This window comes from Syngnathoides biaculeatus, chromosome 11 (genome assembly GCF_019802595.1).
Source record: "Syngnathoides biaculeatus isolate LvHL_M chromosome 11, ASM1980259v1, whole genome shotgun sequence".
Lineage (NCBI taxonomy): Eukaryota > Metazoa > Chordata > Actinopteri > Syngnathiformes > Syngnathidae > Syngnathoides > Syngnathoides biaculeatus.
Genome location: NC_084650.1, coordinates 203,474 through 264,421, shown reverse-complemented (window position 1 = coordinate 264,421; position 60,948 = coordinate 203,474). Strand labels below are relative to the sequence as shown.

Sequence of the window (60,948 nt, the reverse complement as noted above, 5' to 3'; positions counted from 1 at the left end):
TTGGTCAGGTGCGCCATGCGCGGCAAGCTGGGTGTCCCGACCCACGGCTGGAGTACACATAAAAATTAAGGCCCCAAGGCGTTCCCAGGCCAGCCGAGACATGTAGTCTTTAGAATTTTCTCGAAGCTGTCTTAAAGTCGTTCTCCATGGCCTCACTGAACTCCTTCCATGCTCAGGTTTTGCCTCAGCGACCACCAAAGCTGCATTCCACCTTGCCAGCCAGTACCTATCAGCTACCTCGGGAGTGGCACAGACCAAACAAGGCCCAATAGGACTCCTTCAGCTTGACAGCATCCCTCACTGTTGGTGTCCACCAACGTGTTTGAGGATTGACACCACGACAGGCACCGACCAAGTTACGGCCACAGCTCTGGTCAGCTGCCTTAGCAATGGAAGTGGGGAACATAGTGCACTCCCGGAACATGAAAAAAGGTCTTTCAGAGGTGGGAGTTGAAACTCCTTCTGACAGGGGACTCTGCCAGCCGTTCCCAGCAGACCCTCACAATACGTTTGGGCCTGCCATATTGAACCGGGATCTTCCCCCACCATTGGAGCCAACTCACCACCAGGTGGTGATCAGTTGAAACCTGCGCCACTCTCTTCACCCGAGACATGCAACCAAAAGTCTAATGTTACCACCACAATGTCGATCATCAAAGTGCGACCTAGGATGTCCTGGTGCCAAGGGCGGATATGGACACAATTATGCCTGAACATGGTGTTTGCTCTGGACAACCCGTGATGAGCACAGATGTCCAGTAACTGAACATCGCTTGGGTTCAGATTGCGAGGGTGTTCTTCGCAATCAAGCCCTTCTAGGTCTCACTGTCATTGCCCACATGAGCAGTGAAGTCCCCCAGCATAAAAATGGAGTCCCCTGAGGGAGAGCTTTACGGTATTTATTCTCACTGTGCAGGGACTTTCTTAATACAAATTATGCAGATTTAAGAAAGTCAAAAAGGTACATAGTTCATTTCTGTCTGCAAGCCTATGCAATGACATGCCACATAAACAATGCAAATAAAACGCATGAACTTCTAAAGTCACATTTGTGAAGGTCTTTATGGCGTGCATGAGTTTGAAATAAAGGAACGACAAAACATGACCAGTGCCAACATCAGCAAACTTTTGGGATAACTTGTGATCCGATGTCATTGAACTTAAGATTCAACAGAAAAAAAAATTGCTGAAATAGAAACAAACACAGGATTCTCTTTCTCAATCATAACTTCCTCTTTCATAAAATGTTGTGATGGAAATTCATGACACTAGATTTAAGCGTGTGTGTATGTGTAAATTTTTGTGTGTGTGTTGGATAACTCCTAATACAGCATATGCCAGTTTCCCATTGGAAAAAAATGCATTTTGATGTGATAAGGCATGCTTATGAGACAGAATAGAGTATGAAATATAAATGTATTGTTATTATTATTATTATTAGTGGTAGTAGTATTAGTTGTAGTGGTATTAACATTTTGTTCAATGCAACAATTAGCCAATACCACAAAATCCAGGACTCGCTTTTTGGCAAAGTTAGCTGGGATAGGCTCCAGCACCCTGCGACCCTGACCTATATAAGCAGTGTTGAAAATGGACAGATGGTGTTATTCATCCATCCATCCATCCATCCATCCATCCATCCACTTTCTTAGCTACTTATCCTCACAAGGGTCACAAGGAGGGCTGGAGCCTATCCCAGCTGTCAACGGGCAGGAGGCGGGGACTGGTTGCCAGCCAGTCACAGGGCACATTGGGACAAACAACTGCACTCACAATCACAGTTAGGGGCAATTTAGAGTGTCCAATTAACGTTCCATGTTTTTGGGATGTGGGAGGAAACCCGAATGTCCGAAGAAAACCCATGCAGGCTGGTCTGACAGTTTTATGGCTTTGACTTTTTAAATTTAGGCTTGTTTTGTTTTTGTTTTGTTTTGGGGGCGTGAATCACATGACATCATTATGGCTTGCTCTAGCGGTCATAAATGAACAAAATTGGTACTGTCGTGTTGTAAAGACAATAAAAGTCTCACTTTAAAAGGCAATAAAAACAATAAAACTGCAGTGAGTTGTGGGGCGCGAGCAAGGAACCGGTACCCAGTTCTGATTGGCAATCAATTCGCATTCTGAAGCATTGCAAACTCACCGGGAGGGTTGCTGGAGCGCTCCTTTGGTTCTGTTGTTTGTGGTCATTTAGACCCAGTCATGTTGTACCAGGTTTGTAGGATTTGCTTCGTTTTTTTTCTCTTTTGGTCAATGGGTTTTGACGACCTTCCCTCTTTCCTTTCGAGACATTTCATCCTCAAAAATATATAGATATATATATTTTTTTTAGTCTTGCCTTTTGGTGTGGTGCTTTTGTTTGCTTTTGCCTTGCACCATAGTTATTCAGTCAGCCTGTTCATACGTCTTTGGAAGCACCTTTCACTCCCCACTTTTTGTTCTTTTTGTATTTAAACAGTTTCATTTGCTATTTCAGTTCTTCTTTTATATGAAGCGTGTTGAATCAATTTCAGTCTGTTACTGCTTTGGGGTCCAACTTGTCAAAATTGGCAAAAGAACTTCCATTCCAGGTTTGCAGCACATATTAAATTGTTAACCCTCCCAACCATGCCACCAGCGGCAGTGACAACACGCCGAACACATGTTTTTGTTTACAACGCCATCTTGGACAGCAAGATCGTGTCTACATATCTTGACGGACTTGTCATCGTCGGACCTAAACTCGACAGTTTTATCAGATATTGCACAACAGTTGGACAGTTATCACAAACGACAATATACAGAAAAGATACAAGCAATCGGTGTCGATCCTTATTGCATACCTTTAATTTTACTAGTTTTATTGATCTTGTTCGCAAGCCAAATCTACGTTACATTGATATTTTTAACTACCTGATCAACACCCCATCCAAGTACACAAGAAAGGCTTTCAAAGCTTACAAAAGTTTAGTTGCCGACAGTTTCTTTGCTGCTGGTTGGGTTAGTTTTAAGAGGTCTATGTGTAACAATGTCACTGTTTGTTGTGATATGTAGCCGATGACAAAGGCTTTAGGTACCCCAGAATAATTACCTGTGTGGAAGTTATTGTAATGTGGTGTCAGATCACTTGACTAAAAATCCATCATCCATCCAGCCATCCATCCACTTTCTTCCACCGCCTATCCTCACAAGGGTCGCAGGGAGAGCTGGAGCCTATCCCAAGTGTCAACGAACAGGAGTCGGGGTAGACCCTGAATTGGTTGCCAGCCAATCGCAAAGTACATTGAGACAAACAGACACACTCACAATCACACCTAGGGGCAATTTAGAGTGTCCAATTAATGTTGCATGTTTTTGGAATGTGGGAGGAAACCGGAGTGCCTAGAGGAAACCCATGCTGGCACTGGGAGAACATGCAAACATACACACAGGCAGGTCCGGGATTGAACTTATATATGATATATATATAAAATGGTTACATTTATTTTCCATTAGGTTGCACACAGTCATTGCCCCAAGCTTCTGACCTCCTGGTTCAATGCAGACTTCCTGACTCTGGATTTTGACAGCTTGCTTCAAGAATGCGACCAAATACAGCAGATTATGAAAGCCCGAGTGTCATCCCTATAAACATTCTAAAATAGATATTGTAATGAAAAATATATACAGCATTATTCACTTCAATGTCTATACGAAAAAATAAAATGTGAGAGAGCGCGTCATCCATGCGCAAAGTTGCAAAAGTGTCATTCTACGATATCCAAATGGTCGCCATATTGGCTGCATCCTCCATCCATGACATTCGCCAATGAAAACACGCGGTGCACCCTAACTATGGGAGACAAACGCGACCCTTCTGACATGGACACTCTTTTCGAAAAGGAGAACACCATACAACCAAGTGAAGTTACCAGGGCAATATTACTCTATTGTTTCGAGCCCTCGGGGCAATATTACACTATTGTTTCGAGCCATATTCAGATGATATGCAATCACAGCCAAACCGCATCACCGTCCAATCCACTTCCGCGGCGGAGATGACCCATCGCAGCTCATCGCATTCGGCCGCTGTGGCTTGTGATGGAGCCGAGCCGTGCTGCTTTAGGGGGTTGTTCACAGACGCCGCAGGACGCGATGGGCAACGCCGTTGGGCCGGGGCGCTTTACTGCGCGCAGACGGCTGAGTGAGGAATTCTCAGCTGGATTCTTCAGAGCTGCCCCCATCTGCAAAGCCTGACGCGCAGCCTTTGCAGAACCCGTGACAGCCGAACGCGGCGCCTCAGCTGATGTGGCTGAGTTTCGGCGCCGTGGTAGCATGTAATGGAGCCGAGCCGTGCTCCTTTTAGGGGGATGCTCATAGCCGCCGCAGTACTCGATGAACACCATCGAATCGGGGCGCATTACTGCGCACACGCGACTGATTTAGGTTTTCTTAGCTGTGTTCTTCAGATTTGCTGCAGTCCTTGTAGCAGCCCGACGCCGTCCGACACACATCGACATATTTTGTACGCAGATCTTTTATGTTATGAGAGACCGATTACGTGGTCCGCCCCAAACTATTATTTTTTTTAGTAGCTGTATACACACCCACCTGTCATTTGGAACCCACGAAGCTCTCGTCCTCTGCACCCGTGCAATCCATTTTTCACAACCAGCCGGGTCTCTTTCAAACTTATGAAGGGTAATTCAATTTTCCTGACTGTTCAAGCAATGTCCAGCAATGCAATGAGTCAGCATTTTGGCTAACATGAAGGAACAACAAGCTACCTTCCCGGAGGTAAAACTAATGAAAACAAACGAGTCCACTCGGGGGCGCCACTGTCCTTTACGTCACTTCCTGCTTCTTCTCGAAAACAAATCCCTCGGGAGGATTTTCATGGCGGGAGTTACAAAAAAACTGTATACGTCAAAATCATGTTTTGTGGTGAAAAAACGCATGGGCCCATACTGGCTGATGTTTATTTCATTCATAACATACTAAAAATCATCCATTTTATGTCAGTAGCCCTTTAAAGTCACTCCTGACCAGGTCTGTTTTAACCTGTGTAAAGTCTAGTATTTTGAATTTTTAAAACTCATTTTAAGATGATAATTTAATCTATGATTTATTAAATATAGTATTGTGTTGGTGAGGTGAAACATATTGAGCAGTCCACAAGAGAGCAGAGGAAATCTGCCATGTGGCACCAACAGAGAATGGGTTTAATCACCACCTCGCTGTTCTGGGATGCTTTTCGATCTTTAGTAGATAAACCCTCAAAGAGCCTCAAGATCCAGTAATTAAAAAGAAAGTGCAAAGTTTACCGTTAAACCTTTTGATAAAGGTGATAAATTAACAAAGGTACGTGGAAAAATGAGAGACACTTGGCATAGGAGGACCCACATTTAATGCCAAAGTCAATGTTTTCACCGATAAGAAATTGGACTTTTAATTCGTTTCCCCTTGCCTTGGACAAGTGGATATACACATGGATCTGGTGAGTAAGTAGTCGAGTTTTACACAAAAAAGTTTGTAAGTGGAAAAAAGTCTGGACGCATACAAATACTTCGTTCCTGGATCTGTTCTTAACGGGGAGATGGCTCGTGAATGCGGAAGCATACTCGACTACACGTTAACCTTTGCCGAAATTCAATCTTTTCAGCATTTTTTCAATACAAATACCAATATTTAAATAAATGACCCCTTGTTTGGGACAAACCACATTCATTAACTATGATTGGAAAAAAAAAAAAAAAAGAGGACGGGGAGTCAGCTCCTCCGTACACGGAAGCGTATTGCGGCCACACACCTCTAAACCTCTCTGCAACAGACTTTTTTTTTTCCCCCAAACACACATTGCTCTCAAATTAGCCAACTTGGCATTATAAATACTTCTTGAGAATTTGAGATTGAGAAGAATAATTCCTACCTGAAATGAAGCGATCGCTACACAGTCATGTGTATTTGGTTGGGCACCATCCATCACGTTTTATTGCCAAAATCCATTGATCTTTTCTCGTCTTGTCAGCTTGTATTCTATAGAATGACATCTTTGAATATCTGTCTCGTCTGTTGTGACAACCAACAGCACAACACGTCTCGGGTATTGGAAATATTCTCGTCCGGTTCACTGTCTCCCATAATGTCGAGCAGCTCTGTTTGACCGGCATTATGGTGCCGTGAAAATGGTAACGTCACTTGCACGAGCTCTATAAAACTACAAAACGTCTTTTACCATGATACAAACATGTGTTGTAAACCTTGAAATATTATGCAACCGTCATACCATTATGCATCATTGATGTTCAATCAAAATAGAAAGGTTGCTGTTATTTCAGTTTGTGGTTGTTATGAACATGCCTCTCTGTTGAAGATACTTTTGTCATTGCCTGATTGTGAACTTCAAAGTATTAACATTTACTTTGTTAGGTGGTGATGTGAGCATGAACAAATTGCGCAAAGTGAGTATGAGTGCATTATGACAGGCAAGCACCAGGGTCTCTATGTCAGCGATGCTGGTCTGGTTGTCAGTCAGAGGCACCCATACCTAGGAACGTCAGACGGCTACACATCTTGTAATTGTTGCGGCGTGGGGCTCATCGAGATAAAGTGCACTGCAAGAAAGACCGGACTCTTGAAGAGGCAGCTCATGACGCTCAGTATTGTTCAAGAGAAAGGGAAGCTGCTTTGGCGCTGAAGAAATCACATGGGTATTTTTTACTAAATCCAGGCACAGTTTGGGGTTACCGGTTTAAACTTTTGTAGTTTGGACAAGACTAGGTTTTCATGAACAAAGAATAACATATGATGACACGTTTTTCAGTGAACAGACTTTGAAAGCCGGCAAATAACACAAATATTCTCCCAGAATTAGTGGCAAGTTGGTTTTCAAGAAATCCAGACCAGTGTTTTCAGAGATCTGTGAATCCAGCAGATGTAACCACTAGTGACACAGCAAGTGTAGTATGTTACTGCAGAAAGCCCATTGATGACAAACTGATTGTGAGTTGTTCATCTGGCTTGTGTAAAATTGTAAAGTTTCACATAAATTGCCTCCGACTGAAAAATATTCCAAATAGGAAGTGGTTGTGCCTCGACTGTAGAAAAATTCTTAGAGATTGTCATGGTCCTGCCCTGTCCTGGCCGTACCTGTTCCCGATGCGGCACGGACCTGCCGCAACCAGCGGAGGCACACCTGCGCTTCGTCTCAAGTGATCACGTCCCATTGATATAGAACCACAAGTACGGTTTGGCCTCTGCCAGATCGTTGCCTCATACCTAGTTCCCTCAATTCTGGTAATCCCGTTCCTGATCTCACGTGTACCGATCCCTGCCTGCCCGCTGACCTGCTTCCTAGCATGACGACCTTGTCACTGCTGCTCCCATTGACTGCCTGCCTGATCCCCGACACTGGACTGAATAAAAACACTTCCCAAACAGCTTCTACGTCTCCCAAGTCGTGCATTTGGGTCCAAACCTATGTTCTGGTCGTGAAAGAGATAGGTTAATTTTGCAAACCTAGTGTTCTTTGTGAAGGTTTGGTTGTATTTTTTTTTTTTTTTTTTAATTCCAATAGAATCCAAAAAGTTGTACATTCATTATGTATGCAAATTGCATATTATGTATGTATGGACCAGTGCATGTATGTTTCTAAATGTTAAGTTGTTTGAGATAGTGAAAACACAAGAGCAAGATAATAAATCTAATTTTCAAATGCAAACAATATCTTTAATCATCTTGCTTTTTCTTGTATTAAAAATAGTTAGAATCCACTGGACACAAATTTGAATAAAATTATGTGCACCAATATTCATCACAAGTGTTTGCTCACTAGTAATAAATTAAAATTATACATACATGTACAATCGATTTTGATTTGATGAAATTATTATCCATACAATTACATACATTTAGTAAATTGGTACAACAGACTCGCTGGCATTTATTTGCGCACAACAAACTCAAACACTTTTATCAAGTGGTGTTAAACCAATGGTTACATCTGGCTGGAGCATCTGTATCGGTATTTTCCCATGTTATCGTGTGTATCTGTTGCACACAACACACCCCCACATGTATTCTAACATTGGCAATGACTATTTGTTTCAATGTCTTTAGAGTCCAATTGTTTTTTACCTTTTGTAAATGCAGATATTTGAATGGTTGCATTATAATAAGCAAGAGTCTCTTGAATGTCGAATCCACAATCAGCGAGTATAACATTGCCAGAATTAATCAAGTGTCACGAACCTCTAGTACGAGGGTGGACCCAAATGCAGGACTTCAACGCAGAGGCATAATGTTCAATGTGGTTTATTCCGGAAACTGGGTCATACACGGAGTAGCAGTCCAACAAGGCAGAGGCACAGAAACACTTGGCTCGGCGGGATCCAAAAAACATCCAGCAAGGTCCGATGACTATGGGGCAAACTAACAAATCAACAAGACAAAATCAAACAAAAGGGCACAGAATTGCTGTGAGTAGGGTTACACTAACTTACATGTAGAGTGGACAGTCCCACAGGCAGTGAATGCAACTCACTAACACAAAACAACAAACTGTGAAATTCCAGCGACAAAAACTCCTACTTAAATGCCTGTCTAATTACAGTCCGAATGTGAAACAGCTGTGAGTGAGCAGCTGTGGCACGCCCCTCTTGGCAGTGGCCAAGTCTTGCTGATGACACGAAGAAAACCAGAGTTCTCGGTGATATGTTTATCACTGGTCCGTCCTCCCCATCTTGATGATATAAAGTTCATTGTTCCCTGAGGTGTCACTGAAATCAAATACTTTGCGGTATAATTATCCTTGTATGAAGAATAAGTCTGTGCCCTTGCTCGAAGATCTGATGGCTTTTCAATAAAAAAATTCAAAACAATCTATAATGAATACACACTTTGCAAACTTTGGACGAAAAGATGCAGGAACTATCAATCGTTATTGTTCTCGCTCTGGCCAAAACACCAAGCTTAGAATGGCATTACGTATATTGATCACATTATGAAATGTTCCCATACTGATACGATTGATATATTGACACTAAATCTATATGCAAGATCTTGCAATGTTAAATTTGAGCGGAACCTCTTGAGAGTCATTTTCTCTGGGCACTTGAGTTTCCTTCCACATCCCAAAACATGCAACATTAATTGGACACTCTAAATTTCCCCTAGGTGTGATTGTGAGTGCGCCTGTTGTCCATCTCCATGTGCCCTGCTATTGGCTGGCAACCAGTTAAGGGTGTATCCCGCCTCCTACCCGTTGACAGCTGGGATAGGCTACAGCATTCCCCGCGGCCCTCGTGAGGATAAGCGGCAAAGAAAATGGATGGATGGATAGTAAAATTAACAATTTATCGATAACAGTAATCATCACAGCAACATTGACAATACTGGTACACTTCCAATACCACTGATCTGGCCTTGTCACTATCGATACCAAGCAGACAAATGCAAAAGCTAAGTGACAAACAGTACCACGCAATGGAGATGAGGTGAGAAGGACAGAGGGAAGAAAGTTAGAGTGTTTCGGTGACAATCCTGCACTGTTGAGCAACACCTGGGCCATGAATCCATGTTGTCACAAATCGAGCTCACTGATGACTGATCTAAAAGCCCAGCTCGCCCCCTCTTTGAGGACTATGGGGAGTGAAGATCAATGCACATTCCCACAAGTGGAAGGGAAACTCAGTGCATCAAGCACTCTAGAACTAAATCCTAAGGCTATATTCAAGCCGCAGGTCAATTCTCCCCCCCCCCCACCCCCACAATGTGCCCTAGCATTTTTTTTCATGTCAATGTGAAAAAGAACAATTGTGATTTTTATATATCTAACCCAGGCCTCTTTCGTACATGCATATAAATCCGATATATATCCGATACAAGTGCCTTCTGGATGCACCCCAGGTTGGGCTCATCGTACACATATGTAATTGAAAGGTACCATTATCACAATAGTTGAATTGTATTGTATTGCATCGGACGTTACATTTGTTTTTGCAAGGTGAATGACTACATAAAAAGATTGAATTTACAACAACAACAAAAAAAACAAGAGAATGCAATTGCGTATTATGAGCTGTGCTGTGAAAGTACCCTAAGAGATGAGCCAGGAGATATTTGACTATCTTTTAAATCTGCGCTATAATAGAGAGAGGTTGTCTGTCCTCAGGACTGCATCAGGAAGATGGCTAGGTCAGAGCTATCAAAACAATGGCCTGGGGCCCATTTGCAGCTTGTTGTCCATTGCTTTGTGGCTTGTAGCATGTACTAAAATAACATTGAATATTGCCACGCAACCCTATTTTTGATTCATATATTGCCATGTGCAATTGGTGTAGCTGCAAATGTTCCAGTGTTAAAACCCTGGTCATAGGGCGAGCTCAAGTTATGCCTTAGGAAGTGGGACTGCTGTGCCATCTGCTATGCTGCTCTGAATTGAGCATGTGTGTCTAAAACTTGCTGTTACTTCATAAAGCGTTCAATAAAGTTTCATTCTCGACATCATGGTACTGTGTAGTATGTTCTCAGTCTATTCTCCCAATCAAAGGTGGCGGCAGCATAACAACGAACCTGTCCAGTCGGTTCTATTTAACCCAAGATACTCAATTACAAGAATAGTAAACAAAATCAAAGAAGGTATGTGTCAAATTTTAATTGATAAGCATGAGACCAGGACTATCAGACATATCGTGATATAACTATCATTTTCCTCTGAGGAATATTAAAAAAGTTAGGAATCTTTCAAACCTTCATAACTTTTCTGTCTATCCTATTTTTAAAAGGCTGAGATATTTTGCAAATAAAAAGGAGTCTGATTCTAGGTGTAACAATTCATCTTGGCAACAGTTTGATTTATATGATTTATGGTTGCCAAATGGAGTCAAGGAGAATATTGCTTCATTTAAAACGATACGATGTAAAACATTTCATTGGTTGGAAACCGATTCAGTAACTGGTGACCCAAAAATTCATCCAGTGTTACTGTGAAGTAAATATATGCAGCGGGGGTGAAATTTCTTGGATGCTTGGTATTGTCATGATCCTGCCTCTCCAGCACGAGCTGTGCGGGTGTCCGCGCAGGTGCGCTGATTGGAAGGTGCACACCTGCGCCTCATGCAGCCTTATTATGCTGTGGATTTATATGACCGCGATGACTACTGGCCGGCGCCAGTTCGTATGATCTTCATGTCCCGTTCGTGTGCTCCAGTATCCCTGATTGAACCTGTGTGTACCGACCTTCGCATGTTCTCCGACCAACCTTGTAAGCCTGACTCCTTTGATACTTCTGCCTGCGTTGATTGTTCTCCCGTGTACCGACTCCTGCCTGCCCGCTCACCTGCTCTCTTCGCCCGACGTCCCAACTACCACTGCTGCACCGGACTGCCTGCTCGATCCCCGACCTCGGCATATAATAAACGCGTCTCTTCTTGAACTACCTTGCGTCTTCCGAGTTCCTACATTTGGGTCCTACTCTCGTTCCGATGGGACGTGACAGAACGAACTGGCCATCACAGGACCCAGCAGGTAAGACCCGGCGTCGCCGGGACCGACGCAAAGTAGACCGTCTGCCAGAGGACCAAGCCTGTCCGATCCTGGTAGGCTCCCTGATGTCCTCCGCTTCCGTGTCTTACGCTCCGCCAGCGAGGTATGAATACGTCCCGAACACGACCCGTCCGGCTCCTTATATTCTTCTGGACTCTGACTTTTCGGAATATGAGGAGGACCGTGATTTGTATGACCGGCTGCCTGAGTACGACTCCGATGACTTTGATTTTGAATCTCTTTGCCCGGCTTTTCATCCCAGTCAGTTTGTTTCACCTCCCCGCGTTGCCCTGTAGGTCCAAGTACACCAATCTGTACGAGGGAATCCGCTTGGCCATCTACCCGGGACCTCCGCGTGGCGGCCAGAGGAGACGCCCCGGCCGGGCGCTCCCTGGTGTCTCTCGCTGCGCGGCAACGAAGACACCGTCCTCCCACTCCTCGCCGGCAACGGTGAGACCGGCAGACCCGCAGCTGGTGGCAAAGCTTCCAGCCCAGAGGGAGGAGGAGCCGCCAAATCACGAGGCTTCTGTCGCGAAATGCGGGCGCAGATAGAGCGGCAGAGCGCCGAATTGGCGGCTCTCACGGCCCAGGTCCGGCAAGGATTAGCGAACCAGCCGAGCTACGCTGACGTCGCAACGGCGACGGACTCGCTGCTGAGGCAGGTTCACGTGGCAGTTGGAACTGACCCGCTCCCGAGACACGCCTACGTGTCAGTTTCGAGGGACTCTCCGCCTACTCAGGTTCACGTGGCCGTGGAAACCGACCCGCCCCCTTGCCAAGTGCACGTCGCAGTGGGAACGGACCCGCCACCTCGTCAAGTGCACGTCGCAGTGGGTACGGACTCGCCACCTCGCCAAGCGCACGTAGCTGTGGAAACTGACCCGCCTCCTCGCCATTCCCACGTCAAGGTTTTGGCTGTTCCGAGCAGAGTTCACGCGGCAGTTGGAACTGACCCGCTCCCGAGACACGCCCACGTGTCAATTTCGACTGACTCTCTGCCGACTCTCGTTCACGTTGCCCTGGAAACGGATTCGCCACCGCGCCATGCCCACATTGCTTTTTCAACGAATGCACGGCAAGCTCACGTGACAGTGGGGACCGACCCGATGCCGCCTCACGTTGATGTCCAGGAGGTGGCGACGTCTCCACAGCCGCTTCTCGTCCGTGCCCTGGAGTACCAGTGGCGACCGGTCCGCGGTCGCTCCCCGTTCTTGCTCTGGCGGCGATCGGTCCGCGGTCGTCCCCTGTTCCGACGGCGACGGGCAAGTCCATATGTTCCCGTCCAGGAGGTGGCGAGGGTGCCACCACCTTCTCACGTTCCTGTCCAGGAGGGGGCGATGGCGCCGCCGCCTTCTCACGTTGCTGTCCAGGAGGGGGCGATGGCGTCGCCGCCTTCTCACGTTGCTGTCCAGGAGGGGGCGATGGCGTCGCCGCCTTCTCACGTTGCTGTCCAGGAGGGGTCGATGGCGTCGCCGCCTTCTCACGTTGCTGTCCAGGAGGGGGCGATGGCGTCGCCGCCTTCTCACGTTGCGGTCCAGGAGGGGGCGATGGCGTCGCCGCCTTCTCACGTTGCTGTCCAGGAGGGGGCGATGGCGTCGCCGCCTTCTCACGTTGCTGTCCAGGAGGGGGCGATGGCGTCGTCGCCTTCTCACGTTGCTGTCCAGGAGGGGGCGATGGCGTCGTCGCCTTCTCACGTTGCTGTCCAGGAGGGGGCGATGGGGTCGCCGCCTTCTCACGTTGCTGTCCAGGAGGGGGCGATGGGGTCGCCGCCTTCTCACGTTGCTGTCCAGGAGGGGGCGATGGGGTCGCCGCCTTCTCACGTTGCTGTCCAGGAGGTGGCGATGGCGATGGGGTCGCCGTCTTCTCACGTTGCTGTCCAGGAGGTGGCGATGGCGATGGGGTCGCCGTCTTCTCACGTTGCTGTCCAGGAGGTGGCGCTGGCGATGGGGTCGCCGCCTTCTCTCACGTTGCTGTCCAGGAGGTGGCGCTGGCGATGGGGGGGTCGCCGCCTTCTCACGTTAATGTCCAGGAGGTGGCGCTGGCGATGGGGTCGCCGCCTTCTCACGTTGCTGTCCAGGAGGTGGCGCTGGCGATGGGGTCGCCGCCTTCTCACGTTGCTGTCCAGGAGGTGGCGCTGGCGATGGGGTCGCCGCCTTCTCACGTTGCTGTCCAGGAGGTGGCGATGGCGATGGGGTCGCCGCCTTCTCACGTTGCTGTCCAGGAGGTGGCGATGGCGATGGGGTCGCCGCCTTCTCACGTTGCTGTCCAGGAGGGGGCGATGGGGTCGCCGCCTTCTCACGTTGCTGTCCAGGAGGGGGCGATGGGGTCGCCGCCTTCTCACGTTGCTGTCCAGGAGGGGGCGATGGGGTCGCCGCCTTCTCACGTTGCTGTCCAGGAGGGGGCGATGGGGTCGCCGCCTTCTCACGTTGCTGTCCAGGAGGTGGCGATGGCGATGGGGTCGCCGCCTTCTCACGTTGCTGTCCAGGAGGTGGCGCTGGCGATGGGGTCGCCGCCTTCTCCACGTTGCTGTCCAGGAGGTGGCGCTGGCGATGGGGTCGCCGCCTTCTCATGTTGCTGTCCAGGAGGTGGCGATGGCGATGGGGTCGCCGCCTTCTCACTTTGCTGTCCAGGAGGTGGCGCTGGCGATGGGGTCGCCGCCTTCTCACGTTGCTGTCCAGGAGGTGGCGCTGGCGATGGGGTCGCCGCCTTCTCACGTTGCTGTCCAGGAGGTGGCGCTGGCGATGGGGTCGCCGCCTTCTCCTTTGCTGTCCAGGAGGTGGCGCTGGCGATGGGGTCGCCGCCTTCTCACGTTGCTGTCCAGGAGTGGCGATGGCGATGGGGTCGCCGCCTTCTCACGTTGCTGTCCAGGAGGTGGCGATGGCGATGGGGTCGCCGCCTTCTCACGTTGCTGTCCAGGAGGGGGCGATGGGGTCGCCGCCTTCTCACGTTGCTGTCCTAGGGGCGATGGTCGCCGCCTTCTCACGTTGCTTCCAGGAGGGGGCGATGGGGTCGCCGCCTTCTCACGTTGCTGTCCAGGAGGGGGCGATGGGGTCGCCGCCTTCTCACGTTGCTGTCCAGGAGGTGGCGATGGCGATGGGGTCGCCGCCTTCTCACGTTGCTGTCCAGGAGGTGGCGCTGGCGTGGGGTCGCCGCCTTCTCACGTTGCTGTCCAGGAGGGGCGCTGGCGATGGGGTCGCCGCCTTCTCATGTTGCTGTCCAGGAGTGGCGCTGGCGATGGGGTCGCCGCCTTCTCACGTTGCTGTCCAGGAGGTGGCGCTGGCGATGGGGTCGCCGCCTTCTCACGTTGCTGTCCAGGAGGTGGCGATGGCGATGGGGTCGCCGCCTTCTCACGTTGCTGTCTAGGAGGTGGCGATGGCGATGGGGTCGCCGCCTTCTCACGTTGCCTGTCCAGGAGGGGGCGATGGGGTCGCCGCCTTCTCACGTTGCTGTCCAGGAAGGGGGCGATGGGGTCGCCGCCTTCCTCACGTTGCTGTCCAGGATGTGGCGATGGCGATGGGGTCGTCCGCCTTCTCACGTTGCTGTCCAGGAGGTGGCGATGGCGATGGGGTCGCCGCCTTCTCACGTTGCTGTCCAGGAGGGGGCGATGGCGTCGTCGCCTTCTCACGTTGCTGTCCAGGAGGGGGCGATGGGGTCGCCGCCTTCTCACGTTGCTGTCCAGGAGGGGGCGATGGGGTCGCCGCCTTCTCACGTTGCTGTCCAGGAGGTGGCGATGGCGATGGGGTCGCCGTCTTCTCACGTTGCTGTCCAGGAGGTGGCGCTGGCGATGGGGTCGCCGCCTTCTCACGTTGCTGTCCAGGAGGTGGCGCTGGCGATGGGGTCGCGCCTTCTCACGTTAATGTCCAGGAGGTGGCGCTGGCGATGGGGTCGCCGCCTTCTCACGTTGCTGTCCAGAGGTGGCGCTGGCGATGGGGTCGCCGCCTTCTCACGTTGCGTCCAGGAGGTGGCGCTGGCGATGGGGTCGCCGCCTTCTCACGTTGCTGTCTAGGAGGTGGCGATGGCGATGGGGTCGCGCCTTCTCACGTTGCTGTCCAGGAGGTTGGCGATGGCGATGGGGTCGCCGCCTTCTCACGTTGCTGTCCAGGAGGGGGCGATGGCGTCGTCGCCTTCTCACGTTGCTGTCCAGGAGGGGGCGTTGGGGTCGCCGCCTTCTCACGTTGCTGTCCAGGAGGGGGCGATGGGGTCGCCGCCTTCTCACGTTGCTGTCCAGGAGGTGGCGCTGGCGATGGGGTCCGCCGCCTTCTCACGTTGCGTCCAGGAGGTGGCGATGGCGATGGGGTCGCCGCCTTCTACGTTGCTGTCCAGGAGGGGGCGATGGGGTCGCCGCCTTCTCACGTGCTGTCCAGGAGGTGGCGATGGCGATGGGGTCGCCGCCTTCTCACGTTGCTGTCCAGGGGTGGCGCTGGCGATGGGGTCGCCGCCTTCTCACGTTGCTGTCCAGGAGGTGGCGCTGGCGATGGGGTCGCCGCCTTCTCACGTTGCTGTCAGGAGGTGGCGCTGGCGATGGGGTCGCCGCCTTCTCACGTTGCTGTCCAGGAGGTGGCGATGGCGATGGGGTCGCCGCCTTCTCACGTTGCTGTCTAGGAGGTGGCGATGGCGATGGGGTCGCCGCCTTCTCACGTTGCTGTCCAGGAGGTGGCGATGGCGATGGGGTTGCCGCCTTCTCACGTTGCTGTCCAGGAGGTGGCGATGGCGAGATGGGGTCGCCGCCTTCTCACGTTGCTGTCCAGGAGGTGGCGATGGCGATGGGGTCGCCGCCTTCTCACGTTGCTGTCCAGGAGGTGGCGCTGGCGATGGGGTCGCCGCCTTCTCACGTTGCTGTCCAGGAGGTGGCGCTGGCGATGGGGTCGCCGCCTTCTCACGTTGCTGTCCAGGAGGTGGCGCTGGGATGGGGTCGCCGCCTTCTCACGTTGCTGTCCAGGAGGTGGCGCTGGCGATGGGGTCGCCGCCTTCTCACGTTGCTGTCCAGGAGGTGGCGCTGGCGATGGGGTCGCCGCCTTCTCACGTTGCTGTCCAGGAGGTGGCGCTGGCGATGGGGTCGCCGCCTTCTCACGTTGCTGTCTAGGAGGTGGCGATGGCGATGGGGTCGCCGCCTTCTCACGTTGCTGTCCAGGAGGTGGTCGATGGCGATGGGGTCGCCGCCTTCTCACGTTGCTGTCCAGGAGGGGGCGATGGCGTCGTCGCCTTCTCACGTTGCTGTCCAGGAGGGGGCGTTGGGGTCGCCGCCTTCTCACGTTGCTGTCCAGGAGGGGGCGATGGGGTCGCCGCCTTCTCACGTTGCTGTCCAGGAGGGGGCGATGGGGTCGCCGCCTTCTCACGTTGCTGTCCAGGAGGTGGCGATGGCGATGGGGTCGCCGCCTTCTCACGTTGCTGTCCAGGAGGTGGCGATGGCGATGGGGTCGCCGCCTTCTCACGTTGCTGTCCAGGAGGTGGCGCTGGCGATGGGGTCGCCGCCTTCTCACGTTGCTGTCCAGGAGGTGGCGCTGGCGATGGGGTCGCCGCCTTCTCACGTTGCTGTCCAGGAGGTGGCGATGGCGATGGGGTCGCCGCCGCTTCTCACGTTGCTGTCAGGAGGTGGCGATGGCGATGGGGTCGCCGCCTTCTCACGTTGCTGTCTAGGAGGTGGCGATGGCGATGGGGTCGCCGCCTTCTCACGTTGCTGTCCAGGAGGTGGCGATGGCGATGGGGTCGCCGCCTTCTCACGTTGCTGTCCAGGAGGTGGCGATGGCGATGGGGTTGCCGCCTTCTCACGTTGCTGTCCAGGAGGTGGCGATGGCGATGGGGTCGCCGCCTTCTCACGTTGCTGTCCAGGAGGTGGCGCTGGCGATGGGGTCGCCGCCTTCTCACGTTGCTGTCCAGGAGGTGGCGCTGGCGATGGGGTCGCCGCCTTCTCACGTTGCTGTCCAGGAGGTGGCGCTGGCGATGGGGTCGCCGCCTTCTCACGTTGCTGTCCAGGAGGTGGCGCTGGCGATGGGGTCGCCGCCTTCTCACGTTGCTGTCCAGGAGGTGGCGCTGGCGATGGGGTCGCCGCCTTCTCACGTTGCTGTCCGACAGGAGGTGGCGCTGGCGATGGGGTCGCCGCCTTCTCACGTTGCTGTCCGACAAGAGGTGGCGCTGGCGATGGGGTCGACGCCTTCTCACGTTGCTGTCCGACAAGAGCTGGGGAGTTCTGATGAGCCATTTCGGGATGGTAATGGTGGCGGTCATGCCTCTGGTCCTTCTCTCCATCATCCTATTCGCTCCAGATGGCTCCCAGCCGCTTCATGACTTGGCCTCATTGGTGACCAATCCACGGCTGCCTACTGACCAAGCCTCGGTGGCGACCAATGCCTGGTTGTCTGGCAACTACGGCGTGGGAGGTTCTCATCCGGAGCAGTGGCCTGCCTCCTTCTGGTTCCTGCTTCGCCGTTTGGTTCCTCACGGAGGTCGTCCGCCCGAATCGCCCCGTGGGGACCCTGGTGCTTGGCGTCCGGGTCGTCCTCCTGACCTGTCCACCCGGACGCCTTGTGTTTGGTGGCCTGGATGGCCACCAGACTGGGGTTCGGGGGGGGGGGGGTGCCCTCCTCCGGACACCTCTTCCGCCCACCCCTGCCTGTGTTAATTATTGTCTGTTTTTTCATTTAGGCACGTCTGGGAGCCGTGCCATTGGGGGGGGGGGGGGGTACTGTCATTATCCTGCCGCTCCAGCACGAGCTGTGCGGGTGTCCGCATGTGCGCTGATTGGAAGGTGCACACCTGCGCCTCATGCAGCCTGATTATGCTGTAGATTTATATGACCGCGATGACAACTGGCCGGCGCCAGTTCGTATGATCTTCATGTCTCGTTCGTGTGCTCCGGTATCCCTTTGATACTTCTTCCTGCGTTGATTGTTCTCCCGTGTACCGACTCCTGCTTGCCCGCTCACCTACTCTCTTCGCCCGACGTCCCAACTACCACTGCTGCACCGGACTGCCTGCTCGATCCCCGACCTCAGCATATAATAAACGCGTCTCTTCTTGAACTACCTTGCGTCTTCCGAGTTCCTGCATTTGGGTCCTACTCTCGTTCCGATGGGACGTGACAGGTGTGTTCATGTACGGGAAGCGGGTAAAAACTATAGTCATTACTTACTTTCCTTTTGACGTCAACCCCAAGTGTGAGTGTTTTCGAATCCAAGTTAAAGATTTCTTTCTCATGATATGGAGTGCTTCCACTCTTCTGTCATGTTTCTTGCACTAAAAGTTCTTTTAAGTGTACTTTTTCAAATGTTTTTATTTATGTATTTGTTTTTAATCACGTAAAGCGCATTGAGTTACCTTGTGTATGAACTGCACTATTGTAAAAGTAATTGCACTGAATTTATCGCTTTCTTATTTTACATATATAGTCTAGTGCAATTCTGCAAGGACTTCATTTACGTCCATAAAAGTACATACGAATCAAGGTCGTTTACCATGCTGAAGAGAGCAGGTTGTTCCTGTCCGTAATCGCAGCCTTGAGAAGTGAAGATGGGGCGCCTGCTGACGTACTCACGGCTGAAGACTCCTCCAAATATTTGGGAATGCATTCTGTGTGTTAGAAGCTTGTGTAATAAGGACACTCCCTATAGTAATAAAACGAGAGGAGGCGAGTGCAGTGTTTTCAGAACTGTTCTGAGACGGTAACTGGTTACACTCTCGTTCATTCTCCTCGCAAGATAAAAGACAACTTTGCTTAACCAACTCTTTCTGCTTTTTAATGTTTGACATAAGGGTCTGATTGCTTGATAGACCTGACAGCTATACAAATAAATGTGTTTTGCTTTGCCTTAAGTCTTATTTTGTACCATACTGTATGTGTTTCCTAATGGACTATCATTTTGGCAAAAAAAAAAATGTTCATTTATTCCATTACTTTGTAACAAAAGGAAGGGGAAAACAGTAATTTATTGTTATTCGTTATTTCAGGTATGATCTCACTTTCTGGGCCATTTTGTTTGGGGGGGGGACTAAAAAATAGATGTTTAATTGGTGTCAGAATTATGAGGGGGTCCTTGGTAAAATGTCTCCACTAGAAGGTCCCAATTTAAGAATCCCTGTTCTTAACAGTTCAATAAGGACTGGAATATTTTCATGAGGAAAACTTTTAGTCATTGCGTTAATAATACATACAGCTCTAAATAAATCAGCAAACCTCTTTGTAGCACAAAGGTGAACCTGAAACATTTTTGCTCGCCTCCTCTTCATTATTGATTCTTTCTGTAATGTCACCAAAGAATGGCAGTTTTTTTTTTTTATCAATACAGTTGTGAGTAAAAACATGTCCAATTTATTATTTTAATACAAATAACTCTAGTATGCAATCTTTCATCATTATGATCTCCCACAAAAATGAAGAAGCACGTGACAAATTTGAATGTGGGAAACAGTTTTCACACAAAACTTTTTAAATGGCAAACGTGCCAGTTATTTGTGTATTTATTTATCTGTTGATTTTTGCTCACATTGGCAACTTTTGCATTTGTGTTGCCTTTTTTTTTTGTCTTGCATTTCTGTTTTATGGTGGGTTTTATCTGTATCGTTTTGGCAAAAATCCATCTGTACATTTTCTGAGCCACTTATCCTCACAAGGGTAGTGGGAACACTGGAGCCAATCCCAGCCGTCATCGGGCAGGAGGTGGGGTACACCCAGAACTCGTTATCAGCCAATCGCAGGGGACATGGTGACAGACAACAGTCACACTCACAATAACACTTAGGGGCAATTTAGAGTCTCCAGGTAATTAATGTGTTTTTTTGGGGGATGTGGGAGGAAACCAGAGTGAGAGTGGGAAAAAACCCACGCAGGCACTGGGGGAACATGCAAACTCCCCATAGGCGGGGCTGGGATTGAACCTGGGACCTCTGAACTGTGAGGCCAATGCTTTCCAGCTGCTTCACCGTGCTGCCCTGTATTGTAATAGATTATATTATTTTTTTTTATTCATAATGAACTGAATTACATTTAGATACAAATCATTGAATAAATGAAAATGTTAACTTTATTTAAAATTGGTTATATCACAAAATAAGTACGTTTCTTTTGGCTTGTCCCTTTCGGGGTCACCACAGCATATGTTTGGCACAATTTCTACGCCAGATGCCCTTCCTGACGCAACCCTTCTCAGGGAGTGGAGGCCCCAGTGGGATACGAACCCACAACCCCCGGTTTACCAAACCAGTGCTCAAACCACTGAGCTATAACTTTAATTATTCAAGTAGTATACACCGCTGTGAAAAAGAACCAGCCAGAAGGAAGAGTCTAGGTCAAATGCTTTGGATGGGCTGAGCCCATGAACTAATTTGGAAAAATACCCTTCTCAAATTTGATCAACATTTTAGACCTTGAAAAAGAGCATTTGGTGAATGGGGTAAACTCCACACAGGCAGGGTCGGCATTTGAACCCCACTCCACAGAACCCCACTCCACAGAACCGTGAAGCCAATGATCTAACCAGATGCGTTTTGGCACAAATCTCATTCCATGCAAATATGATTCCATAATTTCCAGCCATTGCCTTTCATTTGCAAAGGGTTTACGAGTATTACTTCCTAAAGTGCACATAAATTGGTACAGGCTGTAGTTCACCACAAAACTATGAAAATGCACTTGTAAACTCATAATTACAGCAAATACATGTGAAAAAAATACTTAATCAAAAAGATTGATCAAAAACAACCGTATATATTTGCAACAAATGATTTGATTTGTTTATGCACAGCAATTGTATTCATCTATTCCAAACAGTTTTACTTCATTTCGCAGTGCTTTTCTTCGCTACGCACTTCTAAAATGACAAATTGATCAAATTACCTCTCATAATGTTCTGATCAATTACAAATGATATTCATCTTTGAGACACTTATTATATATATATATATAAATAACTTCTTACAGTATTCATCAACAATTATTAGGACACAAAGTATTGTATGCAAATAAATAGCAGTATGAAACACCTTTTTGCTGCAAATCTCTGCAAATGTTTACATTTTGAAATGATTGCTAGAACAAAAATCCTGGGAAATCACACAGACCCATTTTTACTCGCCGTGAACACTGACATAGCTATTTTTAGAACAGGACCGTGGGTGACCTGTGGTCCTTGAGGGCAAACTAATTTTAGAACAGGCCTGTATAACATTTGTGGTTCTTCAGGGGAACCTGTTGCCCGCTATTTCATGCCTACTAAATGTAAGGGAAAAAAATGAACCATTGTACAGTACATGGCGTTTACTGTAAAAGTGTCTTGCTTTCCTATCGACTTGTCCCATTTTCATTTGCCAGAGCACATCATCCTTTTCCATGTAAGACAATCTTTGGCATTCTCCTCAACAACACCAACTGCCCTCAGGTCTTCCCTCACTCCCACTACATCTATTAGTCTTCTCTTTGGTCTTCTTCAAGTTCTCTTGGCTGGCTGCTTCATCCTCATCATCCTTCTACCAATATACAGTATCTCTCTCTCTCTCTTCTCTCTCTCTCTCTCTCTCTCTCCTCTCTCTCTCTCTCTCTCTCTCTCTCTCTCCCTCTCTCTGAAGTCTGCTCTCTGTAACTTTATCTCCAAATCATCCAACGTTGACTGTCCCCCCCATGAGCTCATTTCTAATCCTATCCAACTCTTTTACTCCAAGTGATAACTTCCATATCTTCATTTACACCTCCACTATGTCTGCCTTCTTTTGTCTCTTCAGTGGCACTGTCTCTAATCCATACATCATGGCTGGCCTCACCATGGTCCTAAAGTAGAAATAACCCCAAAATCTCCACAGCCACATCAGACACTTCCATAACTCCACTGGTATGCCATCGGTGCCAACAGTTTTTACACTTTTCCTCCTCTTTAGTGCCTTTCTAACTTCCCCTTTACAAATCTCTCTGTCTGGCCAATATGTAAAGATCTTTTTCTCCTTTTTCAGTGGCATGGCATGAATGTCATCACATGCTCTTTTCACTGTCATCTCAGAAGACACTCCAACTTCTCTACTGACCATCTCCCAGTTCACATTAGACTTTTTCCACCACAGGCACCTGTTAAGGACATCCCTCCCTTTCCTGGTAGTTTGACATTGCTCCATGACAATCTCTGTGCTCCAACCCCCCCCCCCCCGAATCTCCCCCCCTCCCCCCCAAAAAAATGACCAGGGTACAGAAGGTATCCCAAGGTATCTTTAGTTCAGCCTGTCCCCCAAGGCCTTCTTAAGACTACCATGAACTCTTGAGGTAATTTGCATTGCACCATGAATTGGGCCAGTTCATGAGTCACTAAATGTAAAAAAATAAAATACACAGAAAATTAAGCAAGGTGTCAGAACTGGCTCGAGTTAAAACTGCTTTTTTTTTTAAAACGCAAATATTTTTACTGATTGCAGTTGTAAAGATGCTGTCCCATTGCTATTTGTTTAAGTACCAGCAAAACTGATTCTGAAGGCTATGAGCATATTTAATTGACAATACTGCAAATAAAGTAGAGGCTGAAATCTGATTGGGCAAAGAAAATCCGACATCCACAAATATGTACTGGAAGCAGTGCAGCCAAGAGAAATGCTTCAAAAGGAAACCAATAGACGTTTAGAAATAAATTTGTCCAATTCTATCGAATAAATATTAAAATTGAAATTGTAAATCTAGGTCATTGTTCTGTTTGAGCGAGAGGCTCACCACTTAAGATATATTTCAGAATGGATATTTATTTTCGGCAGCCAAATTCCCAGTAACTCCCTTATAGTCAAACGAGAAGTCGCTGTGTGTGTGTGTGTGTGTGTGTGTGGTGTGTGTGTGTGTGGTGTGTGTGTGTGTGGATGTGTCATGTGTACTGCCGTGGTTTCCACAGCAGATGCAGCTGCCCTGCTACTTCGGACTGTGCCTCTGTCACTAAGATGCTATTTTGGGGACTTGTGTTGGTCAGATAAAGAAGCAAAGGCATCCTCGCAAAGCCGAAGGAGAGTGTCGAGTGAATGGAGCAGTGATACAAAAGACAGAGAAAGAGTGCAGAACTGCATTGAACAGGCTTGTTGAAAAGTCAGATTTAACTGCTGCTTTAATGGATAGAGACGCCTTGAACCAGGAGACACCGGAGTCTTCAGATGGGACCAGGCAGACTGACCCAAGTGACACCAAGCAGGTATATGTGTTTCTGTACAATTCATTAAGATAAATGTTCATTTAAATGCCTCAAATCCTCACTGACAGGACTGCATGAACATTACACTGACATTTGAGCTTGCTTTATCATATAATCCCTTTTTGTTACATCTCAAAACCATCATATTCATTGAACACCAAGAAACGCGGGTCTATGCTGCAACAATTCATTGTTGCGACCCTTACATGTTTTACTAACAGTGATGCTTAAATTGTGGTACTCGCACTTGCTCATACATTCACAAAAGAATCACTGCCTTTAGCTATATTCAACATGAACGTTTGCATTTAATCTTTAAGAACTGTGTTATTTGACTTTGATGTGCAAGTCATTTTCCAGAATTATTCAACTGCATTTTTTTTATTCCTATATCTGAGTGCAGCGTTATTGTTCAAGCTGTACATCATGTTACAGTGGCTTACATTAATATTAAAAATACTATACATAATTTTTATGAATAAAACCACGGTCTTGTTCTTGCTGCATTCTACGATGCTAATATATTTTTAATGTTAATGTTTTAATGTAATGATACTCAGAGCTATGTATTTTTTTAAAGTGATATTTGGCATTAAAAATACAGCATGTTGTGAACCATTGCTCTATACTTTAGAAGGCAAAAACTGTAGTTCTGCAACAAGATGGTAATGTACAATTTTTGATGTTTATTTTATACTTGGTAGAGTATAAGCAACCTCTAACAATGTGACATTATGAAGAAAGACCAAATAATAACTCCAGCAAATAGGAAAGGATGGTTTGAAAGGTAAAAGATCAGTAAAGAGATGACATGATTTGAATACAACATGAAATGTGATGTACATGATGTACATGCAGTAAAATTGTATTAATTTGTTTAGGAAGCTCTAAGTTTGAAAAATGTAACCATGTATACGTAAAATGCTATTATTGGATGAACCTCGTAACAACAGAATTTTTTTCAAATATATGGATGGTACAGTACTATCGTTGATACAGTTTAAATGGTCGCAATACTGTACTGCACTTTAAAATGAAAGCAATAAATATGCTGCAAGACCATAAATAGCAATTATTTTTCAATGTTTGCCTCCATTTGGCATTTTGATTAGCAGTATGCTAAAATGGAAATACATGCACATTTTTTCCCTTATCATAAAGTCAAATAAAATCTCCCACTCAACTGAAATTGCTTTCCTTTTCGTTAGATAAAACCAAAACAAAACAATAAGCTGAATCAGATGCACAAAATGGATGTAAAATGTTAAGGCTCATTACTGTGCAGCTACTTGGATTTCATTTGTCATCATCTTCCAAGGAGTGAACTCTGATATTCCCAGTGTAAAACGTCTAAATTGAGATCCTCTGCAAATCCCAGAGTGGTGTTTTTGTTTCCTATCTCACGTTGCAGGACTACTTGTTGAGGGCTGCCATTTCTCCAGTGGCGAGTGTGTTGACTAACATTAGCAGTGCTTACTTTCAACTGTAATCTTGTCTCGAGTGCCAATGTAACGAATATCTCTTCCCCTCCTCCTCCTCACATGATCGGGGCATCAATGAAGAGCCACCACTGGAGTGTTTCGCGACCTTTTTTGAGCCATGGCACACGTTTTCCATTGCAATTAAGGGAGACTGAGGATGATTGTAAACTATGTCACTTGTAACACTTGCAATTGCTCCGGTCAGGAACATACGGTGGCTTTACAGCCACTGTAGTAACAAGTTAGGAATCACCTGAGTCACCTTGGACTTGTTTAGCTCCAGTTAGCAACAGATCTTGTGCTTCAGCTGCCAACCAACTTATGCTCCAACTACCACCCAAACTTCTGCTCTTGCTACCACCCGAGCCATTTCTCCAAACATTCAAAAGCCACAGTCTCTACACTGAGGTCGCTGAACTTCTGCCCAGCTGAACCAAAATTCAGACAACAGAAACTCCCTTTAAACAAACAGCAATAATTACTGACAGACCTGCCAAGATGGCATTGGAAGTAGAGCAAAAGATGAGATGTCAAAAGGTGAAATGAAAATATTCTTGCCACCTAAAAAACTTTGATGGTTTTAGCAGGTGGACAGTGGCACTTTTTGTCCAGTTTTATTTTTACGTATTCAGATGCAAGTGTACTTTTAAGTCCTGCAATCTACAGCGCCACAGCAAATTTCTTGAAAAGTTTTGAACAAAAATTTGGAGTATTTTTAATCATTGTCATGGCCTTTATTTGATTGTTACTTTCAGCCCAATCTCTGTTACCACTGATCCGGGGGTATGGAATTAATTGTCAGCTTTCACTCCTTGTATTTGCATGTTCTTATTGTGTTACACTGGCATTTTAAATGTGATTTATTACCAGACACTTGAAGCTCATCTCAGTAGGAGTTTGAACACCCTAGTTTAAAGGAGTTCAAGTTAAAGACAGAAATGCAAAAATGGCTACAGTTATCAATGAGCTCCCCTAACCTGTTGGATAAGAATATGAATGCAAATATGCTGTCCATACAATGAATGTTCACTGACTATGTGGATTTAGTCCTTGAGACAGTTTTGCGCTGACTTCCCTGCAGACAGATGAAAGGCAGCTTGTTTACAGCAACAATCCAGAAGGCGGGACTCCAGAGGCTTGCGTGGAGAAAGGTCATGAACGAAAGGCTGAGGTTGGGGAGGATCCACCAACACAAATGAGGAGTGAAGAGGCTGTGGACACACACACACACCGGACAACGGCTTCAAAGTTAGATGAATGTGACACAAAAGGGGATGGACAAGACCAAAAGGATCCTGAAGAGAAAGAGAAGGGGGAAGATAGGGAGGAGCTCAAAAATACAGCTCTAGGGGTGGGGAAGGGTGAGAGAAAAGACATAGTTAAAGAAAAGGTAAGTGAAGACAAATGTGTTGTTAAAAACGCAGAAAAGGGGGAGGAGGAGAAAAAAATGGTTAAAAGGGATCCAACAAAAGATAAAGAAGGGGTAAAAGAGGAAGAAAAACAAGGGAAGGCCAAAAGAAACGCAAGACAAACACCTCACGCTCCATCCCGTCCCAGGCCCTCGGTTCGCTCTGGCCGGCCATCGAAAAAGAGCGACATCATTGCCAAGTTCCAAGAGGGTGCACCAGAGTGAGTCACCATCTATCTATCTATCTATCTATCTATCTATCTATCTATCTATCTATCTATCTATCTATCTATCTATCTATCTATCTATCTATCTATCTATCTATCTATCTATCTATCTATCTATCTATCTATCTATCTATATCTATCTATCTATCTATCTATCTGTCTAATCCATCCTATCCATGGTTTGTGCAGAACGCCAATCCCGCGCAACTTAAAAATTCAAATGTCATCCACCGCGTCGGCCACGGGATCTTCCATCAAGCAGAGGATGCTGCAGTGGTGCCGCAGCAAAACGCAGCACTATCCGGTATGATGTCAAACCACAATTCAGCATTATTCATTTATTTAGTTGGCTCACGCCACCAAGTCCTCCTCTTGATCTTTCAGGGTGTCAACATAGAAAACTTCTCCTCCTCTTGGTGTGATGGGATGGCTTTCTGTGCATTGATCCATCGCTTCTTCCCCGAGGCTTTTGACTACAGTGCCTTGAAACCCACTGAAAGGGAAAAGAACTTCACACTGGCATTCCAGACTGCAGAGTATGCATTCATGTCTATCGCTCTCTGTTGTGTCCATCCATCTCACTTTCACCCATCCAGACAGCTACAGTATCCATCCTGCCGTCTACGTATTCCTCAACATCTATCTATGTCTATGTCTGTCTCCAGCACTCAATAATTTTGATTTCTCTTCCATTGTTGTTCTTCCCTCCCCATATGAACCCCATATGAACCCCGTGCACTCCCCTCCAGGTCACTGGCCGACTGCTGGCCACTGCTGGAAGTGTCTGACATGCTCATGATGGGCGACAATCCGGACCCCATGTGTGTGTTCACTTATGTTCAGTCCTTGTGTCACAGCCTCTCCAAACTTGAGAAAGAGAAGAAAGAGAAAGAGGAGAAGGCCAAAGAGGGCAATAAGAAGGATGACAATAGAGAGGATGCCGCCAAAGAGCTGGCAGCGGATAAGGATGAGGCCGAACATTCTCAGAAACGGGCACCGATGAGTGGCCAGGACGAGAAAGGTTGTGGTGACTCCGAAGCAACTGGAGAGGAAGAAGAGACATCAAACAGCTGTGAAACACAGGGAGATGGAAGAGTTTTTGTGGGGGCAGAGTCCTAGAAAGGAAACGACCCCCGTTTTGTGGGGCCACTGAATTGAGAATGTCTTAGTTTGTTGGTGGTTTTGACACGGTCTTATGTAAGCTACTGTATGTCGTGTTTATTTTTGTATAAGCTGCGTTTGTTTTTGTGCACATAAAGTAGACAACTTTTGTTTTTATTGGTTGTATATACAGAGAAAGTAGCAATTAATACTTTTAATTTAAAGAGACATTTAAGAGTTGTAGAATGGAAAAACAATGGAGTGCTGGACATAAAGAATGATTCTAATCACAGCTATTTGATCAATTAAATATTAAAGACACGAACGGTTTGTAGAGTGGCCTGCCATAATGTGAAACACGAGAGTTTGATTCAATGTTCTGTCAAGTCAAGCAACTTTATAATTTCTGTAGAATGTTTCTATAGAAATTCTTTAGAAATGTCCTATATAAAAATGTTTAGCAGATTATACTGCGAGTGTAGGTTGTGCACTGTCCAGTACGTGTCTCCTTGCTCGTTTTCATTTTGCAGCAAATGCATAGTGTGCATGAACTCATACTGTACTACATAGTAACTGTATGGGGTGGGCCAGGCACAGTTTCGGTTGGTTTGGTTCTGTAGATCAGAGGCGTGTAGGCAGGGTTTCTTCTTAAATACAGTTACATAACAAGCCTTGAAATTATAAGGGCATTGGGAGTTAGCTTCACAGGTAAAAATGTTTGCGTGTATTTTCTAACGCTGTGTTTTGATATCAGATGCTTTGGTGTTGACAAAACAGTAACAGTAAGTTTAATGAAAATCGGTAGAGCAACGAGCAGGTTACCAGTCAATTTTAATTGCCTCTCCTTCTATTGGAACGATGACCTCTCCAAAATGGCCACCAAATGGGCACGTCACTTAGCCAGGTTTAACCAGAACGCGCTAGGTTATGCAGTGTACAGGTCTATGAGCAAATCACTCATGACATTCACTCGTCTCGCCCCCGCCAGCACGCCAGCTTCTCATTGGTCACTTGCCAAAAGCCTTAACGAGTATCGGATAATTTCACTTCCGTTTCTGCAACCAGCCGAAGGACTATAACAGAACGTAGAAAACGATAGCTCCATAAAGTGATTCAATTCAGTACGTCTACCCCCTAAAAAAATCTTTCGTTAGAAAGAATAGTTTCCGAACAACGTAACTATTGTGTTGTAGCTCTGTGCAGGCTAATGCTAATCTAGCCGCCGTACCATTGCGTTTTTCTCCCACGGTGTTCCCGACACCGGCAGCGACGTGCCTAATGTCAACAAACATGCCGACGGACACTTTGAATCTCGAGTCGCAGCTTTTATCCATCATGGACGTGCTGGTAAAAGCGGCGGTGCTGGAAATAAGGCAGTTGTTCTCTGAGAACTCTGCGTCCCTGCGGCTCCACCTCAGCCAGAGCCTGCGGGACAACGAGAACCTCAGAATGAGGATGAAAGCGATGAGGAGCGAGATCTTCTCCCTCCGCCTGCAGACCCGGAGCAACCGGCCCGCTAGCCGCGTTTCCGCCTTAAGGGCAAATTTGACAAAAGCCCGAAGCAAAACACCAGGTAACCAAGGATTTGGAGCGCGAAAAGTTTCAGTCATACGTGAAATCGTTTTTTGCTTTTTTGCGTGTCAGTCCAGAGTTGGCACACTCAAGGGCCAGGATCAGGTCCTGCCTGTCACATCTTCTGTGGCCCGAAAACGCTAATAATATGTCTCAACTTCCATGATGAATGTGACAAACTGCCAAAATTCTAGATTATCCCATCTCATAGATGATAATGTTGGTTACAAACCTGTTTTCACAGTCACTTGAAGAATAGTTGAACAAATTATTATCCTTAGCTTCTGATTCCAACACTAGTTAATAATTTTGGAGTGTATGTAACAATATGATAAGCCGAGTACACATTTTTATACTTTCATGACCACAGTGGCTCTCTGAAGGAAACCCTAACTACAATGAGGCCAGCAAAAAGGATGAGTTTGCACCCATGCAAGTTTACACGATCAAAGTCTATCAAGTTTTTTGAAAACGGTGATAAGTTGTTTTTAGACGTAATCTGTGGTCATTTATACAGTGGGCTGGAAGTGCAAAACATGGAACTGCAAATTATGAAACTAATGTTTCAGAAAAAAACAAAACACAAAACTGTAACATTTCAGAAAACAACAAAACAAAACGAAGTATTTCAGGAAACTCAAAATCATAAGATGAAACACTTACAAAAAGACGACACATATTACAACTCCAGAAACCTGGAATGGGAGGGGCCAATCCCACAAATGTTCTTTGAAATCCTACATCTTTTCCCCTTAAGACCTGTCTGCTTCCACATAGTTGGCTCCTGCATCGCGGTAAGGCTAAGCTACACAGATGGAACCATCAACAATAGCGATTCTATTTTCAAACGCTCTGAACAGAGAGCCTGTATCAGTGCTTGATGCTGTATATAGAATATTGTGTACTTGATCACATTTCTTAAACCATAAAAAATAGATTACAACTTGAGGAAGAAGCAGGTTACTAAAGAGAGATGATGCTAATGAGAATGAAAGAGATAGCAAGGCAGCTGCTGTCTCCATTCATATATGAATGTACCGAGTGAGGGATCTACCTTGAATACATTGTGGTCACAAGGTTTGTTTTTTTCATCGACAGGCACATTATATATTGAGAGTATAGTACACACAATTAATCTCGGTAGCTAGTGGATTCCTGAATCAACTCTGTTAATAATTTCCCCAATCCTGTGATTCCTTTGGTTGCCAAACAATACTCAAGGCGAATTAACAGACTCGGATGATATGCTTCAATTACTCGAGGTTGCTGTCTCATCGAAAACAACTCAGACCCATATGATTTGCTTCACTAACTCAAGTTGGCTTACTCAGATGTTTTGATTCACTGACAATGCAATCACCGGAAAACGCAAGCAGGCGCATGATTTGGTTTACTAATTTCTTCAGTAACACATTACAATTTAAAATAAAGAATTGGTTGCACACAATGGCTAACATATTTTATGCACACACTAGGATATTATTATTATCATTATTATTATTATTATTAGGGCTTGCGCAAGCGCCAGGTGTTGTGAAGGTCTTTTTAGAAAGGCTGTTTGTTATGACTGCAACAAATTAATCATCTTACAGGTGACCTCAACATGTTAAAAAACTCACCAGTTTTTTACCTGCATGTGTATCCTGGTTGAAATGCCTGCATTTTAAGGTTCTTTATCATGACTCCCACAAAATTCATTCAGTGGCCCTAATGTAAAGGTAGACTCAAAATCCGTCCTTGACTCCTGTTCCACCAGTCTATATGAAATTGGGTGGACATATTCATAATAGAGCTCTATACCTCAGAGATTTTTTTCTCTTTTTTTAAAAATCTGTTTAATCGACCTATATGCAGATTTCCTTCTTCAAATCTAAATTTAACCTTCCTGGTTGCATTTCTGTGACTGTTTTACTTTCTTTCAAAATGGACTAGTTGCATGATAACAGAGAATCTATTTAATTTTGACATGATTATTTTTAATCCAAAACAATGTCCCACTATTATTTGTGTGGCTTTTGTTTTAAAGGTGGAACCCCTGTACCTTATGGCCTGTTGTTGTAATGCATGGTACTGTATACAGTCATTGCAGCTGACTTGACAGTCAGTGGTTGAAATGGTAAAATTGTTGCGTTGCCAAATATTCTATGGATGATAATCCTGCAGAGTGTAATACGTTCTTGTTAGTTTGTTTGTTCTTCTTCTCAGTACTCAACATGAATGTCCTATCAGGGTGCCACTGACTGCCGGAGACATATTCCTTGTGTGTTGTTACATACTTGGCTATTAAATCTGATTCTGATTGTGAGTTCACTTTTGTTTTTTGTCGTTGCTTCTGGCGGTGTCACTCTTGCCTGCCGTACTGCATGTGTGAGGAACCCTCAAAAACAAAACATCAATAAACCCAGCTACAGTCTTCAACATGCTATATGGGTGGTCTGCCTATTGGCTACAGTATCCAATTACTGTCAAACTAGCGGTATAATTTTTATTTTTTTTCCATTTCAGTGAACACAAAAAAAAAAAGTTTCAAGACACATTGGTAAACAAAGCGCTACTGTGCACGTTAGGTTATTGTAACTTCTAGGTGTCAGTTCAAAAGTGCGTGTGAGTTGGATGAAAAAAATTCTTCGCTGGACTGTGAGAGGTCAAGGTCTCCATTCTCATGCTAGCTTCTTCCTCTCTCCTCATTGGTATCATATTTAAAGATAGTGTCCCAAGAAAGATCACTGAAGTGAAACTTAAAAAAAAAAAAAAACTAGTGTCCTGTTCGGCTGTTAGATCAGGCAGAATGCAGAATTTGGATCCCATTTTTACTGGAACAGTTTTACTGTGTATTTTAATTGAAGTTTTATTTAGGATCACAGTCAGTCAAACATAATTCTGAGAGGGGTGAGCGAGACAAAAAATAAAACTGTAAACTGAATGAGAAAACTAAATGATTCCATATGTACAACAAAGAAAAAAAGGATGTTAATTGAGATCGTTGCACTACACCCTGTCACTCACCAAATTACACAGCAAAATGATACAGGAAAAAAACTTTATATATCATTCATTTGGTGTGCGTTCACTGCGCCAGATAGGTTTTCTTGTGCGCTGAGAATATGCGAGAAGTGCGCAATTGCGCAGCTTAGAGGGAACATTGGCGTCCACCTGTTGCCCATTATACAACAGAAGAGTAGTTGGATAAACAGGTCCTGATGTCACAATGAGGAGAATACATTTGTGAGTGAGTTGAGATGTCATAATTATTCATGGTTAAAAAATGTTTTTTGTTGATATGTTAATTTAAACATTCGAACACTGCATTTTTGTTGCATTTCACATGCAATTTTACATTGCATTTCTAGTTGTTCCAAAGCCTCTAGCAACCCAAGAAACTCCTTCCATCTCTGGGCATATGACATCTGAGACTTCTCCTGAAGTGAAAGAGGTACAGTATATATATATACATATTTTTGACACAACAAATGTTTGTTTGTTTAAATTATTAAACATTCATCCTTATCAGTGTGCAGTTGAAGAGATCCCTGATATCATCCTGATAAAAGATGAAGAGGATACTGAAGCATGCGAGCCAAATGAAAGTGAGTGCATGGTTATATTGTTAAAAAGCAGTAACTGTCAAAGTGCGATGAATAATGAATTTTGTCTGTCACAACCCTGCAGTTGTCTTGAGCAGGTTCTTAATGAGTTCTGTAATTTCTGATTTGCTGGGAGGCCACAAAGGTAACAGAGTGGGCTTTATGATTGGCTGAGAGAGTTGTTGGGAGGAGAAGGATGAAGGAGAGAGAGGGTGTGAATATTGATGAAATGGAGGACAATGTTTTGGTTGCAGTAAATACAGTGTTGTGCGGTGCTAGTGTTAGCGTGGCGGCGCTACCATTAAACTCTCTGTGTCCCGTCTTTATAAATATCTCGTGTTTCAATGTGGGCACTTGCGGCTTTTACACAGCTGCGGCGTATGTACAGTGGAGAAAATAAGTATTTGAACACCCTGCTATATTACAAGTTCTCCCACTTAGAAATCATGTAGGGGTCTGAAATTTTCATCGTTGGTGTATGTCCACTGTGAGAGAGATAATCTAAAAAGAAACATTGAGAAATCAAAATGCAGGATTTTTTTTAATGTTTTGTGTGATACAGCTGCAAGTAAGTATTTGAACACCTGCCCATCAGCTAGAATTCTGACCCTCAAAGACCTGTTAGTCCGCCTTTAAAGGTCCACCTCAACTCCATGTATAATCCTGAATGAGATGCACCTGTGTGAGGTCCTTAGCTGCATAACGACACCTGTCCACCCGATACAATCAGTAAGACTCAAACTTGTAACATGGCCAGGACCAAAGAGCTGTCCAAAGACACCAGAGACAAAATTGTACAACTCCACACAGCTAGAAAGGGCTCCGGAGAAATTGCCGAGCAGCTTGGTGAAAAAAGGTCCACTGTTGGAGCAATCATTAGAAAATGGAAGAAGCTACACATGACGGTCAGTCTCAATCGGAGTGGAGCCCCATGCAAGACATCACCTCGTGGGGTCTCAGTGATCCTTAGAAAGGTGAGGAATCAGCCCAGGACTACACGACAGGACTTGGTCAATGACCTGAAAAGAGCTGGTACCACTGTTTCCAAGGTCATGGTTTGAAATCATCCATGGGATGGAAGGTTCCCCTGCTTAAACCAGCACATGTCAAGACCTGTCTTAAGTTTGCCAAAGACCATTTAGATGATACAGTGAAGTCTTGGGAGAAAGTTTTGTGGTAAGATGAGACCAAAACTACTTCTACTACTTGACTCTTACTTATTAACGGCCACTAGATGACAGTGTTGCTCTGCAAACATTTCTATTCAGAGGTAAGGTGGGGTGTCTTAAAAGCATAATTTTTTTTTTGTTACTCTCAAGTCGAATGTGAATAAATCATATTAAATGTGGATAATATCTTTGAAATTACAACAAGTTTGAAGTCCCTCAGCATCACAGAACAGAGTTTGTTCCTTTGCAAGGTCCACTGTACATCGTTTTTAGAAAAAATACATTACAGGAGATGTATATATTTTGCCACATTAAAATCAATATAATTATGAAATTGTATCTTGCTAAACAGTTCGATTTATCTTCGATGTCTGACACCTGATGTACCGCCTAGTTCCAATCCATTTCTATCCCAGCAAAATGATGTGCATCTGTGGGTAAATGTAATTTCAGCCACCTTTGACATGTGATAATCAGTGGTGAGGGTTCAAAGTCATAGCAAATATATTCAAAGTCTATCTTACTCAACTTTGCAAGTGTACATAGTGTTTTTGGAGTTTATTGGGCGTGTCGACTCACGTCTCCAAGATGAGAGACACTTGTGCATTAGTAACGCACCGCATAATAAAAGCAATTTGAGAAGAAATACTGAGCGAGTGAGAAGAGAAAACATGTACAGTATGCTCCCTGGGGTCTCTGTGGATCTTCTTTTTGCATGACAGACACTTCTTTTCCTTTCAGCTTGTCCCATTAAGGGTCGCCACAGTTGTTATCTTTTTCCATCTAAGCCTATCTCGTGCATCTTCCTCTCTAACACCCACTGTCCTCATGTCCTCCCGCACAACATCCATCAACTTTTTTTTTGGTTCTTCCTCTCACTCTTTTGCCTGGCAGGTCCATCCTCAGAACCCTTCTACCAATATACTCACTCTCTCGCCTAGGAACATGTCCAAACCACCTAGGTCTGCTATCTCTAACCTTGTCTCCAAAACATCCAACTTTGGCTGTCCCTCTAATGAGCTCATTTCTTATCCTATCCAACCTATTCACTCCAAGCAAGAACCTCAGCATCTTCATTTCTGCTACTCCAATTCTGTTTCCTGTTTCTTCAGTGCCACTGTCTCTAATCCGTACATCATGGTCGACCTCAACACTCTTTTATAAACTTTGCTCTTCATCCTTGGGAAGACTCTTCTGTCACATAGAACACCAGGCACCTTCCGCCAACTGTTCCACCCTGCTTGGACCCGTTTCTTCACTTCCTTACCACACTCTCCATTCCTCTCTATTGTTGACCCCAAGTATTTGAAGTCGTCCACCCTCGCTATCTCTTCTCCCTGGCGCTTCACTCTTCCTCCTCCGCCGCTCACATTCATGCATATATATTCCATTTTATTTCGGCTAATCTTTATTCCTCTCCTTTCCAGTGTGTGCTTCTTTCTTTCTAATTGTTCTTCCGTCTCCTCCCTACTTTCACTGCAGATCACAATATCATCTGCAAACATCATAGTCCAAGGGGATTCCAGTCTAACCTCATCTGTCAGCCTATCCATTACTACCGCAAACAGGAAGAGGCTCAGTGTGGATCCCAGATGCAGTCCCATCTCCACCTTGAATTGCCCTGTCACACCTCAGGCACACCTCACCATTGTTCTGCTGCCATCATACATGTCCTGTACTATTCTAACATATTTCTCCGCCACACCAGACTTGCGCATGCAGTACCACAGTTGCTCTCTTGGTACTCTGTCATAGGCTTTCTCTAGGTCTACAAAGACACAATGTAGCTCCTTCTGACCTTCTCTGTACTTTTCCACGAGCATCCTCAAGGCAAATAATGCATCTGTGGTACTCTTTCTAGGCATGAAACCATACTGTTGCTCGCAGATACTTCTGTCCTGAGTCTAGCCTCCAGTACTCTTTCACATAATTTCATTGTGTGCCTCATCATCTTTATTCCACTATCGTTTCCACAGCTCTGAACATCCACTTTGTTCTTAAAAATGGGGACTTGCACACTTTTCCTCCATTCTTCTGCCATCTTCTCTCCCACTAGTATTCTATTGAATAGGTTGGTCAAAAACTCCACAGCCACCTCTCCAAATTGCTTCAATACCTCCACTGGTATGTCATCAGGACCAACTGTCTTTCCATGTTTCATCCTCTTTAATGTCTTTCTAACGTCCCCCTTACTAATCAGTGCCACTTCCTGGTCCTTCACACTTGCCTCTTCTACTCTTCCTTCTCTCTCATTTTCTTCATTCATCAACTTCTCAAAAGTATTCTTTCCATCGATTTAGCGCACTACTGGCACCAGTCAACACATTTACATCTCCATCCTTAATCACCCTTATCTGCTGCACATCCTTCCCATCTCTATCCCTCTGTCTGGCCAACCTGTAGAGATCCTTTTCTCTTTTTTTGTTTACAACCTGGTGTACATGTCGTCATATGCCTCTTGTTTAGCCTTCGCCACCTCTACCTTTCCCCTACGTCGCATTTCAATGTATTCCTTCTGCCTCTCCTGAGTCCTCTCCAAGTCCCACTTCTTCTTCACGAATCTCTTTCCTTGGATGACTTCTTGTATTGTGGGGTTCCACCACCAAGTTTCCTTCTCCCTTTTCCTACCAGAAGGCACCCCAAGTACTCTCCTGCCTGCCTCTCTTGAGTACCTTGGCAGTAGTATTCCAGTCTTCTGGGAGCTCTTTCTGTCCATCTAAAGCCCGTCTCATCTCTTTCCAAAAGGCCACACAACATTCTTCCTTTCTCAACTTCCACCACCTGATTCTCTGCTTTAAATTTGTCTTCTTAATCTTCCGACTCGCTGCCAGAGTCATCCTGCCTACCACCATCCTATGCTGTCGCGCTACACTCCCCCCCACCACTACCTTACAATCAGCAACCTCCTTCAGATTACCTCGTTTGCACAAAATATAATCCACCTGCGTGCTTCTACCTCGACCCTTGTAGGTTACTCTATGTTCCCGTCCCTTCTGGAAATAAGAGTTCATCGCTGCCAATACCATCCTTTTTTGCAAAGTCCACCACCATCTGACCCTCAAAGTTCCTTTGCTGAATGCCTTACTTACCCATCACTTCTTCGTCACCCCTGTTTCCTTCGCAAAAATATCCATTGAAATCTCCACCAATCACAAGTCTCTGTCTGTCTGGGATGCTCAGGACTACTTCGTCTAGTTCCTTCCAGAATTTCTCTTTCAACTTGAGGTCACATCCCACCTGTAGGGCATAGCTGCAGATCACATTATACACAATACCCTCAATTTCAAATTTCAGCCTCATCACTCGAACTGATACTCTTTTCACCTCCAAGACATTCTTAGCCAGCTATTCCTTTAAAATAACCCCTACTCCACTTCTCTTCCCATCTACTCCATGGTAAAATAATTTAAACCCTGCTCCTAAGCTACTAGCCTTACTCCCTTTCCTCTTGTTCTCTTTGATGCACAATATATCAACCTTTCCCCTAATCATCATGTCAACTAACTCCTGAGCCTGTCATTAGTCCCAACATTCAATGTCCCTACACACAGTTGTAGGGTCTGTGCAAGCCTCTTCTTCTTCTGCCGACTAAGCAGCTTTCCTCTTCTTTTTTGTCGACCTACATTATCTGAATTTCTACCTACGCCTTGCAGATTAACACTGCTGGGGGCGGGCGTTGTTAGACCGGGCCACGACCTATCCGTTATGGAATTCCTTTGATGAACACTCATATATGTTTGGTACAGTTTTACGCCAGGTGCCCTTCCTGCCGCAACCCTCTGCATTTATCCGGGGTTGGGACCGGCCTACAGGTCGCACGGGAATTGTGCCCCCCTTCGGGCTGCAGATAGTCAAAACAAGCAGTCAAATAAACAGTCAGCACATAAGATACACAATTCACATACTACCTAATCAATGTTAAATTTAAAGTCGGAAAAAAAATCTAATAAACACAGCACATAAGGTATACAAATCGAATACTACCTATGTGAAAATATCAAGGATGTGGTGATTTAAAGGATATGTGGATGGAAGGGATTCAAACCACAATGGCCCTCACTCTAGTAGTTGAAGATTGAGTCCACGTTCGATGTTTGGTCCTCGTTGTATATGCTATGCAGGTAATGTTGTTAGCGCGCTAGGCTAACTTAGGCTGAGCAGCTTTAACGCGAAAGACACGGAACCAATTTGGGTACTAAGATGTACGAAGATAAGACTTGTTAAATTTACTATTAGTCCTCACAGCCCTCGTCATACAACTTATGAAGTTACTCACGCTCGATGTTTCTTAAGCAGCACGGTTTGATCGCAAACGTGTCTCATTGTTAACCAGCTAAGCTAAGATGGTTGGGGCCTATAACAATTTTAAGTTGACGTTTCTACTTGCCCAACGTCCCACTAAGTACTCGCGGTCCTCGTTGTAAACGAATCATAGATTTTGCCGGTTGTGAATGTATGAATGTTTGATGTTAAATATTAGTTCACCTCAGTTACATAGAATACAGGTGCGTTTTGTTTTTAGTGATCTAGGCTAGACTAACTTGGGCCGAGCAGCTTCAACGTGAATGATACGGGTTCAATTTGGGTACTAAGATTGTGCAGATTATGATTATAGTCCACTGAAGTCGTCCCCAGGAGCGTCCCACATCGAGTATTTACAATATTCGGTCCAAATTTAGTAGGATTTATTGAATTATTATCGGGCTGGCCAGAGCCTCCCGTTTAAGCTGCTACCAGTTTGGGGACCGGAAGCAAAGGCAAAGCATGACAGAAACTACAGTCAGCCAAAGTCTAGTCTGACCTAAAAGTCCACATTTGCCTGCAGTTTACGTTTACTATATAACTTTAGAGCGTGCCTTGTTGCGAATTGTGATTCAGCCCTCCCTATAAATGTTTCTAATTGCTTATAAATGCCACAAGATGACAACGAAGTCCTACTTTTAGTAATAGTGCAATGGGCTGTCTAAAGGAAGCTCACTTCAGTAGTTATCTTGAAGCATTAAATTATCTACTTTGTATTTAAATATTTGAATAAGCATTTATTCAAATATTTATTTTATTTTTTAAATGTGTATTTCAGTTTGAATTTTATTTTATTTTTTTCAGTATTTCATTTAAATGTTCTCAATCCTGTCCTCTGTGCTTCATGGATAATTAAATATTTAGACAGGTGAATAAATATCTAAATCAATAAATATTGAAATAATTAAGAACATATTATAATAAATGAATACTTCATGACATATCTGATTATTTAGTTAATTATGTGTATAATTTCGTCAGTCTTGGTCCTCCATACAGGACTTTAACCTGAGTGGAAAAACAAGAGATTTTTTTTTTTTTTTGTGAATAATGGAGGCTAGATCCCCCACAAAATTTTGCTAACATGCGAAATACTAAATCACAAATATGTGGAGAACCCTGTACTGTAGAACATCCTAAAGAATGATGATGGGCAATTTTTCCTCTAATTTTTCATCTGTCTGGGCATACAGACAAGATCCCTGAGCACGCTGAGGACCACTGTGAGCAACATAAGTGGTCACTGTGGCCACAGACAAATATCACACATCATCATAGAAAGTTTCATGGTTTATTCAAAGAATCAAATTACAGTAGCAATTTTCATTAGTATACTTTTAATATAACTCAAACGGCCAACTTACACAGTTTTATAGCTGACATAATTTTCCTCCCTGAATTTGATATATATGACTAGAATTTGTGTCCTGTTATCTCTGTGCTCCCGTCTACTATTACGGTATGCCAGGGTGCATTTTTAAACTTACACATAGTCTCATTCTGCACTATCTCATTGATTGAATTCACAAATTCAAAGGGATAGTTTTTGCTCCGCCAGCTTTCTGGTATACTCACATACTTTGCCATGTGATTGTGGATTTGTTGAACTGACAACATTTTTCTTCTTTTCCTTTCGGCTTGTCCCGTTAGGGGTTGCCACAGCGTGTCATCTGAGATGAACGCATATTTATTTGGCACAGTTTTACGCCGGATGCCCTTCCTGATATAACCCCTCTGCATTTAGCCGGGGAGAAAAGCGCATAGCACCTCGTATTCCCAGGCGGTCTCCCATCCAAGTACTAAACAGGGCCAAACGCGCTTAGCTTCCGAGATCTGACGAAATTGGGGATTTCTCAGGGTAGCATGGCCGTAAGCGTTGAACTGACAGCATTGATGCATGCGTTTTAATTCCAAGTAAAATATTGCCAATGAGAACTTTAACTTGCTCAGGGTCAGATTTGTGTGTGGGTGTGTGTTTGTGTGTCAGGTAGTTCTTTTGCTCCTGGTCGTTTGCACTCTCTCGCAATAATGTACCAATCCTTTTTCCCATCTTGAGTCTTCATATAATTCCAATAGGATTCAAATGACTTTTCTGCTGAATGTGTTGCTTGAGGTAGTCCAGCTTCCATTGAGAACTTTAGCGTCGCTGCACGTTAAGCAGTGCACTTTTTCTCACTTGAAAAAGAAAAGATCCACCCAGTTTCACCGCTTGTTCTTCTATTTGCACATACTCCAACAACCATTCCATTTTAAAAGAACCGCAGTTCTTTTTTACTTTGGTTTGGGGAGCCGACGCATCATATTCCCTAACCGCTATTTTTCCATGCTAAGGGCTTAGCACTACTGAATTACTGAAATCATTACTGAACTCCACCGCACCGTTATTGTTAAGGAATGTGTACGAGCACAGCACATGCGAAGTACTGTCAATGCCGTGATTGGTTGCGTAGCGTATTTGCATCGTATGGTATGATTGGCTGGACAGCTGTCACTCACCGAATTACACAGCAAAATGATACAGGGAAAAAATGTATATATCAAATTAACTTGCAGTGCGTTCACTGCGCCTGATAGGTTTTCTTGTGCGCTGAGAGTCTGTAAGAAGTGCGCAATTGCACAGCCGTCCATCTTAGAGGGAACATTGATGATAGGGTATCTTGTCCATGGCAGAGGTCTGCACTTGCTCTGTGACTTTCTCCTTGTGTTTTTCAGATCAGGATGGTTTTTCACGTCCCTCTGTTCAGAATGAGGTTGGCGCTGGTGCACACAACATAGACTCTGCCCGATTTTCCTATCTGACAGGAAATAAAAAGGACCTGAGAATCATCAGTATTCATGGACGGGGAGAAGGGCCTCTTCAAGACGACATTGAAACCCTCTTTGCTGCAACTGATCAGCAGGTTTTTAACTCTCAGGACCTTACCCATGAAAGTTTCCTGAGTGTCCTCCCCAGTACCAGTAGTAGAACCCCGCTAAAAAACTCCCAGCTGGACAGAGTTCCCTCTTCTCAAACGACCATATTACGAACAGTTGACGGTAGCGGAGGACATCCCAGTCACATGGACCAGTTCTCCCAGCAGCTGAACCCCATCTTCTCATCTCACACCATCAACAAATCATTAGATTGCAACTTTTGTGGGATGTTATTCTCTAACCGCGAGGACTTGATGGCTCACCGGGCCACTCACACGGCGGAGCCGCATATTTCCTGCAATATGTGCGGCAAGTCGTTTGCCAACAAAACCACACTTGGCATCCACATGCGCATACATACCGGCGAGAAGCCATACGTGTGCTCCCTTTGCGGGAAGCGCTTCACGCAGAACGGCAGCCTCAAGATTCATTTGAGGACGCACTCCGGGGAGAAGCCGTACACCTGCTCCCAGTGCCCAGCCAGCTTTAACAATCCTAGCAACCTCCGCAGGCACATGATTACACACAGCACTAATGGACCGCTCTGATAAATCACTCTGACTGTGATGTGAGGAGAAGGATCCATTATAGTGCTGTGAAAAAAATGTATTTGTCTCCTTCCTGACGTATGCAAAGACAACCAAGTAAATATACGTTAACATTTCTAGAGGATGATTTGGTCATATGTGTAAAAACTAAATTACTCCCTGAATCTAATTACTGGTTGTGCCAACCAAAATTTGATTTAAGTTTGGAATTTGATTTGGCCACTACAAAACAATTTTTTTCGGGGGGGGGGGCTTTCAGTTGTTTGACTGTTGGTTATGATGTTGTTATCAAATGTTGTTTTATTTTTACACTGAGTTGCCCATAACATTCATCTTCTCAGTTCAACTATTTCAACAAAATTATTGGGTTGGAGATCATCAAAATGTTTCTTGGCAAGAGTGACTGACATAAGCTTGCTAGTACTGGTTTACAATTTACACATTCAAACTCTTCCATATGAATGCCATTTTTGTCTCGTGCCTTTCTTATGGTTGAGTCATGAACACTGACCTTAACTGTGGCCTCTTCGATCTCCAGTTCTTTGGATGTCATTGTGGGTTCTTTTGTGACCTCTTTGATAAGGTTACTCTACTCTTACTCTTGGAGTAATGTTGGCTGGCGGATACCTCGGCACTGCTCACTGTATGTCTTCATTCATTCATTCATCTTCCATTCACAGGTGTTTTGGAGCCCACCCACCTATCTTTGGGCGAGAGCCAAAGTATACCCTGAACTGGTTGACAGCCAATTGCAGGGCACATATAATGGCACAGCTGTAGAGCATTGGCCTCACAGTTCTGAAGGCCGGGGTTCAAATCCCGGCACCGCCTGTGTGGAGTTTGCATGTTCTCCCCATGCCTATGTGTGTTTTCTCCTGGCACTCTGGTTTCCTTTCACAACTCAAAAACATGTATTCCTTGGAGACTCTAAAAATTGCCCCTAGGTGTGATTGTGAGCGCGACTGTTGTCTGTCTCTGTTCTCTGCGATTGGCTGGCAACTGGTTCTGGTACTTTACCCTGGCTCCTGCCCAATGACTGCTGGGATTGGCTCCAACACTCCTGTGAAGAAAATGGATGGATGGATATAAACAGCCATTCACTCTCACATTCACACCTATAAGCAATTTAGTCTAAATTAACCTATCTTGCTTGTTTTGGGCGATGTAGGAGGAAGCCAGAGTACCTGGAGAAAAACCCACACAGACAGGGAGAAGATGTTAACTCCACACAGATGGGGCTGGGATTGAAACCCCGTTACTCAGAACTGTTAGATGTACTGACCAACCAATGACCGTAGCGTGGGGTTGTCTTCATGAGATATTGAAATTGGCCTGCTGATCATTTCATCAGAATGCCACTTCCTTCGGATTGATATGAACAAAAAATCTGAAATCAGAAAGTCTAAATACTTTTTCAGATCTTCTGAGTCTTTTGTAAGAATGTGTAATGTTTTTTTTTCTGGGCATCATAGTGTATGATTGGTTAGCACATCTGTCTCACAGTTCTGAGGACCCAGGTTCAAATCCAACTTCATCTGCGTGAAGTTTGCATTTTCTACTTGAGTGGCTTTTCTCTGGGTTCTTCAGTTTTTTAGCACATCCCAAAAACCTGCAAGTTAGGTGAATTGTAGACACTAATTTGCCCGTATATGTGAATGTAAGAGTGAAGGGTTATTTGTCTATATTTTTTATTGATTGACTGGCAACCAGTTAAGGGTGTACCCTGCCTCTCACACAGAGCCAGAAGGGATAGGCACGCCCATGACCCTCTTGAGGATAAGTGGTACAGAAATTGAACTAAGGTTTTTTTGTCAGACGCTTCTCATTTGAACAGCTGTGGTTTCAAAAAAAGACCAAACAAACAAACATCAGCAATTGCAAATAAGCCTGTATTTTAGTACAGGAAAAGAGGTTTTTAATGCTGAAAATTACCAAAATCCATCCAATAATCTGGCAATTCCATTGATTTAATTCCACTTTATCATGCTACTGTATTACCCTGACCTGATCTTGATGGATTCTAGACTGTATTGCTACAACATTGTCCACAACAAAGTAAGCCAAGTCTTTATTACCAATGTTCAAATGTCAACCTCAGAAACACTGTGATTTTGTTACCTCATTGGGGTCGGTGTTTAAGATGACAAATTACTCTAACCCCCCTTCCATCCCCTGTGATTTAAATGTTTTGTTTTGTAGAAGCCAGACAAAATTCCACATTTGTATGAAACATTTTCGGGTCTTACAATAGCTATTCAATCGGTTTTTGGAGGTTCAACATGTATAGTTGTTGAGTTTAGTTTTAAATACAGTTTCAAGATTAGATCTTTTGAGCTACATACCGTACGACAGACAGTTGACAGTTTGTTTAATTGGGTTATTTTTACATTTTAACTTACCTCCATTGTTTTCAACTTCTCCGTACTTTTTCTATTTTTGTACTGATCTTACCCTTGTTCCTATTGGACTAATAACATTTTGTGGCTTTGTCATGAACATGAATAAATGTTTTTTTTTTTCTACAACAGTTTATTTTTTCATGTAACAGACAGTGCTTTTAGAATGTATTGAATAGATGGACAAATATCTTGTGTTCGTAGCAAGCCTTGCCTGATTTTTGCCTCGTTTACCAAATGATCTTTTTCAAGGTCTAAAATGTTGATCAAATTTCAGAAGGGTATTTTTCCAAATTAGTTCATGGGCTCAGCATGTGACCTAGACTCTTCCCTGTGGCCAGTACTTTTTCACAGCGGTGTGTACTATTTGAATAATTAAAATTATTTTGTGATATAACCAATTTTAAATAAAGTTAACATTTTCATGTATTCAATGATTTATATATAAATATATTTTTGTTCATTATGAATAAAAAAAACATTTTTAAATTAAAATAGTGTATTACAATACAGGGCAGCACGGTGGATCAGCTGTTAAGCGTTGGCCTCACAGTTCTGAGTTCCCAGGTTTGATCCCGGCACCGCCTGTGTGGAGTTTGCATGTTCTCCCCATGCCTGCGTGGCGTTTCTCCGGGCACTCCGGTTTCCTCGCACATCCCAAAAACATTCAACATTAATTGGACCCTCTAAATTGCCCGTCGGTGTGACTGTGAGTGCGGCTGTTTGTCTCGATGTTCTGCTCTGTGATTGGCTGCCAACCAGTTCAGGGTGTAACCCTGCCTCCTGCCGGTTGACAGCTGGGATAAGCTCCAGCACTCCCCGCGACCCTCGTGTGGAACAAGTGGCTAAGAAAATGAATGGATGGATATTACAACAGATGTAAACTTTATTTTTGCTTTTAACCTACAATGACATGGCTGACATTAAAAACAAATCTAATGCGGTCCTGCAGCCCAAAGGTTTGCCCACGCTGATGTAACGTCATCCTGTCTGAAACAGGAAAATTCCTTGCATGTTCCTCTTTCCACCCCTTACTGATTATTTTTCTTTTGTTTCCTTTCATTTAATTATCTTAAGAAAGACAGAAGCAGTAACACCAATCAAATCTCAGCATATATTCTAAACAGTGGGTTATTTCTTCTGGTGCAGTGCATGGAAGGTTCTTGTTAGGTTTTTTTTTTTTTTCATGCAGCTGTGGAATGTTGTGCGTGTATTTCCACGAGCTGCTCGCTTCCTCCCGGGCTATTGTTCTTGTGCAATCAATGAAATGACATCACAATGAGCTCAAGACAAGAAGGGGGAGGAGAGAAGGCAGTCGGCCTTTTTCATATCTATTCTTTCCACGCGCAGTTTTGGGTGGTTTACGGTAAAAAAAAAAAAAACCGCCAATGGCTCCGCCCCTCCTTTGAAGCAACCTCTGATGTCGCCTGGCTGGCTGTTCCAAACAAGCTTGACCCAGAGGCCAGGGAAAGGGGAGGGAGACTGGAGACAAAACACTAAACGGGGGCCTGCAGACATTCTAACGATAAGGTAAGCGCGTGTCTAACGGCTGCTAAACTGGTAATATCGGTGGTTTGTCACAAAAATAGTGGCTGCACTGCAGCGTCGGTAAAAGGAGTGGTCGCGTCCATCGGGAGACTACCGATACGGCTTCGGAAACTCTTAAATTATGTTTTCCATTTGCAGATGGATACAGTTTACACGACAAGCGAGTAGAAGCCCCACGCCAGCCTCCTTGGGCGACGTCGACGCGTGTCAATGCAACGGCAATCGAGCGAAAAGACCGTTAAGTCCGAGCGGCCGCGAGGCTAGTGTTAGCTGTGCTTTCTTGGTCTCGGTTTATTGTGATGCTAACGTAGCGCGACAGGCGAACCGGGTCACACGGCCACTTCGAGCCGCGTGGGCCTTGATTTGATGTCCAACGTTGTCACTTATCACCGCGCTAGCGTTTGCGTGTATCTCCGGCGCCGCTCATGTTCAAAGAGTTTCTTTTTTCGGTTTTGGTGGTGCTTGGCCAGCTGGTAGCGGGCGGGTTTATACGTTGCTACTATCTTCAACGTTCGACGACGCTGCTGAGATGTGCAACTGCTCGCAGCTGGGCGGCGGTCAACCCTGAGACTTGTTGAACTAAAGTGGGAAATCGACGCTCACATGACTGTTAGTTTAACAGCTGAGCTGGGTTCTGTTCCTTATTACAGTTGTGTGTGTGTGTGTGTGTGTGCGTGCGCGCGCGCGCGCGTTGACCTAGATATCTTATCTCGTGTGTTTGCTTCGCTTGCGAACCTCGTCTCTGTGAACAAACGATCCAATCACCCAGACAACGTTGTTGAAGGAGGACCTTGTGTGCCGTGCGAGGTCAACTGAGACATCTTATTCATTTTTGTGAGTGTTCATTGTATGGGTGGTGATCCTCTTCCATTTTAAGTTTGTTAGTTTCTCAATCAGTCGGGTGGGTCCTGCGTACACTTGTTTACCTACGGATAAAAGGGTGGGGACAGTTGTCAATCACTACGTCACCATCAACTATTTCACAGTTTTTGAACGTGATAAACAAAAAAAAAACTCTTCAAAACAGATGCAGCGGAGGACGAGAATGAGTCGCATGATTTTGAGTCTGTCTATGCAGTCGCCCAATCAAATACCATGGCAATGCTTTAAGAAAACATGCTGCACACTAAAACTGTCAGCACTGTCTTACATCTTTTACTTGAATGAAAGTATACAATTTTATTTGGCTATGTTTTGGAGAAACATGTTATCATCCATGCAACATCTTCTTAATGTATTCCCATGCTTATTTCATCAAGACATTGGCAAAGCACATTCTGCACATGTTACAACAGCGTGTAGTAAAAAAAGCGCAGATACGAGACTGCCCTGCCTGGAGTCCACAGTCTCCTTTTGAAAATTTGTGGTGCATTATGAAGCTTAAAATATGACAACGGAGAGAGCTGAAGCTGTACATCAAGCAAGAATTCCACCTACAAAGCTTCAACAATTGGTGTCCTCCGTTCCCAAATGATAATTGAATTTTAAAAGCAAAGGTGATGTAACTGTGGTGAATATGACCTTGTCCCAACTTTGGAACGTTTTGCAGCCATAAAACTCTAAATTGATTATTTGCTGTTTGAACATTAAGTATCATGTCTTTATAGTGTATTCAGAATTTTTTTATGACTAAACAACAACCATCATTTATGGTTATGTTTTGTTTAATGACAATGCTTTGAAATGCTAGACCGTCTAATCCTATTAAACTAAAATGTAAAAAAAAAAAAAAAAAACTTTCACCTGGTCCTTGGTCTATTCTATACATAACTGCGCCCATTGTAAAAATATCGCCTGGATAATCACATCAAATATGAGTACAACTGTCTTTTCTCATTTGCTAAATAAAAGTAGGGCTGTGAATTTCAAAATAAGGGCAAGTAAATAAAAAACATGCATTCAAATAAAGTGCTAAACTTGAGATTATTTAAAAAAAATGTTTTCTTCATATGCGTAAAAACAAAATCGTGCATTGTGAAAATGTTATACATGGATGGAAGGGGTTTCCAAAATTTTGAGGTCAACTTTGGGATTTGGTATTATTCATGGGTGTCCATTGTTACCCAAAAAATTACATTTACCATGCAGTCAAACAGAGCAACCCCCCAAACTCTATTAAAACTTAAGTGATATGGGCCATTCCTCCGAATTGAACCTCTTGAGTGGGTCCTGTGCCAACCTGTTTTGGTAGTGATACACAGGTGGAGACAGTGACAACTGGCAACCTGACTGTAACAACATTCTCTCCTCTAATATTCTTGTGTTCAATCCATCCATCTATTTTCCATTCTGCATATCCGCGCCAGGGTTGTGAATGCAAAATTTGGGCTTTTAGTGCATGTCCCACAGGCAGGGAAGTCGTGGCTCCTTGTGTGGTTGATGGCTGGGGAAAACAAGGTTGAAAACCTCTTTTGCAGAGGTCTGGATCGCTTTTGCCAGTGGTGGAAGTTAACACTATCAGCTGCCAAGTCGAGCTGCCCACTATAAGGTACAGGCAGTAAGCGCTCAGCTCAACTAATGATGCCATTTTTATCTGAAAAAGAAGAATTTATGAATCACTGAGTCAAAATGTAATAAAATGACTACCAGTAAAGTATTAATTTGTATTTTTATAGTTAATTTGATAAGCCTAAACCTTTGATGTGAAGTTCTTTTGACTGTTCATGGCTCTCTGGTCTCTTAAGGTGTCCAGGTTAATCCAATGAGCCCTCATTTCTGTGCGTGCGTGTGAACATGTATAGTATGTTTGTGAAGAGCTAAGTGGATTGGTGTGCTAAAGCTTCAAGTCCATTACAAACCACGCTTGTCTCCAACTAGCGCCAGTGGTATCACGCTGACAAATCTCAACAGCAAGCTACTGAGAGATACAATATTTTCATTTTGACAGTGTATTTCCTGCGGGGTTTCATGAAGTTGACAAATGTCACATTGTTGCTTATGTGTGAATAGTTACAGATGTCTGGCAGGGCTGAGTGAGTCATGCTGAGTGATGGTTCAGAATCAGGTGAAACTATTGACACTTGTGATGTCATCATCTGTTTAAGTAGTATGCGCGTATGTGCAACCATTAAAGCAAATGCACTTGACATTTTTAGCACTTGTGTGTCGTGTTTGCTTTAATTTCTTTTTTTTTTTTTTAATTTGTAGGATATATATATTTTTAATCGCTTGAAGTCACAAGACATCAGCAAATCTTTTTTTTATCAGACCGCATATCACTTGAGTGCTTTGAACTATAGTGTTTCAGGATGTTTTGTCATTTTAAACATCTAATGAAAAATTCAGGCTACGAAACACCTCCACAGAAAAACATGGTTTGTAGTTACTAAGGAAGATTCAGGATATGAAAGGGAAAAAAATGGCCGCTATATTCACCGGCCACAAATTCCACCGAACGTAAACATCCGATATCTTTTTTTTGAGTGGTGCGATAGGCTATTTGCATGTAAACTGCGGTTCTACTTACAAAAAATTTATGTTACGAAATGACTTTTGAAACAGATTCATTTCATAAGTAGAGGTACCGCTGTACTCAGTACTTCGTTTTCCTTTCAGCACATGAGCAATACACTGATTTAACTTCTTGCATCATTAGGACCATCGGAATCTGAATGTATACTTGCCTCCTTAGCAAATGAGTTGCCTTCTGCAATGAAGTATTACATTGGTTGATTATTAATTATTAATAGATTTTTAACTATTAAAATGTCTACTTTCACTCATTGGCTAAAATAGTTTTCCAGCATTACAATTCCTAAAGTGGAACTCATAAATTATACTAATTCATTCAACACAAGAAAATACTTAGCAGAAGGACAATTCCAACCTTATTTCCAGAAAAATGTCTTTTTGACTTTCTTCTGTAATGTTCAAATTTCTCAGGGATGGTAAATGTGAATTTTTATTAGCTGTAAGCTAAAATCATCAACATAATCAAATCAAAATAGTTTACTCTATGTAATTGTTTTTGAATGGAACTATGGCTAGCATGTGCTTTAACGTGTAAGTTACCAAATGATGTCTCTCACGGGGCAATGAGGAACAATTGTATTTTATGTCTGTAAGCAGAAGTATGCATTGCCCCACATGCTAACAGTTTAGCCAGGTCATTACTTAAGATGTCCAGTTTGTCAATTGATCAAAATTCAAATAAATGATCTTTGATTATGATTATAATTATGATATTTAATGATCATGAACTGGTTTTAAGAAATTCAGCAGACTACAATTTTCTCTTGTTTCCATTCTTAACGTGGAGATGAGATTTGGTTGCCAAGTTCTGTAGCTCAAACCTAGTGACTACAGAAATCCTAAATTATTTTCTAATCACCTGTAATAGATTGCTGTGACATATCAGTTTTTCAAAACTGTTATATAATTGCTTGATGGAACGGTTTTAGCATTTTTAATCACAAAGAATGTTAAGTGTCCCTTGTAGCTGTAGATCTTTCTGTATATGTCTATCTGAGGCTAAAGTTTGAACACCCCCTTTAAATCAAGTTACTCAAAATCGGTTGGGGAAAAAAAAACAAACATCTTAAGTCGTTCAACCCCTCAAGGACCCGTTTACACAAAATGTCAAATAGTGCAGCAGTTACATCTGGCATTCACTTATTCGTTAATTTTCTGGACCACTTTTCCTCACTCAGCTTGTGGGTGTGCTGGAGCCTTTGGGCAAAAGGCAGGGTATATCCCGGACTAGCTATCAATTTTCTGAGCTACTTATCCTCACAAGGATCGCGGGAGTGATTGAGCCTCTCCCAACTATCTTTGGACAGGAGGCGCTGCACACTCTGAACTGGTTGGCAGCCAATCGCAGGGCACGTATAAACGAACAACCAGTGGCACTCACATTCACACCTATGGGAGATTTATAGTCTTCAATTAACCTATGATGCACATTTTTGGGATGTGGGAGGAAACCAGAGTACCCAAAGAATACCTCAGCTGGCATGGGGAGAACATGCAAACTCCGTGCATGCAAAGCTGTATTTAAACCCTGGCCCTCAGAATTGTGAGGTGGATGTGCTAACCAGTTGTCCTCCTGCTGCTACACCTGACGTGAACTTTAAAAGTGCTGAATATAAATTTGGTAATTTGAGTAGTGTTAGTAAAATGAGAATTCTTTGTGGTTTGATCAACTGTAGGGGGATTTCTCACCGCAGAGCACTTGTTTAACAAAAGCCATCCGTATTGTGTGGAAACTGGGCAGTTGACGTGTTCATGCTAGATGCTGTGATGCTTAGTGCCTACATGCCTGGAACAAAAGAGTGATTCTTGGCCAACCACGGTGGCTTTCGCATCTCTTGCACACACCGCTGATGTCGAACATAACATCCTGTCTGTCAGGAAGTAGGTTGGAGGGGGCAGTGAGAGGAGTGGTTGTGCGACAGAGGCAATTGTTTTCAATGTTCAGCGATGCTTGCCACAGACCTCCAAGGCCAAAAGAAACAGCTGCGAATAGGAGAGATGAATGGAGGACAGAAGTCAGATAGGTACCAAAAAAAAAAAAAAAATGGCTGCGTCTCTGTGCACTCGAGACTGAGCGTCCTTCTGTGTGTCGTACATACACACAAACTTTTCATTGTTTCACCAGGCTCCTCCTCAGACGGACAGCTGCAAATTCCTTTTTTGACACACAATAACAACCCTGATTGCTCTTGCCAAGAAATGCCACAGTTTATAATTAATCTTGTTTGACTGACAGCTATGCTCATTACTGAAAGAGATAGTGTGTAACGTGCTAATGATGATGATTATTCGCTCATGTCTCGAGTTGCTGTGGAGGGAGCCAGTGTTCATGAGTGAGGTTGACAGGAGTTGATGTCTTTGTGTGTGTGTGTGTGTGTGTGTGTGTGTGTGTGTGTGTGTGTGTGTGTGTGTGTGTGTGTGTGTGTATGGGGCTGGTAAAGTAACATTAAGTATTGTGTGGTCATAGCAAGGTCATTTGCCTGTGGACGAGTGGGTGGGCTGCAGTGGTGTAATGACAGAAGACAATGTTAGGAATGCAAGATTAGCTTTTATCTTTAATTCACAATGACCTTACTTATCTTTCCCCAGCCCCTCCTTGTTTAGTTTTGTCTTTTTCTACATCCAATATGCTTTTCGTTTGATTTATTTGGGGCTTTGTCTTTGCAGGGTATTAAACAGCCCAGGCCTGGTTTCGTCCGTATATGGGCATGCCGTACTGGAAAGTGGTATGGTGTTTTTTTTTTTTTTAACCCCCCCCCAACAGTTGGGATGTCATTGCTCTGGGGCTTTTACGTGACTATACCTTCTGTGTGAATAGAGGTTTTGGTTCAGACAAATTTCCTTGCAGAGTTGTGAAATACTCTACAGCCACTCCTTGTTTTCTCATCAGGCTGTCATATCTTCCTCGCTTTCCACACACTGAGCCCAGCCCCCAACCATGGCTGTCTCCGTGTCTTGAGTCATTCATTGCACAAACATACAGAAACAGACACTCAGCAGACTTCATCTTAAAAGATGAAAAAAAAAAAAGCTGTTGTAATGCCGTCAGTAACCGTAACTTTAATCATCACTTCTCTTCTTACTTAATCATCATTATTGTATTTGAAAACTCACCTCTCATGTGTATCGACAACTGGTGCGTGAAATGTAACTGTCTGTTGCTCACATTGCTCTACATTTACAGTATCCACCTGTTCCTGTGCTTGTTGGCTACAGTCACATTTTGAAGAGTTAACAGATACCCCCTATTACTCTGACTACCTTGAATAACCGGTCATGCAGGTGTTGGCTAAGCGGTGGTTGAGTTTATTCACTATTGTTGTTATTGGGGGTGTGGTGGGAGCAGTTGACCAGACGGCTGGGGGTGACATTCACTCACTGATAAGAGGATATGAGTCGCCACTTGTCGGGCTTGTATAACAAAGTGTCTGTTTCTATGAGGGGGTCAAAAAGAAGATAACAGCAGAGATTGGTGGCTGCGTGTTGAACACTAGTTTGGTCTGTTTGAGAGCAAACACTTCTCCGCTGACACATAGTTTGGCATTCTTACTATGTTGCTGTTTTCCAATGATCCCGTCCTTTACTGAAACACTTCTGTCTTTGTTTTGTGTCCCTGCAGGCCATCCTATTTCTGAGCTTGGGGATTGACTGAGCTTCTACCGATGAAGAACTAGAGCATCGCCTCTGGTCTTGCTGTGATCGCTCACCTCTTCTATCAAACAGCGCCCACAGGTGAAGGTGTGTATTTCTAGGTATGCTGAGTCTTTTAAGTCTGTCGTTTTCCTCCCCTAAAAGTATACATCACTGAAAACGGGCTTTCGACATAGACATCACTTTAAATACCAAGTACTTTAGATATTCTCAACCAATGAGGTGAGAGACCATCTGGTGTGGAGTGGAAAATCCAATTTCCATGTAACTAACAATGTCCAATCATATGTAACTGGTCTGAAAAATATTTTAGTACAAATATATCTTTTAGATTTCACTGGTGCACAAAAATGTGATCGGGATAGCTAAAAAATAAACATGCAACAAGAACATTGATAACCGAGTTACCGATAGCCACAACTCATTCTGAGTCATTCACGCAGACGGGCTAATGGTTAGCCAGTTAACAGCCAGATACTAACATGAGCTCACAACTCTTCACTGTCATTCGCTGTTTCCCATGTCATTCAGTGTGCGGACTGTGAGAATAAGAATTTGTGATTTTCCAGCCTCAAAGTTTGTTCCTCTGGCCATTCCAGCAGTGTATGGTGGCAATTCTCTTCCCCTAAATGGGATTTAATCTTTGTATCCAGCATTTGTGATGTTTTATTTGGTATGATTTGAGATTATTTTGTAACGTAAAATGCGGCCTTGCTAATAAGTCATGTACACAATTTAAAGATGGTGAGGTCGAAATTGCTTACTTTTGAGTTGTAATTTGGCATTTTATGGAATAATTGTATAATTTGTCATTGGCCTGTTATTGTTGAATCTTTTTAGAATTGATTAAAAAGCATTTTTTTCCCCCTGTCCTCAAACATGTTTTTTCATGACTTTCATTTTCTTCATAATCTATAAAATGCATGTTGCATACATCAATGCATGTTGCCTAAACAATCATGCAATGCACATTGTACATATAGTGTCTTAAAAATAACTTAGTCACTTGCAACTTACTTGCGCTTCATTTTTTTGTCTCTTTTTTTACGGGCTCAACATTGGATACGTCTGTGATGGACAGTAGGCAAATGATTCACTATGGGGGAAATATGTAATACGCATTTATATAAAACAGAATTGGACAGTTGTAGTGAAATATAGTGTGTGTGTGTGTGTGTGTGTGTGTATGTATATATATATATATATATATATATATATTATATATATATATATATATATATATATATACTTTTTTTTTTTAATATAAAAGAACTGTGGTGCAGCTGTAGAGCGTTGGCCCTCACAGTTCAGAGGACCAGGGTTCAAATACCGGCCCCGCCTGTGTGAAGTTTCTATGTTCTCTCCCGTGCCTGCGTAGGTTTTCTCCAAGCACTTAGGTTTCCTCCCACTTCCCAAAAGCATGCATTAATTGGAGATTAAATTGCCTCTCGGTGTGATTTTGAGTGTGACTGTTGTCTGTCTCCTTGCCTCCTGCAATTGGTTGGCTACCAGTTCAGGGTGAACACTGTCTCCTGAGTATAAGGTACTCACATATATATACACACACACACACACACACACACACACACACACACACACACATAACGTGTGTGGATGATCCTTACGATTTTCTAAATGAAGTATAACACCCACTCTTCCCCCTTGGGGTGGTGTAGTGTGTATGGAGCAGTGCGAGAGCGCAGCAGCTCTCCTGGAGTCTGTCAGGGAGCAGGAGGTGCAGTTTGAACAGCTGACCAGGGCGTTGGAAGAGGAGAGGAGGAGAGCGGGCCTCTCTGCCACCAGCCCTTCGGCGCTGGGTCGCCCCCTCCCTCACATGCAGGTAACTGCAGCAAAATAACTTCACCCCCACCACCCCGCCTAAGAAACCACTCGAGACCCTCCTGTGGATGCCTTTTTGCCTCCATGTTATCACTCTAATACCCCCATTCATTCATGCCGGTTGTCTCAATGAATTCATCTGTTTCTCGTGTTGACTTCAGTCACGTCTGTCCAGCAGTCCTATACTGTTTGTCCCATCAAATGTCAGTCTGCATTTACAATGAATTGCAGAAGTCCCATTCATCTAAAAAAAACATTGCATTTCTAATGGTAATGTGTCAGAGGTTTTCATCATCTTTGTCATTGCACACTTTTGGCATGCCTATGCAGTCTCATCAGAAGTGCACCTTTTGTCAACCCCTCTTATGGAATCTGAATTGTTTTTCTCTTCCTATTGCAGCATGTTATGGAATGTGGCAATCCATCATCGCTGTCATGTGCACGAAGTCCAAATTTTTCACCTTTTTTTTTTTCATTTGTCCTTTCTGTGTTGTAGTGAAAGATTTCTGCATGTTTGTGAGTTGTACAGTGAAGGAAATAAGTATTTGAACACCCTGGTATATTGCAAGTTCTCCCACTTAGAAATCATCCTTTCATCGTAGGTGCATGTTCACTGTGAGAGAGAATCTAAAAAGAAAAATCCAGATATCACAATGTGTGATTACTTTTAATGGTTTGTGTGCTACAGCTGCAAATAAGTATTTGAACACCTGAGAAAAACAATGCTAATATTTGGTACAATATCCTTTGTTTGCAATTACAGAGGTCAAACGTTTCCTGTAGGTTTGCACATACTGCAGGAGGGATTCTGGCCCACTCCATGCAGATCCTCTCCAGATCATACAGGTTTCTGGGCTGTCGCTGAGAAACACTCCCTCTGAAGATATTCTATTGGGTTTAGGTCTGGAGACTGGCTAGGCCACACCAGAACCTTGATATGCTTCTTACGGAGCCACTCCTTGGTTTTCGTGGCTGTGTGCTTCGGGTCATTGTCATGTTGAAAGACCCAGCCACGACCCATCTTCATTGCTCTGACTGAGGGAAAGATGTTGTTCCCCAAAATCTGACAATACATGGCCACGGTCATTCACTCCTTTATACAGTGCAGTCATCCTGTCCCATTTGCAGAAAAACACCCCCAAAGCATGATGCTACCACCCTGATGCTTCACAGTAGGATGGAACTCATCATTCATCTTCTTCCATACACGGTTAGTGGAATTATGACCAAAAAGTTCCATTTTGGTCTCAACTGACCACAAAACATTCTCCCATGACTCCTCTGTATCATCCAAATGGTCATTGGCAAACTTAAGACAGGCCTTGACATGTGCTGATTTAAGCAGGGGAACGTTCCGTGCCATGCATGATTTCAAACCATGACGTCTTGGTGTATTACCACCAGTCACCTTGGAAACGGTGGTCCCAACTCTTTTCAGGTCATTGACCAAGTCCTGTTGTGTAGTCCTGGGCTGTTTCCTCACCTTTCTAAGGATCATTGAGATCCCAGGAGGCGATATCTCGCATGTGGCTCCACTCCGATTGGGATTGACTGTCATGGTTAGCTTCTTCCTTTTTATAATTATTGCTCCAACAGTGGACCTTTTTTTTCCCCCAAGCTGCTTGGCAATTTCTCCATCGCCCTTTCCAGCTGTGTGGAGTTGTACAATTTTGTCTCTGGTGTCTTCGGACAGCTCTTTGGTCTTGGCCATGTTACAAGTTTGAGTCTTACTTACGTATGGGGTGGACAGGTGTCTTTATGCAGCTAATGACCTCACACAGGTGCACCTGATTCAGGATAATACATGGAGTTGAGGTAGACTTTTAAAGGCGGGCTAACAGGTCTTTGAGGGTCAGAATTATAGCTAATAGACAGGTGTTCAAATGTTTATTTGCAGCTGTATCACACAAATTGTTTAAAAAAAATCATAATTGTGATTTCTGGATTTTTCGTTTTCAATTCTCTCACAATGGACATGCACCTACGATGAAATTTTCAGAAGTGCGAGAACTTGAAATATAGCGGGGTGTTCCAATACTTATTTTCTTCATTGTATGTGTCTACAATTTGCTGCCCATTAGTATGAGGGCTGTGTTGCTCATCAAGGGGCAAAATATTATTTGAAACGATTAGAATGGAATCATTTTAAAAACAAAAAAGGAAATGGTCTATGGTTTCAAGAATGATTCAACCCCCTCCACTTCCCACTCAAGTTACTTTCTTGTTTCGAACTCGTCCGTGAAGGCTTCTACTGTTGTGTAACTGGTCATATTTGGTCTCTGCCTAGAGATTTTTAGATTATCAGCAAGGGCTGAAGTTTATTGTGATCATGTCATTGTACTTTGAGATCATGTTGTGCTGTATTCAGATAGACAGCGCAGGCGTGTCTTGACAGTGGAGATGAAAATTTTGAATTTGATTTGTAAATATTTTTCTTTCTTTGGACTCACTGACATTCATTGCACTGTTTTGACTGTGCTAACCCTTGAACCCGAAGGTGGACCCAAAGATAATTCCTGAGCCAGTGGCGACGCCGGTGCAGTTTCATGTTGACTGCTTTAATTTCCAATGACAATAATAATAGCAATGTTTTGCTTGTTCTCTGAACACTTTTAAATTCACATCAGCATGCCATCTGACGTGATGAAAAGGCCCCAATCTTGTGTGAATTTCCCCTGATAAAACTCCACTTCCGATTTTCACATACAAAAAAAACTCACTGCCATTTCCACAGAAGATGCTTGGAAATGCTCAAACTGTAGGAGGTGCCACAGATTCTATTTAATCCCGCGATTAATCTTGAGGCGAATGCCGATCCAGGAACTGAAACTATTATTGTGCGAAACAGAGTTTTACTCAGGGTTAGTAAAGTCTCTGGTTTACACAGAATGACATACATTGATTATGTAACTGATAAGAAGAGGAAGTCTGGTTTGACGATGACTGGTTGTACTCCAGAATGTGCGCACTCTTGTCTCTCAGTAGTTCACAGACCATAAAACACGCAAGCATGGTGGAAGTACCTTATTGTGTGTTTTGTAAGAGAATTGACAGGGCTGAAAAGCTGGACGAGCTGGGAATATTTGTATACTGTATATCACTTGTTCCCCCCCCCCCACATCGTCCGATCTGTGACATTTTTTTTTTTTACATTTAATTTTACAACTTTTTTTAGTGTTTTTTTTTTTTTTATTTATTTTTTTTTTCAAAACCAAAGCAGCTAGAAAGTAGTTAAACATTTTAATGCCCTTTGTACACTCAGTTTTTAAAACAAATTGAAAATTAATAAGGAAAACAATTTTCACTCAACAGCGCAATGAATGTGAAAGAAAATAACGGTATATTAGTTTGAAGTCCCTTGTACTTTTGGAGGTACAAGATATAAAAAAAAAAACCTGCCCCCTCTGGGATCATGAAGATACCTTTTGATTGTAAACATTAATATCCTCCAGTGTGAATGCTATTATTTTTTATTCTATTATCGCTGCTTTGAAATTTGCATCATCTTTGATAATACAGTCCACAAATGATTTTGCCATTTTACGCTACCTGAATACAATTTGACTGTTGCTTTGGCCTAGTTAGTACCATTATTTATTTATTGTTTTATATATTTATTTATTTATTTTGGGGAGGGGGGGGGGGAGACACACCACCACCCAACCGGCAATGGAAACTTGTGTACTGGTCGGCTGCCTCCAACGCCAATCTGGTGCATGGGCAAAGAGTGGTGGTCAAAAGTTTGGATTCCACCATTTGAGGAAGTGCATATTCTATTTACCACCACAACTGACAGCCGGAAATCAAATAGGAATAGATTGACTCTGGCTTTTGTCACGCAAATCGAACCGTTTGATCAAGAAAATATGCAGTTGATAATTAAGATTGACTGGAAATTTATCCTAACTTTAGATTACTCAGAATCGTTGGTGGTTATACACAATTCAAACTAAATCTCTTTGTCACATTCTAGAACGGGTGCTTCGGGGATGCAGACATTGAACGACTGAAATTGACAGACTCATACATAAACAATACACAGGTACATGTTTAACTTGGTACATGAAAATGTTTTGTTTGGTTATAGGGAATGTTTAGTGGGTTTAATTCGAGGTTGGCGTTGTTACAGTACAGAATGGTGGACCCAGCACACAGCGCTCTAGATGAGAGCTACACACCAGAGGACGACTCCCATGAAGCACATTCTGTCTTTTCTGAAGAAGGAACCACACGGCGGCTGGACAATGGGGTGGGTTACACGTGCCTTCCTAAGAATATGAACTGAAATAATTTACATGCAAACTATTTTGTCATTCCTATTGAAATAATTCTGATTGAAGATCTCTGGTCAACTTTTTTCATGTGATGGTATTCCGATCGGGTGTACAGTATATCGGTGCACTACATTTAATTGAAAGAGCCATGTGACATGTTCACATCGTTATAAGTTACACATCATTTTTAAATGTGGATGTCTGTCATCTCTTTAACACAGTACAGTCAGTCACATTTGACATATCTACGGGTGTGGTCAGTCATGCTCGCAGATAAACTTGCTGGTGTGACTCTGGATGGAATCCCAAGATCTTGAAATAATTTATTGCATTCATATAACAACTGTAAATTAAAAATAAAACTAAAATGGAAACCAAAAATTTCAAACTCAAATTATCATTTCCAATTTCCACTGATATTAGTAGAACATGATATAAAACGATATTTAAAATTTTTCATCAATAAAAATTCTTGATCTGACAAACATTATCTGAAGAAAAGTTAAATGCACTTGCCCATCAAGGGATAAACATAAGCGGTCTATTGAGCTCATGAACGTGACGTCACCATTTTCACCGCACCATATTGCCAGTCAAACAGAGCTACTCGACATTGTGGGAGACATTGAACCAGAGGAGAATATTTACAATACCCAAGACCTGTTGTGCTGTTGGTTGTCACAGCAGACAAGACAGATATTCAAAGAGATCATTCTATGGAATACCAGCTGAAAAGACGAGAAAATATCTATGGATTTCGGCAATTAAACATGATGGATGGTGCCCAACCAAAATACACACACGATTTGCAGTGATCGCTTCATTTCATTTTGGATTTATTCTTCTCAATCTCAAATTGCCAAAAAGTATTCATAATGCCAAATTGGCCCATTTGATAACAATGCGTTTAAAAAAAAAAAACAGAGGTTAAGTCTGGCCGCAATCGCTTCCATGTATGTTCCGTAGAGATGACTCCCCCCCAGTCATAGTTAATGAATCCGAGTTTGTGTAAAACCACGGGTCAATTATTTAAATATTGGAATTTGTATTGAATACGAGCTGAAAAGATCGATGGATTCCGGCAAAATTTAATGTGTCCCCGTACACACTTCCGCGTTCACAAGCAGTAAAAACCGTCACTATGTGGGATTTATTACTGATGAGAACAGATCCAGCAACAAAGTATTCGAATGCGTCCAGACTTTTATACGCTTTCAAACTTTTCCGTGTAAATCTCGACGACTTACTCACCATATCCATGTGTATATCCAGATGTCCAAGACAAGCGGAAGCGCATTAACAGTCCAATTTCTTATCGGCGAAACATCGACTTCATTAAATACAGGTCCATTTCGATTCACGCTTTAGTTAAATGTACTTTTGATCGGTTTAACAAAAAAAAAAAAATGTTCCACCCTTGTGAAACTTCAAGAAATTGCATTCATATTCGACCTGTTTACTCCGATTGAGGCACTTATATGAAGAGTTTTAATCGATTTAGGCTCCTAAACTGATTATAATGTGAGTACAAGGCTCCATGTAAACCTTCCTTAATGTAAAACAATTAATGTTTAGGTTTACATGCATAAATTGCCACATGGGGACGAATTTTTCTGAATCTGAAAAAAACTTCAAAATAAAACATCTCTCCAATTTCTCACAGATGAAGAAACCCATGTCACGGACAGTCCTGCCAAATGACTCAATGTCTATCAATGGCGGTATGCCTATGTCCGGTATGTGTGGCTATAGCGCCACACTGGACCGTCCATACAGACAGATGGGAGGGGACTACCCAACTGCCACGGTGCCCAGAAACTAC

General features: G+C 44.0%; 3 protein-coding genes across 13 annotated transcripts in view; all 3 read left to right on the top strand.

Annotated features, from left to right (window-relative positions):
- The first annotated feature begins 23,369 nt into the window (after positions 1–23,369).
- Positions 23,370–28,199, top strand: smtnl1 (smoothelin-like 1). Its single transcript, XM_061834985.1, has 5 exons — positions 23,370–23,642; positions 26,205–26,752; positions 26,948–27,062; positions 27,143–27,294; positions 27,508–28,199. The coding sequence occupies exons 1-5, from the start codon at positions 23,562–23,564 to the stop codon at positions 27,875–27,877; spliced, it is 1,266 nt and encodes a 421-aa protein (XP_061690969.1). The 5' UTR covers positions 23,370–23,561; the 3' UTR covers positions 27,878–28,199.
- A 646-nt stretch (positions 28,200–28,845) lies between these two features.
- On the top strand, positions 28,846–44,696 carry LOC133509215 (zinc finger and SCAN domain-containing protein 2-like). The gene is made up of 4 exons (XM_061836046.1): positions 28,846–29,432; positions 32,782–32,864; positions 32,943–33,018; positions 41,199–44,696. The coding sequence occupies exons 1-4, from the start codon at positions 29,138–29,140 to the stop codon at positions 41,945–41,947; spliced, it is 1,203 nt and encodes a 400-aa protein (XP_061692030.1). The 5' UTR covers positions 28,846–29,137; the 3' UTR covers positions 41,948–44,696.
- A 1,020-nt stretch (positions 44,697–45,716) lies between these two features.
- LOC133509214 (catenin delta-1-like) overlaps positions 45,717–60,948 on the top strand; it is a 31,362-nt gene continuing 16,130 nt past the window's right edge. For 3 of the 11 annotated variants that reach the window (XM_061836040.1, XM_061836041.1, XM_061836035.1), the window contains exons 1-6: positions 45,717–45,873; positions 52,982–53,100; positions 54,690–54,853; positions 58,826–58,894; positions 58,982–59,101; positions 60,790–60,948. The exon at positions 60,790–60,948 is cut by the window's right edge and continues 101 nt beyond it. In XM_061836040.1, coding sequence (XP_061692024.1) covers positions 54,695–54,853; positions 58,826–58,894; positions 58,982–59,101; positions 60,790–60,948 — 507 coding nt within the window. In that variant the 5' untranslated portion in view covers positions 45,717–45,873; positions 52,982–53,100; positions 54,690–54,694. Of the gene's footprint in view, positions 45,874–46,582; positions 46,726–52,029; positions 52,089–52,981; positions 53,115–54,689; positions 54,854–58,825; positions 58,895–58,981; positions 59,102–60,789 lie in introns of those variants that run through there. The other 8 variants (XM_061836037.1, XM_061836039.1, XM_061836036.1 and 5 more) reach the window with 8 other exon arrangements.

What these genes read in the sequence shown, in the direction of transcription:
- LOC133509215 (XM_061836046.1), top strand. Translation starts at nt 29,138, where the DNA reads ATGTCAACAAACATGCCGACGGACACTTTGAATCTCGAGTCGCAGCTT. An exon ending in AGCCCGAAGCAAAACACCAG is followed by an intron (nt 29,433 to 32,781) that starts GTAACCAAGGAT and finishes TTGCATTTCTAG; the next exon opens with TTGTTCCAAAGCCTCTAGCA. An exon ending in CTTCTCCTGAAGTGAAAGAG is followed by an intron (nt 32,865 to 32,942) that starts GTACAGTATATA and finishes CATCCTTATCAG; the next exon opens with TGTGCAGTTGAAGAGATCCC.
- smtnl1 (XM_061834985.1), top strand. Translation starts at nt 23,562, where the DNA reads ATGGATAGAGACGCCTTGAACCAGGAGACACCGGAGTCTTCAGATGGG. An exon ending in ACCCAAGTGACACCAAGCAG is followed by an intron (nt 23,643 to 26,204) that starts GTATATGTGTTT and finishes ACTTCCCTGCAG; the next exon opens with ACAGATGAAAGGCAGCTTGT. An exon ending in TTCCAAGAGGGTGCACCAGA is followed by an intron (nt 26,753 to 26,947) that starts GTGAGTCACCAT and finishes TGGTTTGTGCAG; the next exon opens with AACGCCAATCCCGCGCAACT.